The following is a 72,089-nucleotide window of genomic DNA, read 5'->3' on the forward strand; positions in this document are numbered from 1 at the left end:
GCCTGTGACCGTTATTTACCGTGCACCAATCGCCTTAATATCGAAAAAGCACGCTAATTTTCAAAAGAAAATTCTCCCATCAAAATATAAGCTTTTTAAAAAAAGTCGGTGGGCTTTTTGTTCGTTGAAATCTCTACTTTCTGTGTAAAAAAAACACATTACTATGGTAAATGTTCGCATAAAATACAAAGAAACGAAAAAAACTCGAATCCGAAAATGGTTTATTTAATCATTGTGTACAATTTCGAGCTATTTATTAAAATTTACACTTTAATTACTCGAAAAACGAGTGAAAATTAATTTAACACGATGACAGCGCTTTCTAGAAGAAGAAAACAAAATGTCGGATCCAAGATGGCGGCATCCAGCAGACAAAAACAAGATGGCGTGCATGACATCATACTCGGCTTCTGTGAACGAAGGATCTGTCACATTTTTTTTGCTCTCGTCAAGTTCAAACCGAGGACTCCATGATGTGCGTTTAGTTACATTTTTTATTTAATTTTTTTTTATTAATTTAAAATTTTTTTCTGATTTTAGCTAAATAATTATGGATTAAAATAGTGGACATGATGTCATTATTACAAAATGGCGGAACTTTTTTATTACAATTTTATTTATTATTAATTCTATATTTTCCGATTTTTAAAAAATACTGATTTTTCAAGATAGCGACCATAACGAAAAGTGCAATGGTGGTATTATAATTAGAAATGGTGGTCATGAAATCCTAATGGTCAAAGTCATGATCTCATTGGCTTAGTGTGGCTTGTTCATGGGGAATTTAAGCCGCTTTGGGGAATTTTCAAGCCGTAGACATTTTAAACGAAAATGGGAAATTTTCCCTCAAATTAGGGATTTTTTTTATAGTTTTTTTTTTTTTGATATTTTTGGAATAATTTGTTTTCCAAAAAATTGGAAATTTTATGTCATTTTCGGCAATTTTTGATGGTCAAGGTCAAAAGTTATCATCCAAGATGGTGGACATCGGCTCCGGCTCCACACTCAGACTCCAGGGCTCGGACCGGCCAATATAAACTACTAACACACACAGTTTTTTTATGGTGTATTTCAACAGTGAGTATAGTGTTTAGTTAATCATTATTGATTAATCAATAATTATTGATATCTTGAACAGTTATTTTGGAGTACTTTATTCATTCATGTTTATAAATTTATTAATATTTTAGTTCAATTTCTAAAAAAAATACAATATAGGTTAGGATTACTAAATATTTAAAAAAATAAATGAAAGCCAAAAAACTCAAGTGTTATTTTTCGAAAATTGTCTTCTTTCTCGATGCCGTTTTACTACTTAAGATATACTTATGAGCCAAGGTTTAAAATACTGAAGAAGTTTCTCTTCTATCACATGCTCGGAGTTACATTTGCTTATTTTATTCACCCTATCATTAGGCTTAATTTTCTTTAAATAATGATAGTAAATAGTTAAAGAATTATTTCTCTGCATCATTAACTTAAGTGGTTCTGTTCTTAAACTTTTTTTCCATGCTCCCCCCCCCCCCCTCCCTCCACACACACAATGTAGGTAATTACCCCTGCTGTTTCAACATCCCCCACATATGTTGCAATGAACTTTCAGGGAGTAAAAAAATAATAATAATTCTAGTGAATTCCCAGCAGTAGACGTACATTGATGGAGAAATCTGACATGTCTGTTGTTACCATGGTGAAATAGATTCCTAGGAAGACAAAGAGGATACGGACTATTACTGTGCATTTGCTAGTGTTAGATATGGCAACATACTGTCAGGGTTTGTATTATGTTGTATTATGCAACAACAAAATGGGTTCATAGGTATTGTAGTTTGCCTTCTCATAGACCGACACACACATTGCAAGTCAAAGGGACAACGGGGAAGGAATCAGTCATCCCAACATTTGCCAGAGTAGTCTCACGAACTATGGAAAACAGAACTCTGCGGTGAAATATGGATGGACTTGAACATTAAACGGACCCAACTTCAAATTTTGAGAGGGGCGATTTCACGAGGGTTGTGAAGGAGGAGGGAGGAGGGGAGGAGGAAGAAGCAGATGACCAGAGAGTTTTGGATGGTAGGCACGCAATACCTCCCAGCTTAATGGAGAGCCAAAAATTTTGAAAAGTAATGCAACCCTTCTAACTATTTTAGCACATTTCTGGCATCTTTAAAAGTATTTTTTCACATATCCAGTTGTGTTTAGTTCTGGAGGTTATTGGTGCGAGCGATTCCTTCCCCCCCAATTTGATCATCAATGTATTGAACCTGGGTCTTCCCCATGCAAGTCCAACATTTTACTGTTGCATCACCTTGCTCAGTCATGAATGAAATGTTTAAGTTAGCTAAATTACTGTACATTGTAAAGACGTTAGTAGTGAGGCAAATGTGTGGGCTGGCAGGTCGTCCGAATATTTTAAGGGTTGATGTGTTTACCAAAAGGTCCTTGTCATAAAGCTAGAATGTATATTACCTCACAATGTTTTTCTGGGAACAAAACCACATTAACTACACCTGTCCCTCAAAGTGACGTTCGATTAGCATGGTTTTTAAGTAATGACACCGATAAACTACAGCATGATTTGAAGTAACACGGTCATAGATTTTATTTACGTGTGCACATAATGACAATATCACTTGTGTAAAATTAAATACAATGAAATGAATTAATAATGTGACAAATCTACAAAAAATGTTTGTTCTTTAATTAATAGCTATTCTCTTCCTCTATTGTAGGTTTATCTCCGACACCCATGTGTTCAGTATTCAGCCAAAGTTTATTTAACGCCATTCCGCATGTTAGCAGCAGCTCTGGAGAGTAAAGCTAGAAGCTTTCAGGGCTAGTTTACCTTGAGCTTACTAAGATGCGCTAGTGGCAAATCATGGCAGATACGCATTTAATAAAGTGTCGGGAATTATGTTAAAAGGTTAAATAATCTTTCTACTAACAAAAACTGAAATACATCTTCTATATCAATAGCATTATAATTTTGTAACTTAGAAATGTTGTTATTTCTTACTTAGAAATTCTATGCCCAAGCCATATTGTGTAAACAATGTGGTACATGAATTTTTAAAATTTAATTTTGCTGTGATTAGTCTCAGAATGTTATTCAACATTATTTAAGTGTACTTCAAATGTATTTAGAAATATACTTGTAATGTTAAAATAATTTTAATGGTAGTAGGGTCTTGACTAAAATGGTAGTCAGCAGGCACATGTACCTGATAGGAAAACCAATTGTTTTGATTGACATAATCTCTTATGGGGAAAAAAATATTTGATTAGCACTCATTTATTCTGTAATGAATTAGAGTGTTACTTTGAGGGGTGTGTGCATTATTGAATATTTAATCTCCAGCACAACTAGGATGACATACCATGAACATAATCACTATATCTGCATTGCTAAATTAATAAGTTCGATGAAAACCATTTCCATGATCCTGCAAGCCCACCTGGCTTTAACAACTTGTTCCTGTGGGAAAGCTCGAAAACAATTTACACAAACACAGTTGAAGAAAAGGATTGCACATTGGAAAATAATGCAAAACCCTTTTAAATCCACCATGAGGTTGTTAAATGGTTCAATAGTCTATGACTCACCATTGTCAATAGTGCATTTAGGCAAGTGATGTATACTTCAAGCAGTTTTGTCACCTGATATTTATTCTAAAAACTGAAATAAATGTAGTCCTGAAATCACCCCATGGGTAGAACATTTAAACTTCTCAGGAAGTATATACAGACACAGTTGGTTCCCCTTTAACTGTTAATTATTACAAGCCCTGCTCAAAATCTTCTTTCAAAATCTATCCACCATTTGGCAAATTCAACATGTGAATAGTGACAATGATACATGTAATAATCACAGGGAACTGTCAAGTTATGACAAATCTGCTAGTGATGGCCCGATATCCAAAAACCCGATACCGATACCGATTCCGATATTTCCAAATTTACCGATCCAATACCCGATACCCGATATTCCGATAATAGGCCTATCTCATTTCTAATACTGATTCTATAAAATTGTGGTTCTGGAGTATTGTTAGAGACAATAATGAAAAATGTTAAATAATAAAACATACTTATGTGAATGTATATTATTTTTATTAATTGTTAAATATTGTAAATTCACATAAAATGAAAGCTAATAACGAAATTATCATAATGGCCTACAAATAAGCTCTCAAAATTCAAATTCACGAGTCACTGCATGTACTTAGTCCAGTGTCTCAACTGTAATCTACGAAAAATACCGTCTGAAAAACATCAAACTTTTGTACCCTTTGTAAAATTTCATCACGGTAAACGATACGCTAGAAAGGAAGGTCTTCAATTAGCAAATTTTGTGACCATTGTTCAAGTGTATCACTCCATTTATTGGTGCGAAAACACGTTAAAAATACGTGAAAAGTAATTTCAATACAACTTTGAAACGTACTGCAAAGTTTATAAAACCACACATCTTTATTTATGTTGTTGGCAATATAGCCTTTGCTGCACCTTGCCCTACTTAAACACATTTCATATTTTAGCTTTTGTAAAACTTACGTAACGTCTTTGTATAGAACAGCAGTTGGCGACCATGAAACGACACGGAATGAAAATGCCTGTTATATCCTTTACTTACTCTATGGTTATATCAAGCAGCAACTTTATTCTTCCCAATGTTTACTTACGGCTACACCACTTATTAAATTAAATATTGTAATTATTTTTGTTTATGTTTTCAATTTATGTACACTTAGTGAACTTCGAAAATTCATTAAGCGAAAACATTTTGCGAATATCTGAAACGAATAAATACGCACTAATGACTGGGATTTGTGTACACATGGAAGAATTGAACCGTCGGGATGCATTGTAGTATCAGAAAGAAGAAATAGGCTTGAAATTGTTTCAGTGGAACATATGCTTGGAATTACTAGGTAATATGGTGATGTGAAGAAAGATGAATTACGCCCGTGGAAAATAAGCTTGGAATTACAGTTAAGGTTATGTGAGAAGTATTATTGGCGAGAGCAAACATCGGTTTTCAAAATATCGCAAGTATTTACCGATGTCCGATATTGAAAAATGTGCCGATATTACCGATCTCCGATATCGGATATCGAATATCGGGCCATCACTAAAATCTGCAGTATGTTACCAATATAAACCAAATCTGCCTTAATTTAATTAAAAACAATTCCAGTACCAGCCAATTGTAATGTAGCACTTTCTATACGGCGTTAAGTCGTCGAAAATTTCTTGATTTGCTGCCAACTTGAAAGGGTGTAAATTTGGCTGTGTTTATACTGAATTGTGTGCAGTTGACATTTTTTTAAGGGTCAATTTCAAACATGTTCATGGACTACAGTAGTAAATACTACTGTCAAACACAAAAAACAAAATTGAGGGGTCCCTGGCTTCTGTGCAAGCAGAGCCGGCACGTCCTATAGGCGAACTAGGCAACCGCCTAGGGCGCCAAGTAGCTGGGGGCGGCGCAGCATGACACATAACAGCTGATATTATATGTTTAACGATTATTGAAACTAGATGAAAATGGATGATGCAATTTTATTTTTGGGACATGTTTGGGGGGGGGGGGGGGGGTGTCAATAGAAGCTTAACCTCAAGTTTGTGGGGTCGCCACCCTTGTCCCCCGGCCGCCATCTTGGAAAAAGGGGTGCAAACATTTGTAAAGACATAATTTGTAGCAAATTGATTTGCCTACAAATATGTTTATATAACTTTTTGCCCTAAATTTAAAACTAAAGAAGTTATAAGTAAAAAAGTAAGAAAATTTCTATAAAAATTTTCTTTTTTGCTCTAACTTTTTTTCATTCATTTTACAAAAAAATTACCTCAGACCAATCTTGTAGATCGTCTTTTGAGGAAAATTTTTCTCTATAATTTTTTTTAATTTCATTCATTTAAAATGCTGTTACAGCGCTCTAAAGTATATCGGATTCGTAAATGCTCATGAGAAACCGGTCAAAACGAAATGATTAACTTAGTTTGATGATCTTTTTTTTATTACAAATATATTCTTAATAAATTTTTGTTAAATCCCGTCCTACAACTTTACTTATTCATTGCTAACTCTTTTCCCCGCCACCTATGAGACAGAGTCTGTAGGTGCGTTTTTTAACTTTCCGCTAAGATAATTGAAAATTTTCAAAAATCTGGAAGTTATTGGTTTTACCCAGTTATTCGAAAATCGAGTTGTTATCAGATATCGACGTTTTGAGGCCCTAGGAAGCTTCCCTGAATGTTTTCCCTCGTTTCCCTGTATGTAACCCTCTTATAACTTTTGAACAGCTTGACCAATTGGAATGAACTAAGTGGGATTCCAAAGAATTCTACTAAATTTAGATTTCCTAAAAATTTGAACCGATTCGGACCAGTAGATTTTGAGAAATCTCAAAAATAAAAAAGTAGAAACACTTTTTTTGGAATAACTTTTTAACTGTTTAACTAATCAGCTCTAAAGCTTAAAAAACTACATCAATCGCTGCAAACCAGGTCAAAATCGGTTAATTCGTTTGTGAGTTATCGTCGTTAAATAATTCGAAAAAACTGATTTTTTGGAATAACTTTTAAACAGCTTTACCGATCGATTCAAAAAACTAATCAACTCTTAACTTTAAAAAACGTCTATCGGCGCTAATCCGGTTGAAATTGGTTGATTCGTTCGAGAGATATCGTTTTCGGAAGAAAATCAAAAAAAGTGTTTTTTCGGAATTGCTTTTTTCGGAAAGTTATACAGATTTAACAAAAAATTTTAAAAAATGTATATACAATAAAAAAAAAGATCATCAAACTAAGTAACATTTTGTTTTGACCGGATTCTCATTAGCATTGACGAACCCGATCAACTTTGGAGCACTGTAACAGAGTTTTAAATGAATGAAATTAAAAAAAATTATAGAGAAAAATTTTTCTCAAAAGATGATCTACAACATTGGTCTGAGGTAATTTTTTTGTAAAATGTATGAAAAAAAAGTTATAGAGCAAAAAAGAAAATTTTTTATAGAAATATTCTTACTTTTTTGCTTATAACTTCTTTAATTTTAAATTTAGGGCAAAACGTTATATGAACATATTTGTAGGCAAAGCAATTTGCTACAAATTATGTCTTTACAAATTATTTGTAGGACGCATAGTTTCCAAGATATCGCGAAAAGGTGTTTGCACCCCTTTTTCCAAGATGGCGGCCGGGGGACAAGGGTGGCGACCCCACAAACTTGAGATTACGCTTAAATTCAATATTCGGTCCTTAAATTGTAACATTTCAATGGACTATATTTTGAGGCAATTTACCTTGCACCGGCCCTGTGTGCAAGGCAAGCATTCACGCTATGTTACAGTAGACCAGTTAGATAAAATATTTATATCTTGTCTAACAAGAAAAGATACATTACCAAAGCAAAATAATATTTTATTTTGTACGTATTAAAAAATGAACAGGAAAAATGGGTAAAAATCAAGAAATATTTAGACATCTCTTATAAAACCTAGATAATTGAAAAGTGTCTAAAATAACATATTTTTGATGCAATACTTCCTATCTACTGTAGAATGTAGAATGAAACATGCTTTCATTTCAATTTTCATACAGCAAAATTATTATTCTAATTTTTTAGTGTGTGTCAACAGTCCCGTCAACTGTAGCGACGACAACGATAAACTCCAGCACCCTGCTAGGAGTTAAGTCCCAAGCACACAACATGTTGCGGTCATCAAAACAAACCAACAATTTAAATTAACGCATAACTGACATTACTCCCTGAAAACAGGGGAGGGGGGGGGGGGGGGGGGCTGGCAAAAACATCAAAATTAGCAGAATCAAAAGGATTCAAAAACTTGAAAATTAAGGAGCAGACTGTATGAACTAGCAAGTAAAAAAAATGTCAACTCTGACTGTAAATTTATTATAATAAAATAATGCAGTAACTATGCACAAATAGACACACACACACACACACACACACACACGCATGCATGCACGCACACACACACACACACACGCACGCACACAAGAATATATTCCACACACATTCTATGAGAATAATTATATAAAATTAACTGTAAAAATATATACTAAAATACACTTCACATTTTTTTCCCTGGCCTAATGTTCTGGGTTTTTCTCAAAAGGTATGTCCAACTTAAGAGGCCGTGTCAGTAAATTTTTATTTCCAATATTCTGGTCTAGAAGTTCTCTCTTTTAACAGTGAGATTTAGTGGCTTATTCAACCGAAGTAACTGTAACCGCAGCGCGTGATAAAGCTACTATACCGCCAGATTACTCGACGAAAAATGTATCTGGTTCCTCGACAATCTGAGAGGATGACAATCTGACCGGCGGCTCACTAGGAAATTGCGGATGCAGGGATTCAGAATCAAGAAATCTCACATTTACAACTGTAGTATGAGTCGTATCTAAAAATTTAAATACTTTAAATGTATCGGAATACAATTAATCTTCAAACATGTGGTAATTATTCTTTATCTGGATGTAATATTCCGTGAAAAATAATGGTAGTTGACATTAAAAAGTATACGAAATTCATAGTGTAACGTTTTAAAAGGATAATAACATAAATTCTTATGCTTAGATATTGCATATGCATTACACACAATCTAAATACAATCTCACTTAAGTCAGACTACCTAATTTTTTTACAATGCACCATCATACAGTTTAACAGAGGTAGGAGAACCTCTTATCGATGTTGTTTCAAAGAATCTAAATTTACAAATATTACTATTTATCTTATTATGATATGTATCTTTATGAATAAGAATTTACAAAAAAAAATGAATTGATTACATTACACTTTAACATTACAAAAGACTAAAACACTAACAAAACTTAGTTTTATATATTGCTGTAGCATATTAGAAGACGAAATAACTCACTAGACTAACATTAAGAGGGCTGTATCACAAATTTACTTTACAGAAGAGAAAATATCTTTTAAAGATATTTCATTACCTCATTGATTACATAATACTGCCGTTGATGTGATCGTAGATATAAAGTATTGAAAAATTAGATTTCATTATGTTTATGTAAATATTTAGAAAACGTTATTGCTTATAGATGCTCATTATTTAAATAATAGAGAATCTTTTACTTTTATGTACTGGACAAACAAAATACTTATAAGTTAATAAGCTTAGTTGAATAACATCTTCAATTTGTATTGAATTCAATGTACAAATTGAAAATCATGTACAATGAATGCAACTGATTGAATTCAATAAATATTTGATCTTGTGAAACGGCCATAATGGTGATGTAGATAATTATAGATACTCACATGCATTTTGAGAGTCCTTATAAAGCCTATTACAATTTTATAAGTATACATTAAAATGCTTTTAAAATAGACATGTGTAATATAATTAACACTTGTTTAAATAAGATCATAACAATAAAAAATAAATGAAAATCCTTCAACAGTAAGTTATGTTTTATAAGATTTTAACTAAACACACATACCATAAGAGAATATTAATCATGCCACATAATTCAACACAAAATATTCATTCCAATAGGCGCTACGTAAAAATAACTTCTATTTTTATGCTGATAACTTTGCATTGTTTTATATATATCATTATTTTTAACTTTTAATATTCTCCACACATTAACTGAAATTAAGTATTTTCAGAGCCTAAGCAAATGTTGGTCTGTACCACATACAGTTCGTACGATATCTCTACGTGAAACACATACAGTTCATTATTTGTAATTTTAATTATATTTCCATGAACATAATGAAATTAGTATAGGGCCTAGGTTGTTCACTGTTGAGTACTTCTGAAGTATTTTCATTGTGAGTTAACATACATACCAAATGCCATTCTTCCAGCAAAGTTACAAAGAAGACAACAAGATAATATATGTATAATATATATAATATGTATAATATATATAATATGTATGTAGTACCATATTTTAAACCCCTATTAAATGCATAATAACTCAATCTCTTTTCTGGACTATTAAGTAATAGTTTTTGATTACTGTTATTTGTAACTTAAATAAAATGACAACTAACAAATTAGTAAAATATATAATTACGTGCGATATAGTGTGACAGTTTTACTTGGACGGCAAACGAATATAATAAAATGTCTATGACAATGTTAACTTTACTCATTATTATGGAAAGAAACAAAATGGGCAGATAAGCATATTCTACGCTGACATTTAAAAATGCTCAATTCAAAATGAACATTTCTTCCCGATGACAAACAAAAAAGTTGTATGGTCGCGAATAATACATTCGTATGGCGTCACATCAGCGGAATATTCCCTTGGCATAAATGTGTGAAGTCTGTGACACAAAAACAAATGAACGAACAGCTTTTTTTTTTTATCGGATGTGCAATCGGAGACCCTTGGGGTGGTTGAAGAGTGTCAGGTCGGTCGCCAGACCAGATAGTGAAAGCTCAGGGGCTTAGGATAGAAAAGGCCTATCTCCAAATTATTAAGTATAAATGTTGTCATGAAATAGTTAAAGACTTGATTACAACCAGGTTTTTAAACCCATCATGATCATGAAGACACTGATCGGAAGGTAATGTACAATACATTTCAATGGCCTTTTCAGTTTTTGCTAAATAATTATAAATATAAGCAAAATTCCACTGTATCTGGACAAATCAAAATATTGATTATATTTTTTTCATCACAGAAATAATATATGATATGATAACTAAATTTGAAAAAAGCGGTTATGTTAAATGTATTGTATACTTTCAGTAGGCAAAATTTCTGGCCCCTACCTCTTATAGACTTTGAGAAAAACTGCCTTTTAAAATAACATTGATATAGATAGGAGCGCAAATTTGTGACACGGCCTCTTAAGGCTTAAGACACCAAAATTTATGGTGCACCATATAAGTCTATTCCTAAAAAGAAGTATAAATTAAATGAAGGCCATATCAACTGAAATAAAAATTACCAAAAGGCTTAGCAAGTGGTGAGAACGCCACACCTGTTTTAATTTGGAGGAGAAAAAAAAATTTCTTCACTTGATTCTTGAATAGCATTAAAAAAAACAGTACTTTTAAAACAAGAAATAAAACACAACTCATATACAATATAGCTTTTTTTATAAAATATTTTTTTTTCTTATACACATTTTAGCTCTCACAGATAAAAACATGTCCTGTGAAAATAACATCAGCATTGGAACTTCACACAGCGGGTTCACGCTTGTCACAATCACCTCTCACGACTAGAACAACTGTCTTCTTGCACAAGCCTACTAGGAAGATAATACATATTTATGGCATGTGCCACAGAAACATGGACCAAGTCTGTATGTACAGGAAATGTGCAGTTTTAAGTTGGTACGTGTGAGGACCACTTGAGCTTGTGCACTGCTGGTATCTTGTTGCTGTGGTGCTGGTATGTGCAGCCTTTCTTGCTGCAGTACTTCCCATATCGGCAAGGCTGCACACACAAAACAGAGCGCCTCTTTAGCTGCTAACCCAGCGGTGTGACAACGCAGACAGTATCAAAGATGATGTACAGCAAAATAAGAGTTCAGAAGATCGGTTAAAGTAGAATGCAATGAGAAAAAAGAACTTACTTCAGGCAGATGATTCAGAAAAGCCAGAAGAGGAATTTAACACTTACAGATAGGAGTTAGGTATCTGGGTAACCTGGGAGCATTTATGAAGAAAAAGTGAAAAACCAGTGTTAGTGTTTTAAGAAAACAGTACCTACCACACAGTGTGGTGTTTTTCTTTCTTTCCATTACTGAGTCATTTTTGAGAATAAGCAGGCAACTGAGAACAGTATTTTTTCTTCTTCTAAGAACACATATATATTAATGTTTATCTATTCACAATGTTTTACTTCTTTTACTATTAACATAAATTACTCTGTAGCCATGAATACAAACATAAACCTCTTGTACAATTAATTTATGTAATGTCTATCGACAATATTTTATGGTTTTATTTTTAGGCTAATTTTGTTTTCAAAACATGAAATTTTGGTTTTATAGTTTTTATTTTTGTGAATTCTGTTAATTTATAAAGATTGCATAATAATTAAACAAATAAGACACTTATAAATGTGTCATGAGGTCATGACACTTATTTCACCCAACAGTTTCATTTTAACTGATATATGATGCACTGTTAACATATAACAATTTTGTAATAATGTAATAAGCATATAATAATTTGTAATAAGCATATCTACCTACTTGAAACAAGAAATAATTTGGCAAGTATTTGTGTGTTGAAAAATGTACCAACATCACAATGTAAAAAATGGCACAGCCTACAAGCGTAAGTAGATTTCGAAGTAGTCCATTTCTTATAGAAATATTTTGGAAACTTCTATAAACCTCTCTAGGACATTATAATGTCCTCCAATGTCACAAAATGATTGATTTAATATTTTCTCATTTCCATGCCGCAAAAATATTATGAATGTTTTTAACTGAAAAGCTTAGAATGAAATTTCATATAATGACAACTAAGGTAGTTATTAAATTTTTTTGACATTATAAAATTATTTTTCATCCGTTGCTCTAATAATGTGGTTGTATAAAAATTTGCTTTGCCCCAAGGTTTAAGATAATATTAAGATAGTTTAAAATTAAAATACATCTTAACTAATTTCATACTAAGGTAGTTTAATTTTTTTTTTAAATTTTAACACCTGGATTTACGGTAATAATTATTTACGTTTACGAGGTACGGAAGTTTTATTTATTTTCTTATTCAAAACCAAAGTTTTTTCAATCCCTTGCAATAATGGTTTGTATTATCAAAGTTTGTTTCAGACCAAAGTTTTAGATAAAAATTATAAGATTTACAAATAATTTGAACGGATTTGATGGTAAGGGAGTTATGGATTTCTTTTTGTATTTTAACCCCTATCTATCCACCCTTTGTAATGGTTGGTTGTATCAGAAATTGTTTCAGACAAAAGTTTAGATAATATTTTTAGGGTTTACAAACAATTTGAACTGATTTGATAGTGTGCCTACTAAAGAGTCATGACTTTATTTATCATTCAACCCGTTTATTCCACCCCTTCAGACGAAAGTTGTAGATAATAACTTATGGCTTTACGATAAATTAGACTGAATTTAATAGGAACATAGTATAAAAACGATGATTTTTTTATTGAATTCCATCCCTGTTTTTTTAACCCCCAGTACTAATGACTCATCTTATGGAAAATTGTTTCAGAGAATGGTTTTAGATATCAATTATAATGTGTATTTACAAAATATTTGAATGTATTTTATGGTGTGATTACTAAGGTAGTTATGAATTTATTTTTCTATTTTAACCCCTCTATCCACCCTTTGCAGCTATAGTTTGTTGTATCGAAAATTGTTTCTGACAAAAGTTTTAGATAAAAATTATAAGTATTACAAACCATTCAAACAGATTTAATGGTGTGCCTACGAATGGTGATACAAATTTTTTGCCCTCCAGCCCTTGTTTCTTCCACCCCTTACAGTAATGGTTGGTTGTATCAAAATTTTTTGGTATTACCGTATTTACTCGCATATAGGTCGCCATCGCAGATAGGTCGCACCCATAATTTGAGGTCTTGAATTTGGTATTTAAGATTCCCCCCATATAGGTAGCACCGGTAATTCATTACCGTGCCGTGCGCGGAGAAAGGTCACTGTACTCAATCAGCTACTGTTACGGCGCGCCTGCTGGCTCTCTTTGGTCAATGAGCTGCGCATGCGCAGTATAACTCACTCAACGCTCCGCCCAGACTCGTGACCTTGCATCAGCAGCCAGCCAATAGATGCGAGCTTAGCGGAAAAAAATATAAGCTCCACCTCCCGTGTACCAGTTTTGTCCAGTTCTAATACCAGTTTATTGGTATACGCACCAGTTTTCTCGCTGCCGTGACATGTTCAAGTTTACGTCCATCTTGATGTCTTGATACCAATAATTAATTACGATCCCCAGAAATAAATTGTTAGTTTAAAAAATATGTGTCAACTGTACAATACTTCCGAAATTATAAAATACGTATAAAACAGTTACCAAGACTCCGCTAATTTTATCTTGTGAAGTTTGTCTCGTACCAGTATTTCGGCTAAGTTGTGACATAAATACAGTATCAGAAATTAACAATCAGCCACGTTCATACATTCGTGAGTTTACGTTTTTCCCTCGTGCATTTTAGATTGTCTCCTGCTATAATTACTCGGACTTTTACACGCCTAGGCTTAAATTATTACATGTTTAGAAATAAAAGCAACTTTCTATGTTATAAAATATGTAGGTATATTTTGCGATTTAAAATGTTCATTGCCGACTATAAACGTTACGTTTTTCACGATGTTTTTAGGCCTACTAGCTAATCTTATCTACTCTTTAAAGTACCCACTGTATTTTCAGGTTGTTTATGGTTGTTACGTGACGTAAATACAGTAGAATACCGGTACAACGTACCTCATTATAACGTATATTTCAATTTAACGTATTTTTTTTAAGTCCCCGCCAAAAATCGTATCTTCACCATGCAAAACTGTTTCAGTTTAAAGTATCATATTTTCACTATAACGTATAAATTCTACTAGTAGCGTGGCATTACTACAACAAAATTTACTTAAACTGGTAAATAAATTTCCAGCTAAATGATTAATGTTGTAGAACAAACATTAACAAATACCACCGCGACGTATTTTCTAACCTCTAAACCCTCAAAACAAAGTTAACAAACAGTTGCGCGCACTACCATAGATTAAACCATACGTAGTATGCGACGTGAGCAACACAACACCATTCGATACATCGAAACACGGAAGTTTGAGAGAAGTATTAATTATTTAGACAAAAGTGTTACGCTACGCTAATATACTGTTTGACGTCTGTGCCGGGATTGTTTATTGTTATTGTTGAGTTTATTTTCAGGTTACGTTATTTAGACCATGCATTGTATTTGTGCTACAAAATGAGTGACTCTGGAGATAAAAAGAAACGAAAGCAATAAACGCTTAAGGAAAAAGTGGAAATATTAAGGGAACTAGACAAGGGGAAAAAGCAAGTCGCAGTTGCGAAGACATATGGCATTGCGGCGACGACTGTTAGTACTATTGTAAAAGACCGGGCAAATATTGAAAAGATGTATGAAGAATCTTTGTTTGGTTGTGACCGCAAAAGGCTTCGTTCCGGCGATCATCAAGGTTTGGAAGATTCCTTGAACAAATGGTTGAGGGAAGTACGATCAAATAATGTTCCTGTAACTGGCCCAATGTTGCAAGCTAAAGCAAAACAGTTTGCATTGCTTATGGAGATTCAAGACTTCCAAGCCAGTTCGGGGTGGTTGCACCGGTTCCGGGAACGACGTGGTATATCATGGAAGGTTGTTTGTGGGGAGGACAAAGATGCAGACTCAGAGGCAGCAAACCAGTGGAAGGAAGTAAAGTCGGAGAGTATTTTTAAATCATACTCAGTAGACAATATTTTCAATGCTGATGAAACTGCATTTTTTACAAGCTTTTGCCGAACAGGACAATGGCATATAGGGGTGAAAAATGCACTGGAGGGAAAAAAGCAAATGAAAGGTTGTCTGTGTTGTTTTTTTGCAACGCCACAGGAACAAAAAAATTGAGGCCATTAATCATTGGTAAACACAAGTCTCCCAGGTGTTTCAAGGGAGTTTCTTGGCTTCCTGCTGATTATGCAAGCAACACCCGTGCATGGATGACAAGAGAACTGTTCTCAAACTGGCTCATGAAAACCGATAAGGACATGAAGAAAGAGGGAAGAAAAATTCTTTTGTTGGTAGACAACTGCGCAGCACACACTGTTGATCTTCGACTGTAAAAAATCAAACTGATGTTTCTGCCACCTAACTGCACATCTCAGTTACAGCCCCTTGACCAAGGCATTATTCAGAATGCTAAAGTGCATTTTCGAAAACATCTTGTTGAGAGGTTGCTCATCAACATTAGGTTGAAAGTGCCCACCAACATCAATGTTCTTCAGGCAATTGAGATGATTACTGGTGGATGGTGGAATGTTCAGCCAGAAACTATTGCCAACTGCTGGAGAAAGTCTGGCATTGTTAACTGTAACACTGACGAGCTCACTGCAACTTCATCAGACCAGGATGCAAGCCATACTGCAACACAAACATGCGAAAGCAATGACATTGACCCTGAAGTATGGCAAGAAGTGTCAACCTCCATGCAGTGTGATGCTGTTTAATTCACAGACTATGTGTCTGTGGATAATGAAACAGAAACAACACCAGTGTTGACTGACAGTGACATCGTTAGTGAAGTCATTCAATCACAGTCATCAAAAGTCGAATCAGATGATGATTCTGACACTGAGGAGCCGCCTGTGACAGCTACAGAAGCTATTCAGAGCTTAGAGAAACTGAACAAATTTATCTCTAAACACGAAAAGATTCCAGAAGGGATCAGGAAATCTTTCTATGAGATAGAACATTTTGTTCAACAGAGCATCATTCAAGCTCAAAAACAAACTGAAATAACAGATTTTTTTTTAAAAATAACTAAACTTAAGTTATACATACACACCAATGTTTAACTGAAGTCAGATGTTGGCCAAAAAATAATGTATCTTATAATGTCGCTATTTTTTTAATATTTTTTTTTCTCTTTGTAAAGATGATATGTATGTATGTTTCAGTACTAAGTACTTTCAGTACTAAGTACAAAAACGTGAGGTCCCTGTAAGTACTTAGTACTGAGATTCTACTGTAGCGGGATGGATTCGATTTTTGAGTTGTAATTTGTGTGAAAGTATCGTATTGGACTAAATGGGAACTAAACGGGACCTTAAGAATATAGTGCAAATAACGGGAAAACGTAAATAACGGTAACGTAAATAAGGGGTTTCGCTGTATGTGTGCATTGTAAATAAATTTACCTATACCTATATAAACTTCTTTTTCACATTTTAAAGCAAAATATTGCAAAAAAAATTCCTCAAAAATTTTAAAAAAAAATTTTCTTCACATATAGGTTGCACTTCATTTTTTCCCCATCAAATCTGGTAAAATTGCCGCGACCTATATGCGAGTAAATACGGTACTTCTACAAATTATAAAACGTTCAAACAGATGTGATATTCATCATATTATTGGATTTATAGAGATATTTCTGTTCTCCATTTCTACTTCTTCCGTCGGATATTGCCCATTAATGAACTAACAGAGATTTTCCACATCAATGTAAGTAAAAATTATTCCAATCTAGTTAGTTAGTACATTTTGTTGCAAACTTCCTGCTAAATAATTTACATTAATTGAAAATACTATATTAAAAAATTAGGATTTTGTGATATGAGTTGATTTTTGATTAAAAATGCTGATTAATTTTATGATTTTAATTGCATTTCAGAGCTTAAATTTGCATTTCGGTGTTATATGGTGTACTGACACCGTGACATGCTTTTCCATGTTATTTTGGTTTTATCTCAATACACAATATAATCTTGTCCCTAGTAACTCCTAGTGTGCCATGCATGTCATGCAACTCAACACTTTGAAACAGAGAACACAAAAATACAAAACAAATTATTCATGATTAATATTGAATATGCCCAAAAAATTATAATCACATACACCAAAAGCAATTCAGTAACACTGTAACACTATTGCTCAATTGTACATACTACCAAATAATAAACATTTAAAATACAAAATACCACTTAAAAACACTCACATTTACTATCCCAGTCTGATTTCTGGTGATTCATCAGCAGACTTTCAGAGTAGGACAACGTAGGGGGTGTCAGCTGGTTTTCTTGGAATACTTTAGTTTTCCCCACCTCCATCATTTCATCACCGCTGCACACTCCTCACCCCTCTCCTTGCTCACTTCATCAGTAAGGCAACCAGTTTCTTATTCCCTACCCCCTCCTTCTTTTCTGCTAATGTTAAACCAAGAGGCTGTACACCACTGTGAAAGTATTCTGTATTGCGTATCGAGCTCATAACAGCATCAAGTACATGGAACCTCATTCTAATGTACCTTACTTAAAAAGAATATCTCACTTTAAAGCATTTGTTTACACCTTCCTACAAGATTTTTTACATTTAGTAACAGTTCAGTGTAAATTACTTTCATTATTAAATAAGTTGTAATGAGATTTCACTGTATTGGCATTCTCATTTCATTATAACTACAATTTATAAAGCAACAAAGTAAAACATACTTATGTATATAGGTAATTCAAAGGCACTTAAAGTTGACATCAAGAAAAAAGATACATTACACCACTGCTATGTAAGAAAATTATTCTTATAAGTACTCACATACTCACAAATAAAATAAGAGTTGTATGCTTAAAATATTACCTTGGGATGAAGAAAGGGACAATTTGCATTACTGCAATTTGGAAAGAACTTGCACATCTGTGTTGGTTGCCGTACTGCTGATGCACCTGAGGGTAGAGGCAACAAACAACCGTTAGTTGCGATGATCAGAAACATGAACCATGACCACTGCATTGTAGCTATGTATTATTTCAAACAGACAGCAAAATACTGAAATGTAAAATGACTTACAGGAACATTCCCCCTGATTGACTCAACTTCCACTGTTCCATCCAATTCCCATTTTATTGAAGACGTCAGTTCAGTAAAAAGGCAATGGACTAGCATTCCAAGTTTTAATTCTGGTTAGGGCATCCTAATTTTGATTTTCTATCATTTCTCAAAATTACTTCAGGTAAATGCTGGAATGGTCATGAGAGATTTCTCCACAAATATCTCTGATTTCTAATTACCTCCTTGAGTCATATATATATAAAAAAATACAACTTTACATTCCCCCACATTGAATCAATATTTGAGGTCATATAACGCTCATTTGCATTTAACAAAAACTAGTTTTTAATATTGTTCTCACGTAGATCTCACATCAATAAGAAAAAGATTTTGCACATGCCTAAGAAATTGTTTTACAACATTTATGCAATGAAAATACAATAAACATATCTCTAAAATGTGAATTTCACATGTTTTCCTAGGATTAAATGCCGTGATAGAACTGGGTGTGTATGCCTCACTTGGCATAGCGCACTCTCACCTGGGTAAATGGGAGCCAACAAGCGCGGGCTCGCGTGGGTGAATGGACAGTCCCTCCTCGTGCACGCAGCGTCAAACTTGCAGTTGGGATGGATGTACAGGCACTTCTCCCCAAACTTGCAGCTAGGAAATGACCTACCAACCAACACACAAATCAGTTTCTTTGAGTATCAAGTATAACAGAATTCTCACACACACACACAAAAAAAAAAAACCAGGTCTTTAAAAAACAAGCTCTATTTTAACCATTTTTTAGTGCAAATTGAATTATGAAGTACATATATAGCTAATCAAACACTTACTGGACTACTTGATTTCATCATTGATTGTGGCACAAATGTTTCATTTTCACAATACCATAATACAGTAGCATTTACTCGTTAGTTACAGAAAAATCCTGTTAATAAAATCCCACTGAAGAAAATATCTGCATAATAGGTTTAAAAAATTTAGCACTTAACCTATAAATTAGAGATGGAATGAGACTCGAAAACTCGAGCCGAGTCGAGCGAGTAGCTGAAGCTCGACTCAACTCGACAGTCTAGTTCATTATACTCGACAGGATGAGGCTCAACAATCTTTTTCTCTTAACTTGATACAGAATTGACTCCAACGAGCATAAGATCACGTACTATTATGTATTTTTTAAGCATTTCACAGTGTAAACTCATATTTACATTTGCGCCATTTACTTAGTGAATGGTTAATATTAAATGATTACATTGCCTAAAAAAACGTAAAACATTAATTTCGCTATTTACATTTCAGAACACTGGAAAAGACTGCACTTTAGTATGGCCTACTGTATATCATAGATATGTAACATACCAAACAAACTATGAGAAAAAAAAATTGTCTGTAAATCACTTTTTTGTACTACAGTGACAACTGATAGTATTGATGCATAAAAATTTGCATTATCACAAATGTGATAAATTAATGTCCCTAGTTATGACACTGGCACAACTAACAACTCAGGTCAAATACTAACTTATTAATCGCTAACTAATCCTGGCCACACTCAGCTGTGGCTCAGTCTGATATGAAATGAATAGGACAGTAAATCAAAGTATTCTAGTGAACACAGATTCACAGAGGAAACACATAATTCTATTTATTTGCTGTGGCTATGCTATGGAATAAAGGAAAGGAAAAAAATATATTTTTTTTTTTGCATAAAATGAATACCGTATTTACCCATGTACCACCCGCACATTTTTTCTGAAAAACAACATTCAAAAGTCGGGGTGCGGGTCATACACGAAATTTGAGGTTTTGGACAACAATGAAGACTGAAAAAATTGGATTTATAGTACATTACCGAATGCTGGACGCATTTATTACAATGAAAATACAGCAAAACCCTTATTTACATTACCGTTATTTACTTTTTCCCGATATTTGCACCATTTTATTTCGGTCCCGTTTTAACCTCATATGATGCAATGCAATAAATTGCCGTTGTTTACAACGCGCGTATAAACTGCTTCCCGCAATTTACGCGGTTTATTCTGAGATTAACGCTTTCTAATTTAAATAATCGTAATATGACGTATTCTGATGTGTTTTCAAGACGTTTTTAAAAGTATTAAACTTTATCCGTAACGTGTCGGGAGTCGCTGTAATCCACCTATAAAACGTAAACAGCGCCAGTTGGCATCATTCGGTATAGAGCGCGCGCACGTAGTCGAAGATCGATAGCGATAGCTCGCAAACTTCTTGCTACGCGCGCGCTCTGTTTACAACCGAGTTAACTATAACTGGCAACCCGCGCCATTTTATGCGTATCAATACAACTCACGTTTTTGCTACGGTTTTTTTTACGTTGAATAAAATGGTTTTATGGCATCACTCATTATTTTTAATTATTTGGCACTACGAGCTTTATTTTTATTTGCAGGATGTTGCAACGGACTGAACAGTTGACGATTGTGGTTATTGCATACAAACATTTTAAAATTTATTTCACCAAATTTACGTCTGTTGTTTAGCAAAATTGATCTACTATTTTGACAATGAATATTACTGGGTTTTTTTTCTTAATATTTCATGCATTTGTGTTAGTAAAATTCTGTGCTGCAGTTATAAAGAGTTTTCTTTGTTGTTACAATGACAGACTCTTTTTCCCTATTTATGCAGGCACATGTAAATAGACATTACAGTGAAAAAAATTTTTTTCCAGAGAGTATGTTGAAAATTTGGGGTGCGGGTCATACATGGGGGCGGGTGGTACATGGGTAAATACGGTATTTAATTTAAAGCTAGTGGATGGACTAAATTTTTTGTTTGTCCGTTTTCTGCATAAACATAAAGATCGGTCAGAATGAGTGGTATTCGTGGATATAGTACATCTCCACCCATATGAGGTCCAGTAAGAATTGTTGCTTCAATTAGATTGTTCATCATTTTTTGAACTATTAATCGTGTACCTTTGCATAACTTTGGCTGATTGATGTTTTGGAGTAATATAATTAGCACTACAATTTTCAAATTCAGAATGTGTGATGGTAATCCGGTAACACTAACTGAATTAAGAAATTCCGTTGGAAAATTCACTACTCCACTTTCGTTTATCACAGAATATGGATTTGTATGTCACTGTTTCACCTGTGATTCTGTTTAAAATGATGATGTTCATATTGTATACATTAACATTTTTAACTGCTAGAATGGCTCTTCCACTTAACCATGCGTGATTTCTATAATTTGATTTGATGCTTTGGAAAACCTTATCTACTAATTCTTCTTCTGAATTCATGATATTGCAAAAATTAGATGGGAAAGTGATATTTCCTGTTTTTGGATTTGTAGGTACAATGCTGTTACTGAATTTGAGTAATTTTCTTGAAAATATGTCAGCTGAATGATCGATTTGAAGCTGAACACTCTTATGTTTTGTTAAATGCCTTTTTTTGACCTTGCTCCAAAAAATTAATTATTTCAAACAGGCATTCAATTCATCAACTTGTGTTGAGAGAGGTATAACTGGAAGCATTTGCCTGAAGTCACCAGATAGTAAAGCCAATGCTCAATGCTCCACCAAATTGAGCCTGATTATTTCTCCCTCAAGTCTTTCAATGTACCATCTAATACTTTCAATGACTTCTTGTGAGCCAAATCGTAAAACGCGTACTATGGCAGGCAAAAACAAAAGACGGCAGTAAGTCATTCTTCTTTTAGTTTTTTTTCTGCGCGCACATTCCAAGGAGAATATATTTATTCCATGAAGAGTCTAATCTCCTTTCTCCCAAGACTTTCCAGAGATAATTTGTTCTAAACTACACATCAGCATAATGTAAATAAAACATAAAAATTCTATTAAAAAATATATATATTTTCTTTTCCAAAACTGCACAGACCAGTATATGTTTATTTCTAACCAAGAACACATAATATCAAAATTCATGATTCTTACTTTGAAAATGACAGACTTCCTGGAAAATTTCTGGATTTTTTTTTAAATTTTAATATAAAAAACTTGTGAATTGAAATGTAATTTTGTGTCAAAATTTCAAGTTAATTGAATCGACTACTTTTAAGACTGAATTTTTAAATATATAGACATTTACTGCTAACCTTCAGTTATGTTTACTATGTACACACATTCAAACCTGTTAACTGCCAAACAATGGTACTACTTATACTGCAAATTTTAAACACTAAAACTTACTTGCAAGGTGTCGTGGGATGTGAGAATGTACACTTGTCTCCCAGCCGACATGCGGGCCAAAATCGACATCTGTCAATACTCTTCAACGGGACAGCTTCTGTTGGAAAAACCATCCCAAAAGCAAATCAATAATCACAAAATAGAGATTTCAGAAAAGAAAAAAAAAAAATGGTTTCACATATGAGTTGTAGTCAAATCTGTGGCTCACCAGCAACTTTGGAAGACGACGTAGAAACAGTGGTAGTTGTGTTCGGGGAGAAGATAATGGGCGAGCGGTGTCTCTTGGACTTCTCGTCTGCATTATCTTGCTTCTGCTCTTCAATCTTCTGGAGCTCATAATCGTCTTCCTCCTCAAACAGGCTGCGCTCCAGCCCATCCAGCGTCACCACGAACTGGGGACTCTCCGGCCTACTGAAGCACACGCTCACTTGCACACTGAATCTCAGCTTTCCAACAGATAACAAAATGGCACATCCACTACAAAACCTCCTAACTAAAAAGACATATTACGATATATAGTACAGACTACACGCTCCAGTACATATTCTGAAAATATGAACCCCAATTAGCCAATGAAAACTTCAAAAATACACCCAAACTAAAGTAAAATGATGGGTGTCTACCAGGTCCCAACAGCAAAACTCAGTGACTTTTTGGTGACCTTTAAAAAATACTTTAAGACCTGAAATTTTAAGTATTATTATACATAAAATTTTTTTAATAGGGTACAAAAAATTTTCCAGGTTTTAAATATTGTCTTAAATATTTTACATTAGGTTAATTACTGGTACTAAAAACAGTGTTTACACTTTTCTTCAGTTTTTTAAATTCCATTTCTATTTCTAATAATTCTCCTTTTTTCTCTTCGAGCAACTTAATTTCATGTGCTGCTCTTTTTCTTGCATTTATCAACTCATCCTGTTCGTTCTTTTTCATTCTTAGGTCTTTCTTTGTTCTTGCTGAGACATTGCAAAATTCCAAAATAATTTTTTATTATTATTATTTGATGAGCCAGAGAACAAACGCTCTGAAAAACCAAATGAACCATACACAAATAGTTGAGTAAAATATATTAATGGAACTGCAATATTACAAAATCTGAGTTGTAATTACTTTTTTGAAAGAGAAACTTCTCTCTACCGCTGCATTTCCATGGAAACAAATTAAGAAGCGCTGGAAGAATAGGATTAACTGTTCATGTGCATCTTGTATCACTGAGCTAATCAAATTAAAAATGAACTTGTCAAGACTTTCTCTTTTTCCAATTAAAAGATTTTGCTGCTTTCAACACCTCGGGATGTTCACAAAACTTTGTGAACTCATCAGCAGGTGCCAACTGATTGTGTGAAATATTTGCCTGAATGGAAACTTTAGCTCTAAGAGCTCTAAGTGAGTCTCTAACCATTACTGAAGGAGACAAGCAAGTTGAGCCCAACACAATTATCTTTCTCATAGAACTCTTTTCATCATGTTTGGCAAATAAAGGTAACAGAAATTTCCAGCAGTCAGCCTTAAATTTCAGTTAGTCAAGCTTTTTCTCCTTTTTGAGACTGAAAGTGGCACCAAAACCAATCTCTATGGAAACAGTATTTTGTAAGATATTCTCATTCTTACTATCCAGACTCTTCAACTGAGAAGAACTGAAATTTTGTCCATTACATTTTGCTTGAAAACCCCTCTTCATCAAAAGAAACAATTCTTGGTGAATGAAAGGAAGAAGAGGATCATTTCTATGGAAGTGTGTCAGAAATTCTTCCAACTCCTCAGCAATCATAGCAGAAAAATGCAGTTTGGCTTCCAGAACTGAACCTTCCAACAAAGCCTTTTTCACAGTGCAAGGTTCTGGGTGTTGGGAGGGTTTTTTCAAGATCTTTGTCTGCAAAGTATTTTTTCAGAAATGGAATCATTTCTAGGCAAATTTTGATTACAAGTGAGTTTTCAGTCCACCGCACAGTACAGAAGATTTTTTGAAAAAAACTCTGGAACCAGTAATCTGTGAATAAACAGCACACTTAGATGGATAATTCTTAAACAGTTGATACAATGCTCCAAGAAACTGATTAAGTTGCCAACCAACCTTTGTGTGTGCAGTTTTGTAGGCACCATTGATTATGTGCAATGAACAAGTACCAATATCCAAAGGTTCCTTTTCAGTATCAAGCGTACTCTTCATGTAACTTTTGAGATCAGAAATCAGGTTCAGATTTACAATATCCATTTTCTGTTTTTGGCAAATATCATTCATTCACTTTCATCAACAGATAGTGCAAAAAAAAAGGGTGCTTTTCTGTACACTATCAGACAATAATGGTGCAAAATGAGGCCCATATATGACATTATATGCTACTTTGTCCTTTTGTAGAAGCTATAGTACTATCTGGAAACAAGTGCAAAGTTAAACTGAAGCTGCTCCTGAGCGGGTTGAAGCATGTGTACAGAAGCAATGAGCAGCCCACACTATCTCTGCTTTAGTTGCACTATCACTGACAAGGAAAGTGGAGAGCTTCTGTTCTTGGTGTCTCTCTCCTGGGATGTATGCTAGATGCAGGCTGAGATGAATCATAACTTTGATTGCTGGGCCCAGGCTCTGATGAACTAGTGGTGGGCCTAACAAGGATCGCAGGTACCCTTGTACAAAAAGAGAGCTTTTGCTGCCTGCCTGACTTGTGAACATTAAGAAACTCGCCATGTTTTTTTCCTCTCTTTTTCATGGCATTTAATTGTGTGGATTCCATGGTGAGAAACATCCACATATTTTTTGCATTGCGTATAAAAAGCCGAAAACGTATCCTTACCAGTTCTTAGCCACAATTTTCATTCCTCCTCTTCCAACCAAATGTCTTGAAAATGACACTTTCCTGGCATTTTTATCACTGATAAAACACTGCAAAATACCTGCTGTACGTGTGGTGAAGACAGTTTTTTGAACAATTAAAATTTCACAAAGCATAATGAAAATACACAACAAAATAAAAATGTTTAAAACACAATGGTTTCGTAAACACACGTTCTTAAAACACTACCACATCTTACCGGTACACTTGATACTTTTTATTGATAACTTGTACGTACAAAACCTCAATTCCGCAATAATTTACTTATTTTTTGCTTTTGCTGCGTACAAAAATATTACTGTTAACCACACAGCCATCATCACATGTCACACAGGCTCGCACCGCCACGTTGTCAACATAACGCTTCACTACCCACCATGCCACCAGAACAAGACACTGGCATGACAAAACATATTTGATATTTATATCATTTGATTATGGTATTTGTTTACATCCAAGGAGGTTAGTTTTCGCTGATAAGTTGAAAAAAGAATGAAAATTTTAATATAAAATCAAGCTTTAAAGTATGATAAAAAAATGCCTATGTGTTGCTGACAAGCATCCACAGTTGTGGATTGAAAATTATTTCTCACACTGTAACGAGAAAAGAAACTGTGACCAATATGGGCACTTTCGTGACTTATCTGTGACATCCGTGATCACGAGTTCTATATCGTGACTTTTTCATGACTTCTGTGACCGGTAGACACCCTGAATGAAAGATGGTTGTATCATATACATAAACATGTAAAGCCTTATCCCATTGAAAGGCTGAGTCTTCAGGTAAGCAGGCCCCTGAACAAATTGGGCAAAACAGGATTCCAATTCGGAGAAATGCAAAGTACACAAGATTTTTACCTCAGTCTATTGCCCTCCAGCATTCCTAGATACATTTATATTTCTAATAATTACCACAAGCAGGTAAAATTATTTCTGGGGGAGGTTTTATACAAACTGAAGTAATCATACCTTTCCGTAGTGTTTACGCTGCAGGCTGTGTTATCCAAACTAGTTGATTCTGGTTCCATCTCGCTGTCTGTTGATGTCAGTCGACTTAACGTCTTCCCACTTGATGGGCTGTCTGCCTTACAAAAAATAAAATTATCAAAATACGGTACATATTTCTACGATACCAACATTTCCCCACAAACCAGTTTGTTATGGTCATATCTAACTAACCAACAAACTAATTCAACACATAAAATCAGTCTATGAAATAAATTACACACAGCTACAAAACCCACTTTTAAAAAGAAGAAAAAAAAACTCTGTTATAAGAAAAAATACTAATACAATATTGAGGGTTCATTGAAAATACTACTAATAATAATAATAATAATAATAATAATAATAATAATAATAATAATAATAATACATTCTTGACTGTTCTGCATTTCATTACTTTTTCCTAGTTTATGATGACTAAACCTAAAAAATTAATACATCCCTCACTTAGCATAACTAATGCATTCCTAAAAATGTTCATGTTATTCAAAATTGTGCATTCTGAAGGATTAGTTTCCATACATAGCAAGGTTAATTTAATTTACTTAATGTGTTTCAAAATGTGTAGGAAAATATTCTTTACGTAATATAAATGCGTAGAATAACACGCAATGATAAATATGTAACACCATTTATCTTTGTAAGCCTGCCATCAAATACTTTGTATGACAAATACAGGAGATAGGTGGTTATGTACTTATCAGTCGGCTGGTTGGCTTGCCCGCCCGGACGTGACCTTCAACTCACGTTGCGTACCTTTCCATAAACTTTCCAAACCATCCTTTACTGGCAGTGAAACCAATATTCTTGTCCGGATATTTACATTTTAATTTTGCAAAAATTATAATGCTTATTCGCATATCATCGCTTGGTTCATACCAATCCAGTCAGGCCCGTAATTTTTTTTTCATTGCACCATTCATTTAACAACCTTTTCCATGTGAATCAACTGTTCATTTCTGTTCCGGTATCTAATGTCAAATATGTCCCAGCTAGTACCACTAACAGCATCAGACTTAGATCAACATTTGAGTCCTTAGTGGCTACCTGGCCATATTAGTAAATCAATATTAACTCAAATTTAAAGGTATTGATAATAATTTTAAAATCTGTTTAAAAACATTTTGCTTATCTAGTTATATTAATTATTTTCACTTGTTACTAATTTTTGTACATTTTATTTAATTTTAATTTTATAATTTCTAGTAAAATATTTGTGTTTAAGCTGACTGGCTGCTGGGGCGTGTCGGTCACCAGTCTGACGTCACCAAGCCCAAGAGTGGCTGAAGCGAAGGACTGTATCGCCGACTGCTGGCGAGGCCAGTCACGAGTCTGAGAGCCACTACGTCAGTGCACGGAACTCTGCAAACCGAGGATGGGCAGGCAACAACGCGGCACGGAAGTAAGGCATCGAGGCGATGCGTTGATGTCTGGCACGCAGGGCGTGCCAATGGCTAATATACAAGAACTTTGAAGGTAAAGCGTCGGCCTTTGATAGTGTGCATGGCCCCGAGCAAGAAGTTTGTTTTAAGCCCAAACTTTCTTTGAAGAAACAGTGCTAAAAGTTACACCATATAGTTGTTTGACCTATGGTACTGATTAAAGTTTGTGCTAACTATTTTTTTTACGTTACGTAAGCAAGTGTAATGCCCATGCCCATTAACTACGTCAAGCACTTACCGTCAGAGACTGGATTTTGACTTATAATTTTTGTATGGGCATTGGAAATCAAAGAAAATTTGGTTGCAGGTCCCTCGTCAGTAAATATTTTTTGACATCTCTTGTGAAGATTAAAAACATAGTTCATCCTCCAATGTATTTTTAACGGATGTTGTGTGACATCACGAGTGAACCCAACTTAACTGGAACAGTGGCGATTCTCTGAGCCACTACTAACAGCTGTTATGACTGTGTGATATGAACGATTTTTCTATAACACGATGTATTTTCAGTTAAGAAATCCGGCTGGACATTGTTTTTGGAAAGTTTAAAGACTTTAAGTACAAATATTGTCTATAAAATGAAGAGGTGTATATCAGAAAGATTTTAAACAAGTGCATTTTCTTATGTACATATTTCTTTGGCAGTTGTAATATTTTATGATGTTTAGGGGGCAGGGGGTTATATATTTATACATTTAAGCGTACGCACCTTGCAGTGTAATATTGGTGCTCAGTAAATAACGGCCTTAAGAGTGTGGATTAAGAGGAAGTAAGTTGATAGCTGTATCTCCGAAGTATTTTTATATAATATTTCTATTTTTATTATTATTGCTAATTACTATAAAGGGCAACCTTAATTAAATATATGTATGTCATGTTTATTTTAATATTGTTTAATATCATTGATGTGTTAGTTATAATTTGTGTATTATCATCGATCTCTATGGTTGTTTAAAATTTATAATCAATGCTGTAGTCTAGTACTGTATATTTTATATTTGTAAAAATAATGGAGAAATATTAAGAATAATGGCAGAGCCATTAGCTTGTGAAAGGGATTTCATGAATAAATGTCAAGTCTGAGGTCAGCAATATTAAATGTTCGTAAGTTACTGAAGTTGCATTATAAAATTATTTAGTAGAACTATAGAAATATAATATAAAATTACTTCAGTATTTTGAGTGAACTCTCAAGATTACTATATACTATTGTCGTGGATGGATTCATCCATGTCGGAACGATTGATTTGTCACGCTAAAGAAGAAACTACCGACTTTACAAGTGAATTAATCGTGCGATTATACATACCAAGAGACGCACTATTAAAATTTGATCTACCTTAACATGAGAGTCTTTGAGAACTGATGGTGTGCGTGTAATCACTTCAAGAGCCGCACCTTTACCATTCTATGAATCAAAGGAAGAGTCTCCGAAACCAGCACCAGTCCTTCGAAAACTACGACCACCAACCTATAGAAGCCGGATTCGAGCATCATCCGTGTTAAAGATCACCAAACTGTGATAGACGACGCGAGTTACGTTGATTTTTGGGAAGTCTGCGATTAGATTGTCCAAAACGAATATACAGACTTCGGTATTGATATGCGGTAAGTGCAACATGTAAATACCAGAAGATGGAACAGGTTCGAGGTTCTAACCCCGGGAATATCAAGAGGAAACTACAACCAATACAGAGACTATAACGTCAACGAACTAGAGATTATTTTTATTTTTCATAATCCTGAAGTAATATTGAAAATATATGAACTAAGTAAGTTATTAATTTTAAGTCTAGAGTCTTGTTAATATTGAGTTCAAATTATAAAAAAGCCTAACTTCTCGAACTTTAATAATATAAGAATTTGTTAAAGTAAAGAACCTAGCTTCTAAAATTTGCCCACGAATACCCTGCTCTTTAACTAGCAGATGGCAGATATAATTATATCTATATTTTACCGACTGAGTTTAAAATTTTCAAATAGTTTTGTAGATAAACAACTCTCAACAAATTACTCGTTACATTAAATAATTATAAATGTAAGTAACTGCCATAACAAGCATAACAATTTTGTAGATGATTTTAATATTTTTAATGCATTTGAATTTTACAACAGAAAAATGTTCATTCTAAGTCTTGCGCTTTTTCTTGCCTATTTGCCGAGCTGCCAAACTGAAGCCTTAATTTTTACACTCTGCTTATCTTTGAAACATAACTTTTTTTGCTCAATGTCTCATGAGTGGGCAAATTATATGAATAATGGTAATTTGATAATTTTGATAATTTTTTTCGTTTTTACCATTTTTAGTAATACTTGCCCACCTTTCGCTTTGGATGAATGGTGGGCTACACCTTATTTTGTACGATTGTGCAAACAGTTAACATGCTTAAAACTAAAGTGTGACCAACATAAGTGTGGCATTCATGAAATTCTGCATTCCATAATACTTCTAGTTTTGTCTGAAATACTTGAACACAATGCATCACGCTCTCACTTGGAAGCCATGATACCAATATGATTCCAACTGCAGGTGCTTGCGCAGGTACAGTTACCGGCAGACAAATGGGCACACGTTGCTTTGTGTTTGTGCGTGCGAGTTCCCTGCCACTGGCTAGACTGAAGTTTATCATGGCCCAGTCTGTGGGCGAGTGACAACAGTGCAGCCTGACTGCATTCACGCGGACGTAAAAACATTTGGTCCTTTACACTCTAAAGCCGCAACTGAACTTGCCATAGCTGATGTTTGTAAAACAGCAGATAGCGTAATCAGGCCTGCGCGTGCATCTCTTTCTCCCTCATATAGCTAACTGTATGCCACAGTACATCTGTTGTTTACCGAGTTGAAGCAGACTTCATGACATGCCCGACTTTTTTTTTTTACTGTGGTGATTTCGTGCCAACTGAAATTTACAGACGTGCTATTCAAGACTGGGGCTTTGAAATAAACATTGCACTAAATGAATTCGTGCAATTTCAATACATGCTAAGTGAAGGATTGGTGTTTGCAGAACTAAAATAAAATCACAAATTTAGTCTCCAAGTTAACACACCCACATAACTTTGCCTTCCAGATGCTCTAACGAAGGGATAACTACATATGTATATATTAACACAGTAAAAAAAAACACCCTGGGAAAGTATGTAGTATAAGTGATGGTTCATGCATATTACTCCACTGACATAGGTCAAGCTTACAACTAAAATACAACTGTCATTTTCATAATATAGTTTTATTAAGTTAACAGGACAAGACTGAAGTAAGAAACAGAATGCTGGTATCAACATACTTAATAGAAAAATAGGTGTTAACTAATTATCCACCCCGAAGTACTACTATTAATAAAAGTTTAACATGTTTTTGATGAAAAACTTTAAATTATTTAAAGTATCATGTATCATCATTAGAAATAACTAGGGCGGTACCGATTAAGATGTACATTCATTTGAATCCACCAAACAGCTATATTGGTAACTAACCAATATTGCCAAAATTCATTAACAAATCGTTTCTGCAAGCTCCAGCTGATAAGACACCATTCTAAGTTTTCACAGCTTAAAATCAAAGAACCAAAATAAGAATGTAACTCTTTTTCATGTTCAAACATTGTTTTTACATATTAATACAGTAAAAGTCCGTTATAACGTAAATTTATAACGGCGCCAAAAGTTATGTTATCTTATAGCAAATTTTCGTTATAGCCAAAATTTTAAAAAAAATCTTATTTTTGTAGCATTTTTAAAATATGTTATTTTCTAGCTTGTTTTTACTATTGAAATTCACAACAAAAGTAAAGGAAATATACATAAAACTTACTAAAATAACATTTTTAAGCTATATCAGCACTTGTTGACTGCAAAATATGATACAGCGTGGCCGTGATAAGGCCGTCATGCACATCGTGGCTAAGCGCACAGCTGTTTGTTTACATGGAGACGGGCGGGCGGGGTCACGCAAGGTCATGCCGGCCGCTTCCTGTCGCTTTGACCGCAGCTGGTTTGCTGGAGACATGTGCGCTAAGCTGATGATATCGGGTGCATATTTGCGGAGTTTTGAATACTTACTAACAATATGTAAACTCAAAGAAGTAGTGAAATTTATTTTAAAATTTGTCACATTATTACTCACGTTGACAGTTATGAAAAATGTCAAACACAAAAAAAAATTTTAAAAAATCTGTAATTACGTTGGACAACCATACAAATTATATAAAATAATTTTTCCGACAATTGGTCAGTTACACAAAATTAATCACTCGTACAGACCCTAAGAAAATAACACAAAATGAAAAATCACTTTTTAAAAAATGAATCAATTTTCGTTTGCCTTGATTTCACTAGACTTTAGGACAAAATAAACGACTGGACCTCTTGGAAGTTCATCAAATCTTTCGTCGAAGCATTTGTATGCTGATAAAAATGACTGTGTCAAGTGCCTCCATCATTGACGTTTTCGAGAATTCAACGGAACAGATACGTCACTTGGTTAGTCGTCATTATTGTCATCATCGTCAGACGCCGCTTTGTTTTGATTAGAAGAGACGAGTTCGACAAGTTACGTGTTCGTGAACTCCCCGCACACGTCAACATTATCATCAGCCGTGGCAAATTCGTGGAACGTGCATGGCACATGCAGTTGTTCAGCAACGGTAGGCCAAACATCGGGCTAATCTGCTGAACCATCCGGCAATGCATCGTCAGATGTAGAAGCATCAGTTTCACATCCATGTCTGAAGCTAAGTAAGTAGTTACACTTGTCGCGTATAACTAGACGTAAACAACAATGCGCGTAGTGCCGTACACTGAAACTACACCGTACGCAACGCTTATGATGCAAGTGTGAGACGAGTTATGCTCATTTACGGGCTACAGTCGGCATGATTCTAAATAAGTAATGCTCGCAGCGGGGCCCTGTCGCACTTGCTTTCGTCGCCGCGCAGCAAGCTATGCTCGCTGTGGGGCCCCACCTTGTGTGGTGTTGCCAAGACGGCCACATCATGCGCGTTGTTTCATTTGCCGGACGCGTGGAATTGTGCGAAGCTGTTTCTCATTTATTAAGGAAATTGTAGATGTTTTCTCATTGTTTTAGAGAAAAATTACAGGTGTGTAATCTATCGCTATAGCGAAAATGAGACCACGCTGCATTCGTTATTCCCGAAATTTTTATCCTACGCAGCATATGCAAAACTGACGGTGCCGATGGTAATTATCATTATAGCAGACTTTTTAAACTGCATTAAGTTTTTTTTGGTATCGACACACCTCAAGAACAAAATATTTTTTATGTCCATGTTTTTATCATCATTTCCGAGCTCACTACAGTGGACAAGTCGCTCATTCCATTTCTTACGACAACACAAGTCTGCTCAACCTGTAGTAAAACACGGTGATATATTTCACGTTAATATTTTGTCTACATTCACCCTAAATCCACATATTCAAGCATTGTTTATATTACGACATCCTAAAAGCAAGCAACTAGGTACTCTGATGAGAAACACCATAAGTTTTCTAGCTGCGATACACCAACAGGTTACCCGTAAAACAATAACCTTAAGACTCACCAACATTGCGACTCTCGCCAGATGTCACGCGTATCCTCAGGTTTTCTGACGATCTGATCGTGGACAAACTGCGATTTGTCACGTCAGAATTGTTATTTTCATGTAAGCGCAATCCTTTCCAATCTGTAATCATTAAAAACAACAAAACTGAGAAACCTAGAATAGGTTCACAACCAATCTTAGGATTAATTACCGAAGTTATATAACTTTGCAATTAGCTGTACCTTTAATTTTAGATTTTTAGAAATTAAATTGAAAATAAATAAGAAAACCTAGTTTCAAGAGATAGTGATAAACACAAAACATGCTCAGCAACTGGCAATCAAATGTTACTGCTTAGGTACAACCTAAACAAATTTTAATAATAAATGTTTCATTTCCTCACAAATTGTTAATGTTTTATGATTTAAAAAAACTAAAAACCCACTTACAAACAACTTAATTTACATAAACAAGAAGGCACATTAGCTAAACTTCTTTAAATCATACGTGTTAAGTATTAGTAGTGACTTGTCCAAAAATGACTTGCCCTAAAGTTAGACCAAACCATTTTGAATATATATATACATATATATATATATATATATATATATATATATATATTTACACACACACACACACACACACAGTAGAACCCCTGTCATACACTTTTCAACGGAGGGCACAAAAATGGTGTATGATGCGGGAAAGTGTATGAAAAGGGAATGGCAATAATAATTTTTTTTTCAATCTAGCATACCAGTACAATCTCAGATTAAACTTAAATACGTAATGTGTAAATAATTGCATTATATGAAAGATATGAATTCATAATTATACATACATATAATAAAACCACCAGAAATGTAAAATACTGTCCATAATCAAGTAAAGCTGACATGAGAAACAGTGGCCTTACAAAATGTTATGAAGTCCTTTCTTGGAGGGCAGGAAAAGTCACCAAGCCTATATTAGAAATTAAAAAAATTAGGCTATTGTAAAAAGAAAATCAGAAATTTATGCTTGTTTGTTTCTTTTTACAAACAACTTTATGCAACAGAACAATTTTCAATAATATTTTTAACTTGAGAAACATAAAATACAAAACACTCCGATCGTAAGAAAACAATAACAAACGGGTATATTCAGTTCAAAGATTAATGAATGCACAAAATATGAGATCCGTGCCTTGGTAAAGCACGTGCACCATTTTCATAATCATTGCTAGTTTGCGCCACTAGTCTCGCTTGGTGCTGGCCATAGATGCTACTAGCGAAGTGCAAAGTCTTCCTGATACTATCAATATCTATGGTGCGATAAAGTTATTTTCTTACGTTTGCAAATGTAAACAATGAACGTTTTTCAAAATAAAAGCATTAAAACGTAGTTTATCAGGAGGAATAATTTGTGAATTTTGGGCTTTTACACTTCGTAAAAACGTATGAAACGGGAAATTAATAATTTTATAAGTGTATGTTCCGGGAAAGTAAACCATTGTAAATATAGTACTTTCGGCGGGACCAAAATTAATAGGCGTATGACACGGGAACGTATCATCGAGGTTCTACTGTATGTGTGTGTGTGTGTGTGTGTATATATGTGTGTGTATATATATATACACACACACACACACACACTGTGTGTGTATATATATATATACACACACACACACACTGTGTGTGTGTATATATATGTGTGTGTGTGTGTGTGTGTGTGTGTATGTATATATATATATATATATATATATATATATATATATATATATATATATATATATATATATATATATATGCATATACATACATATATATATATATATATATATATATATATATACATACATATATACATATATACATACATACACACACACACACACACACACACAGTAGAACCTCGATGATACGTTCCCGTTTCATACATATACAATATATAGGACAAACAAATATTTTCAAAAAATGATTTAAGCTAATTTTAGAATTAATTACTTTAGAATTAACAATGGTAAGATAAAAAATAATTATTAAGGCAAATGACTTCAGAATAATAACAGTTACGACAAACAACTTTACAACAAACAACTGTAAAAAAAAACCTTTAGATGATGGCAAAAATTTTTGATAACAACAATGAAACTTGGCAAGCTAAGCTATCCAAACCATTGGTACTAAAGGATATGCTAAAATCATTGCTAAAATAGTTTATCCTAGAGTAACCTTATTTATTCTAAATTTGTGCATCCTAATTTTTAGAATAAAAAATTTATAACAAATACTTTAGCAAAAAAAAAAAAAAGCACTCCAGATTATACTAAATAATATATTTTATAATTTTTAGCAGCAGGGAAGCAAAACTACATTTATTTAAAAGATTGTGACTGAATAAATAAATAAAAATAGGGGTTGAAAATTGTCAAGATTCAAAAATGTGCTAAGCAATGACTTTTACCTTGCCAAGCTTCAAAAGTACTACACAACATTGCTTCGTGTCTTGATGAGCTACCTCTCCACCGAGCAAAGCAGCAAGCTCCTAACAGTGGCAGTCTCTCTCCACACAGTCTGTGCCTTCATCATGCACGCCAGAAACTTAGTAATGGTGAACTATATAGTCTGACTGGAAACTCACCATTGTGGCTATTGGCTTCAGAGTCTTTAGCTTGCATGTCAACCTTCATCTGATACCTTTTAGTCCTTAGCTCACTTGGTCTCTGGAAATAAAGGTTCAACTATTTTAAATACCACCCAATGTTCAGTGATAGGGCTTTCATCCGGCATGTGGTTCTGCTTATTCTGTAATATGACAACAACTTAAAGCTTGCATTCATATTTTACGTTTTTATTAAATCGCTTTCTTCCCTGTCTGTTTGGTACAAATTTTGCAAACAGTTTAAACTAACTTCCCAATGAGCTAGAGACTGGAAACTTTAAACATTATAGCTATATAGCTCATAACTGGATGACAATGAAATATTAATCAACTCTTTGCAAAATTTCACACACACAAGACAACAAAGCAGAAAAAATTATATAAATAATTTTTTTTATACATGTTTTTAAAATGGACTAAAAAGTATAAAATAACTTCTCTTAGCCCCATACAGATTTATAAACCCATGCAGACTAACCCCATGCAAATTGTCCTAAAATCTTGTGATTGTGAATTTTTAATACCTATAAAATTACTTGTAAGATTAAAAAACAAAAAAAAAAACATAAGGTGCATGCAATAGATAATAGTAAGGAGTGAGAGGGTAGCTGTCGAAGAAAATTCACACAACCGTTCACATCATTTGCAGTGCAATAAAATTGTTGGTGAATTATTCAACATATATTGTTTTAAATCTTACAAGTATTTTCGTAGCTATTAAAAATTCACAAAAAACATAATTTTCAGGACAATCTGTATGGGGTTATAAATCTGTATGTGTCTATGAGAAATTATTTTATAGTTTTAGTCCAATTTAAACACTGTGTATTTTAAAAAAAAAATTATTTATTTTCAGGTGGTTCCACCGGGTTGCTAACCCAAACGTGCCAGATAAAAAACCTTAAACTGTATATTAAAAAAATCAATGGTGGAATAGTGTCGTAAACTTGAAAGAATGTAACATTTAATAATAATAAAAAGGGATAAACATAACATGCACTGTGAAGATAATTACAGTAGTCTTGATTAACATAGTAAATGTGGACCGCAGCAACCTTGGATAACGCGGATATAATAAGAAAATTTTCCTGGTTTTAAGTTGGTCGAAATGTATCATTTTCTGGGGTGATGTTTTCCCTGCTTTTCTACTGTGTAAATTCTTTCACGTTACTAAATGATTTGTCCTATCAGTAAATGGCATCATTGAGGTAAATTTTATTTAGGCTTTCGACTCTCTGTTAAATCATTTTTTAGGTCCTCAAACAAATGTTTTAAAAGTCTTTACTGGTAATGGCGCTTCAGGTCGGTTCAGGTATGACTGAACCTCAGTTAATTGAGACACTGTAGCAATATACCATTTATTTTACAACTACATATTGGGAAACTACATCAGTTGCAATCCATTTTCAAACTGTTACTTACAGGATTTCCACACTCTGGGAAGTTAGTGAAAATTACGGAAAAGTCAGAGAATATTCTTTGAAATCTGGGAAAGTCATGGAAATTTCCTCAGGGATAGTATTTTGAGGAGGAAATATCATGCACCAGTATGCCATCACCCAAACTTTAAAAAAAAATTTTTTTCCAGATAGTGTTTTATTGCATTTTAATACACACTGTAAGATGACGTACGCATGGTTCTGTTTGAACAAGTACAACTATAGAGAAGGTGGAGGTTTGATTCGGAAAATTGAAAAAATAAGTAAATTAATTTTTAAAAAAATTATGAGTGAAATTTGTAATTTTGATCATGGAAGAGTAATGGGAAATATTTCCAACAGATTTGCATGGACATCCCGTGCTCGGCTCACCTCGCTGGGATCGCGCCTCACAGGTGCCGCAGCAACCGACTTCTGCGCCTCCGCCACCGCCTTCAGGATGAGGTTGCGGCTGGCCTGAAGGGCAGCAGGCACCTTGGGCCGCGGCTTGACGCGCACCACGGACGCCACGGTCCCCACGGCCGGGTTGGTGGGGTCGTACTCCTCCTCCACCTCCTCCTTGACGATCCTGCCTCCTTGTCGGTGGAGGGCCACCACACGGGACAGCATGGTGCGCTTCTTGGGGCTCGTCTGCAAACCAAACAGGAACACACAACTACACGAACAGGTACACTTGGGCAGAAATTGGCCATGGCTAGGAATGAGATTATAAGGCGAATTGCGATAAAACTGAAATATCACCGTAAAGCATGTCATTACAACATGTAACACAGAAATGCAAATTTATACACCATTTAACACCAAAATGTAATTAAAAATAAGAAATCAATCAGCATTTAGACAAAACTTAACTCAAATTACAACATTTTTGAAATTTTATCTTTTGATATGGTAAATTCATCAAAGTAATAATCAAAAATTTTGTACTAAAATGTATAAAATAAATGGATTGTAAAAAATTAAAATTACATAGTTTGATCTTATACCTTTCAGTAACACATTTTTTGACATTAATGACGTTGGAACATTTTTCAAACTGTAAGCATTAAGAAACTTACGTGTTTGATTTTTGCTTGTTTAATTAATTTATTTCTTATATTTATTATTATGCTAGTGTGTAATGTGTGTGTAACTTCGAAAAAACCTGTGCATTTCTACTTATTCTAAATTGTCTAAGACTGCTCTTAGTAAACCTGCACAACAGTATTTAATCAAACAGCTGAGTAGCATTATGACTGCTATTTATTCATAAAATATTAATATTAAGTTCCCAGTTACAACGTGTTTTGGAATCGTATCATTTTTGGTCAATATTTAAAATTAGATTAAATTCTGATTCCCATTCAAGACACTTTTATATTTTATTGAGTTCTTAATAACATAATTTTCTAAGAGTAATAGTGTTCATGTTGCTATTAACTTCTAAGTACTCATACCAGCCACTGTACTGAATTAATACTGCCAAATATTAAAGTTATCTTTTGTTTATTCTGTTCACCACTATAGATCATTACACACCCATCAATTATACAATTATTATACCATTAAAAACTACTGAGCACTGCGATAGTTTTTCTGCAGATCTGGTTTGCCCAACTGTGGGTATTCCAATCAGCAGAGCCAGTATTCCTCACAACAAACACAATAATTTGCTTATTTATTTATATTTTTCCTAGTAGTTTGTTCTAGTCATACTTAATAGTTATTTCTATAAATTTTATTGTTTAAATGCATCATGTAGTTAAATTGATATGGCTATTTTGGTGAAATAAAAATAAATAAATTTTAAGTCTTATACTTATTGAATAATACACCATTTTTATGAATAAAGATACAGTATAAAAATAAAAAATAAAAATCACTGAAATCTCCTCTTTTGAAAACAAAATTGGGCCTAAAAATAAAAAAATAAAACTAAAAAAACCTTGTTGTAGCCACGAAAGTAAGGAACTGGAGTGGTTTGGTAAAACCATGGAAAATGGAAATCAGGATAACAAGACCAGGATTTGAACCGAATCCATACCCTGCTCATGTTTCATATCACATCCAAATTAGGCTTTTGCAAAAAAAATTTTTTTTAAATTAAAATCCTATTGGGAAACAAATATCAAATTATTCATGAACATTGAATATTTTTCAAGTACTCGCCGACCACTAATCAAAACAGTAACACCACTTGTCCCCATAACAGGCTATCCAAGTGTGACTCCTAGAATAATCAAGCCTGGTTTTCATGTAATAATTTATTGGGAACTTCTGCTTAATTAGCTAGTTACATCTTCCAATTTCCTAACACCAATGTATTCTATTGTGCTGCAAATTTGAAATGTTTGGCACAAATTTATTTTTCACCTAAATTCCCTAATATAAACTTTGCTAGCCCATTATTCATCCTGATCAAATCTTTCCTACTAGAGTTCCGCCACGCTTTCCCAGCGCTGCAACTTATACCCTGGTGTGATTTCACCATCCAAGTGTTAGACATTTTTCTTCCCGCCTCGGGCCACGAACAAGACCAGTAACAGTGTCCGACTACGTGACCAAGAGTGCTTTTCTCAGCATCCTCCCAGGGCAGCCCTCTTCCCAGAGCTCAGCTTAGGTTAGCGGCTCCAGTCATGCCTCTTTATAATGTTCCAGGGCTGTCAGGCACGTATAGGCGTGGCTTTCGCCATCTTGTGGCGAAAATGACAACCACTTAACTTTAGTTCCGTAAACTCTAGCGGCAGTCACCACACCTCTCTCTAGTTCTCTTTTAGCCCGACATAGCGCGATACAGTTGGTCCCATATGAGTCAGGCTTACGCTAGTCCCTCTTGCAGGACTTTTGTGAACTAAACGACTAAACCTGAGTCCGTTTTGCTTGCACCCCGAAGGAGCGCACTGACTTTCAGAGCGCGAGTAACTTCCAATGCCCCTTTAAGTTATGCTACCACCCACCTTTGATATTATTTTCTTTTGGTCAGCGGAGCGAGCCCTCCGCGCTCTACCTCTAGCCAATCAGAGGCCAGTTCCCCTACTTCCTGGGCCTCCGAGCCCCTAACACAAGTTTTTAACTACATGCAACCATATGGATTGATTTATTCGTCCTTCTGTCATCACCGTGGTTGCTTCTCTCCGGTGTTTCTCGCCCGCAACTCTATTTGGCAGCAGTCTTGCCACGACTAACTTAAGGGGTGTGATTCCAGAGAGTCTGGGAGTAGGTTTTTTATTTTCGAGTTTGCTAGTCACTTTAGTTAGGATTGATAGGTAATCTCGTAGCATTACTCGCGCGTGGCTACCATGAGCACCGTGCAGCTTCAAAGGGAGTGATTTTCATCATTCCACCCCCATAATGGTAAGTGGAAAATTCAACGCCCTTTTGCCCTGACTTCTCGATTCATGTTGCTTGTCAACTTAATTTATATTCTTGACCACTGGACCCCCCTTTTTTTTTGTTGCAGTGGGGTCCAAGTAATAACATAAATTTAGCTGAAAAATATTTAGATAATTTATATGGTGTCTATAAATACCTGCTAAACCTAAGACCGGACTCTATCACAACCTTATAATAATAAAATTTTCTTACAGAACTACTAATTAAGATAACAAGTTGTCATGGTTTTTCCTTAACGCTGCCTACCTCGTCACTGGTCGGCTCCGCAGGGCGCTTTGTCGCCTGCACAGGTCCCTCCACTCGTTGGCCTGGCAGCCTGGCGACCACGGGCGAGGACTCGGAGCTCGACCTCCTCGCGCTCCTCCGGCCTGCTTCCCTCCTGTCCTCGCTGGGCGCGGCCTGCTGCTGCCCGTCAACCCCCCCAGCCTCCGCCTCCACCGGACCTGCCTTGCTCAGCTCCTTCGAAGGTCTCCTGGCAGGGGCCGGAGGGGGCGAAACTGACTTCTCTGGGGTGGAGGGTTTGAACGAGTGACTGGGAGAGTCCTCTGGGAGCTCCGCGTCCAACAGTTCCGCTGGAAGAACAAAATAATTTAAGATGTTTACGCTCCACGACAAACCAAAGAAAATGCCTTGAAATACTTAGGAACACACAGGGCACGAAGAAAATTCCCTAAAAAACACAGCCCCTTTCTAAACTCTTAAAAATTATACAATGAAACATTCCACAATTTTCACCATTTCCTGCACTTGCCACAATATATTTCTCTGATGAGTTTAAAAAAAAGTTAACAAAAGTCCTATTAACACAGTATATTCCTGAGAAAGCAACATTATAATTAACAATACTAACACAATAGATTTTAGGTCTCCTCATTTGACATCATACGTTATGTCAGTGCTAAAAGCCAAGTTTCTGAAGCCTCCATAGCCACCAAATGCAAGTCCAAAACACAACTGCTACAAATTAGCTATCATAATTGGTTTTGAAAAAAATTACTTGAATGTCAGGTGATGTGGCAATGCTGGCTGAGGGTTTCCTTTACTTCAACAGTTGTGGCATTGCCCTCCCCAATTTTGCAGAGTATTTTTATGATATGATGTTCACAAGCATACATTATGTTTCTGTAAGGACGACACACACTGCAAAACCAGTTTTTCAGACAGTTGATCAGTCGCCAAGACATTCTGGTGTTTTTCGTAAGTATTTCTTATGATAGGAAAATCAGCAGGTGTTCTCCCCCATGGGAGATGGTAAAATTATCAGGGTTTTGTGTCAACCTTTCAGGAAGAACTTTGTGATTTTTCATATTTGTTTTTTACAGAAAAGCCTCTATGCAAGGGTTATGTATTTTATGTATTGTTATGTTCTTGGATGTAAGAGCAGTTTTGTGATTAGTCAGTGAGGTTACGTGACTACCTCTCCCCTGCGTGGAAGGAAGGACATAGTCACATAGCCTTGTCAGTTAATATTCGAGTCTAAGCCAGTTGGTTGCCCCATTCGGCGGCTCGCTAAAAACAATTTTATGATATTGTAGGGGATGACAATATCACGTCTGGGTGCAGAGGCCATGCCGCAATAAATTTCAACCTTTTTTTTTTCAGACATTCAACTAGAAATTAGGCCCCAAACATGACACAGGCTCAGGTGGCCCATTGGTTTACCGGAAATTAGTTTCAGTTTCTTCGGTACTTTGACGACAAATCACTAGGGACATTATTTCATGAACACACAGGACTTTGAGAAGTGCTCAGCAAAGCTGAATGTTGTTATTTTCTGGTACATTATGGAATTGTGTAAAGGACTTACAGTTTCTACATGAGAAGAGTAAATTACCTAAATTCATTTCATCTCTTTAATTTGGAGGGGAAAAAAATTAATAGTTTCAAGAGATTCAACAGTAATTAACAGAATTTACACTACACTATCTGCAACCTCCAATGGAATATTCTTCAGGTGTTTTCTGTATATGAAAGGAACGATCGTTGTCTTAGCTGGGCATGCTTGTGACTTCATCACACAGTAAACAAACACCAAAATAATTTTTAACACAATCACATCATTCTGCCCTCACTGCACATATTTCATTAAAAGTACAAACAATCGTAACTTACACTTATGAGCAGTGTTTAACATTTCAATCTTCACTCTCCAATACAATTTTCCACATCTTGAACTTGGTATGCACATCTGGATATTGTCACTGTTGCAAACATTACATGTAACCACACCAATGGGAGACATAGAGAGTTTCAATATTTTATAGTGTCACTTTTTACTGCCAGTGAAGCCCAAAGAGTTGTTTAAAAGTTCAAGTGCAGTCTTGTTTCTCATTACACTTCTTTAAATTGTATTATAAAAAGGTTATCAAAAGATTACCAAACAGGATCCACAAATGTGTTCCTTCTGGCAGGATGAAGAGCTTCCCACAAGGTAAGCCTTTTGCAATATCACCAATCCTAATTGTTAAGGGGCCATTCCAGTTTTATATGGCAACACAATCACACATCGGCCTTAAACCCAAGAGGTTTATGTGAAATGATCTGCATCATATATTTAATGAAATGTAAATAGTTTTTAATACCAAAATTTATCCTCCACAATGGAAAAGATGTCGACTCACCTGCCTCCGCATCAGCCTTGATATTGATGAAGTCCTCATCGTCGTCATCATCATCACTCTGCATTAGGACAATCTTTGGCTTTGTTACTGGAGCACGAGCATGTGATACTGTTGGCAGGACAACATCCAATCAATTAAGAGCAGGATGTTACAAAATAAAAATGGCAAAACTTTTCTGATGTAACAAAACACACACGTATTCAAAGGATAGAGGGGCTATCATGGCACAATACAAGACCACAAGCACAATACAAGAAGGCTAAAAGCCTGCCACCAAGAAAATCTAGGTACCACATTTACAGACACTGTTTGCAGGTGATGCATGTGGCAAATATTGCCAGGCCACGTGTCACAAGATTTTCTCAGGGTACTCCAATATCACCCTCAGGCTTGAAACACTACAGCTGACATGCAGTAAGATTGTACTTCATGTCCAGTCCAGGAAAAAAGAGCACCTATGTGTCCTTACCATTACATCAACTTTGTTCATATTACCAACTGCCCTAGGATACATACCTCTAACTGTGCATATGTAATTACATACTTACAATATATTAAGGTCATTGAAAAACACTAATACATTTCTGACTCAATATTTAATTATGTTATTCACAAAAAAAATTTTTTTTAATAAATTACAACTCATGAAAACATGCTAAATAAAACCTATTGAGCTAAAAACATACCAGTAACTTTTTAGGATTGATTGATTAATTAATTTATATTTGTGGCCCACCAATAGTTGGAGAACTTAATTGACATACATACAAACAAACAATACATATAACCATATACATAAGGTAAATAAATACACAAAAGAGATGAAGATGCTACAATTGGCCAGGCACCGCAGGACAAGGATCACATAACAACAAAATAAAGGAGAAACAAATAAATAAACATAAATATGTCACAAATATATAACATACAATTTAAAGCAGAAATATATGAGTCTTCTTTAGCAAGTAATTCAGCCGCTTATGCTACTTCATATTGTGGTAAGTTAGAAAAACAAATAACTAATCCGTTTTTGGATGACTGCATTTTGTTATACTGTAATAATCCCATATTTATGGTAAAAATGAGTAAATACTGAAGATGCGGCACTGTCAGTGGAAGGCTTATGACTGACAATGCATGAACATCTGTTGATGTGTTGGTGTTGGCAATTTGCTCAGGATGCAGTTTCCCATGGCAGGGGCTACTTAGACACCCATTCGGCCACAAGAAAATGTTTATTCTATTAAAATATTCTTCCAGAACTGCTATGTCAAACAAACCATACGTATTGTGTTTAGTGCGGAGCTTTGCCATTTTAACTTGAGAAACATTAAGTTCATCAGTAATGTAATCAACAACTACTTGCTTTTGGACAGATGATTCGAAAAATGGAACAAAGAGAGCTTTCACTTAATTGAAAGCTGGTTTGATTATTATCTTAAGCATTAAAATATTTCTAATACCCACTTTCATAGGGGTTTACTTTCATTCATTAGTGGTTGATTTAGGATCAGAGTTTCCATTGGTTATGAACTTGTGTGATTATTGCACCATGGTGAAGTCTTGTTCATTGATGCATGGTTTGTTTTAACTACTGATGACGCTGTGCAAATCCCGCTCATCAAAAGTAGGTCACTGGTCAGACCACTGATGCCCATAACATCCATCGCTGCTTGATTTTGACTTACTGCTTCTAAAGGTTCCTGTCTTTTTGGTAATGATCCAAAGACATTCATGGAGCGGTCATGTATGGTAGCTAGTGTATTTTCATCATTACTGTTGACTAACGAAACTTGGTACATTCATGAATTATGAAAAGTGCACACATACACGTCCAGCAGCCACGAACACTCGGCCACTACTGATGAACACTCGCCGTTTATGTCCAAAAACTTAACATTAGCTGGTATAGCTTCACTTTTTCTATCTCTGCCTTAAAATATTTCCTCAATATTATTATTATTTTTTGCATGCAATATAATTAAGACTCTGCAACTTTATTAATGATAAGAACTACAATATTTTATTTTTAAAATATTACAAGACACTAATAGTAAACAAGAAAAAGAGGACACATACCAGATCCAGAAATTTTAGGATGCTTTTCTTCTTCAAGGCGTACACTGGTGGAGCGATCAGAGTCCTCCGTTTTACGTGCATCACTTGCAGCACCATCATCCGCAGTGTTTCTTGTCTCGACTTCAGTTCTCTTGACATCATCTTCTGTGACTTTAGTGTTCTTCCCACCTCTCTGATTATCAGTCAACACCCAGTCCAAATCTTTCTCAATCTTCACATGCTTCAATTTCCCTTCATCTGACTTCCTTTCTTCAGCACTACTCCTCCTTCTAGAGACTTTACGTTCTTCTTCACTGCTCTCCTTTGATTTTTTGTTGGGTTTATCCTCTTGCATCTGTTTTGTCAGCTTCTTTTTTTCTGGAAAAAAAAAATACAGCTAACTAAGAAAAAGTCAGTACCTTTACAATTTTAATTTTACAATTCCCCTTACTTCACTCTCCCCCTCCCTTGAGAAGTCCCAGTCCACTTCCAATACTTCTCCCTCAGCCCATTCCTCTTCCTCCTTGTCCTCACCAAGAATAAGTGACTCCCTCTTTCCGTTCTCCACTCCCTCTAGAGCTTCCACTTGTAATCACTCCTTCCTCTGTACCCACCTCTGCTTTCACCTTAAACAGCTTTGCCAACCTTTCTACCCTCAACCTCCCCTGTAACGTTTCCCACCCCACCTCCGTAATCATCTCAGACAGGATGTTCACAATAATCTGTTCCATTACCAAAATTACAAAAATTTTCCTAATTCAATTTTTAAAATAATTGATCTATTTTGCAATTTACTGAAAGAAAAATAAATAAATAAATAAATAAATAAAGCTAATCCAGCCTCCATCATCCCTACAGCTGTACCAGTTCAAACAGAACCTTGCGTACACCATTTTACAGTGTGTATGACTGCAAAATATGTATGTACCGGAGCATGACATTTCCCCCTCAAATTATTATCACTGAGGAATTTCCATGACTTTTATGGGCCCCAGACCACCACCATATACTCCACCATGGACCTGACTAATTTGGAGTATGCTTTTGCTTTGACTCTCCGTCCTGCTCCCTGCAGGGTCCTGCCAAGCAGCCCCATCCCCCTATTCCCCTCCCTCAACCACCACTGCACCTGTTTTGCCCATCCCAGGTTATGCTGCAGAGTTACACACAGGTACTTATAAAAGGTATCTACCATACCTCTGAACTATTTTTAGAGGTACTAAGTCAAATGGCTTTCCTTACTCAGTTAACACATTTAAATACTTTAAATATTTGAAATCTCTTAATATTTCTCTACCCCCATAAGGAAGGTGGTGACTGCACTCACATTCAACGAAGCTATCAATAAATCTTACTCTGAGGAAAGAGCCAAACAGCTGATGCAAAATGCTTGTTGGCCACTGATACGGCAGGCAAGGTATAACACTGAAAAACCCCATCTAAAGAGAGAATTAAATGCTACAGATTTCTATAGTGTCACAAATATAAGAGTTTTGACAATAAAGTCAGCCACTACACTTAGAAAATTATAAGCTGAAATATCTGCATTTTCTGCTCTCATAAAAGAGAAAACTGAATAAAACAAAAATTTTAAGATTTTTTAGGCCTAATAAGGCTGCAAAGCAGAGTGGGTGCTAACCAGCAACATTTCAATACAATGTTATATAGTCTCGCTAGAAATTTTGTTTTCTTTGCTTGGGCCGGTACTCCAGCACAATGGCGGAAGTATAGACGTGATCACGTTAGGACTGTGGCTTGAATGATCGGACTGCTCAGTTTGTCCAACAAAATTTAAAAAAAATAGGATTCCCTGACCAAGAAATGTAATATGTCTATGTAGAAAGTAGAAACCCACTTACATAATTTTTTTTTTTTTTACTTTCTAACACTGACATATGTATGCTTTAATGATTCTTCAATGTCACAACAAAAATCTTTCCACAGTAATAAAAATCCTGGAAAATATGTTAAGAACACGTTTCTCACATTGCACTATAATGTACCATCAGAGACAAAATTCAGCCCCACATGGCATAAAATATTATTCTGCTCAAAACACTGGCACAACAGCATTGCAACATAACAAAACCACCTGAACCCAAATACAACATGCATGTAACAGTTAACAGGTTAACAACAGAGGACAAGCCTTTTTCATTTAAACTCCCAACATAACAATTATTTTCCTATTTTTCCTAATGCTAGACACCATAGCTCCAGCAAATGCCTTTACTGACCTTTTTATCAAAATCAACTTTAAAAATTATTCCTGCCCATAACAAACGTTTATTTAAATACCTCTATGACTGCCTATATGATATACATTCAGTAAAGATGGTATAGTAATAATACTAATTTTAAGTCACACAGCTGACTCTCCTAAACAATGCTTTATAATACCCATGCAAGGGTACACTGCCTACACTCGCCCACAGTGTGATACATGCAAATAATGTTGAGTACTTCTCATTCACCATACGTCAATTACCTCAAACCAATTGTCAAAATTGCTAGATTTGTAGGCAGTTTAAAATATTTATCCAAAACAAACTTTGAAAGAAAAATGATTTTGCTTTGGTCGGTAATATTACAACAAAAACGTGTTAAATGCATTTGATGAAGAAAATGTTCATTTATTATTGTATATAGTGTCTGAATAAGCACCAAAAATTCAATCACAAAAATGTACGCACAAAATGACACAATACTACAGACAACAAAGTAAGTCTGAGACCACTTCAATAGTAATTGGATAGTGTTTCATTAGATTCATCATTCATCAGTAAAGACAAAGCCCTAATGTCATTGTCACGAATAATTTCTATTACCAACCAGAGAAATTTTTCTGTTTTTTCTTTCACAAATCTCTAAGTAAGTGGCTCTTACAGAAACAGAAAATGCTGTACTGGTGGAGTAACAGATTTTTTTAAATATTTGTTTAACTGCTATAAATGTGTACCTTAAGGTCAAGCCAGTCATTTGTTGGTGAAACTGTTCTTGAGAATCACACTTTTTGGTGATGGCAGTCAAGTTTAATTTGGTCTTCACTTTCATTACATGCTAATATTAAATTACAATATCCAAAACATAAATAACACTCACCAATGCTGGCTACAGTAACCTCCTGAAGCTTTTCGAGCACCTGATGAAGCCAGTTGGTGAAGTGTTCAGTGCTAGTGCCGAGAAAGAGTTGAAGGTCTTCAACCATTTGTGCACGAGTGCGCTTGTTTGCCACCATCACCATTATGTAGTCTGGAAGCTCTTCATCTACACAGACAAAACATTTTAATTAAAAAAGAAACCAATTTACTACAGAACTCAGTTGCAAACCAACAACCCTCACAGCAATACATCAGCCAATAATATCACCCCTTCTGTGCGTGGTCAATCAGGATAGCCCTCGCCTGACATTGGCTTTAAAAAATAAAAATAAAAAATCCAATATCAATATGCTTGTGCCTGATGACGGGAACAATGTCAGTTTCCGAAACGTCATAACTTTTGTCATTGGAAACCTTCTTGTTCGTCAGTGTTATCACCATTGTGTTTTCCATAGTACCTACTTGTTTATCTTCATCATTGTGTTAATATGTTTGCTGCAATGTCCAGGTTTGTTGTCTGCCTGCATTCAATCTGTCTCGTCGTTGTTAGCCCACTGTGTTCGTCTGTGTTGTTATATTATTCTTCATGAATAAGTTCCTTCAACGGAATTCTTGTGCTGTCTGATATTTAGAGCTTGAATATTTTTTGTCCGTGCTGTCGTCGCTGTTTTGTCCATAATACTTGTTTAGTTTCATCGTTGGTTCCATTTGTCCGACATCAGCTGATTCAGTCTTGTTTTCTGTGAATTTTTTATCTTCATTTTTTTATTTTTGGAATTTTTGGAATTTTTCCATGACAAACAGTCCAAAACTACTATTGCGTATGCCCAAAAAACTGCATTAAATCAAAATTCCCCATTACATGAATCATTTAAAGAACATACCAAAATAACTAGTATTTTATGTTAAAGTGAACTATAATATTCTAGCGTAGTAAGAACTTTTGTGTGACTTTTGTGCTCTACATAATTCCAGTGAATGGTAATATTAAATATTACATTAACGTATTTGTACATGAGGTGATAGTTAGGTACTGTAAAATACTTATCAAAAACATTATTTTTATAATTTTTAATATCACATCCCTGTTTCTCTTATGTATACTATTATGTACGTACCACCGTTACCCGTACAGAGTTGTGTAGTTAAGGTCATATATGATGTATGTTTCATGTCCTCATTGTCCTCATTCTATGTTAATGAAAAGTTGAATAATCCACACTGGGATTTATAGTGCATTATTGTGTTGGTCAGCCATAGCCCGAAAAAATTGTACAAGTAAGGTATTAGAAATCTACACCAATCTTACAACCTAAACACGATTACTTATACTTCCTATCACACATATTTGTGAACACCAACATTTATAATATATTCATTTACATATATTACATTTATCATATCAACAATCATTATAATGGTTGCAAAATTAACATTTTAACAAAATAATTATCCCTTCCACCATTAACGCCATGATGCAATTGCACAACAACAAAACCTCCCAACCTTTCGAAACTGCATGCAATATTAAAATGGCTACTAAAACTGTAAATAGGCAACTGAAATGCAAAATCATCACTGTGAATAACACAAATAAAGTAAAAGGAACTGTAATATATATATATATAGGCCTACACTTAATAACACAGGCCTAAATTATCACACCAAAATTTATCTAACAAAAAAAACCTTTACTTCATTAATTTTTATCCTATAATAATTATTTGCAATCAGTATGTAATACTGATAAAACTACTTGCAATACAAACTTGAACTTGAAATGTCTTTTTTTTTACTATGTGGTGTAAATCAATCAACAACACATTCATTATAGTGGAAAATAACATCTGCATCAGCTAATGAACTAGTGCAAATATAGCAAAACCCTTTCACAGAATCATGAGGGATGGTTTTAAAATAAAAAGTAAATAAATAATAACCTTTTTGAATTTTTTGAATTTTATTTTGCATAAAAGGAGCACTTATTCAAAATAAAATTATTATTTTATAAATAAATTTAATTCAGTTACTTGATTCACTGAAATTTTTCAGTTGTTTGGTATTTTCTATCTAAATAACCTAAGTGAATCATTTTGTCCACGTGAAAAAATCATAGGCTAAGCTATTCTACATTAAAATTAACCATTATTTGCTTACAGATTTTCATCCTACTTATCTACCACTTTTTTAATAAAAAAAAACTGATGTTTTGTAGATAAGAAAATTTTAAGAAAATTATCAATTTGAAATTTTACGAGAACTCACCTGTATACAGTCCCAATTCTATCAGTTTTGCTTTGATGGCAGACTGAAAAAAAAAAATAAAGAAATATACTTAGTCACATATTATGCACATCAACCAATTGGGAATCTATAAAAATGCATCATATTATTCTGGAAATAACTAAAACAAGACTTTTTAATATAACAAGCTTTAATAAAATAACATAATTTGGGTAAACATACTCTAATTAATGTATCATACAGTAACAAATGGAGATAATGATTGCTGTGTATACTTGAATACAGTCAAAAGTACATTGTTTTTTAACAAATGTATAACTACATTAATGAGTGAAAAAAGTGTGTGCAAGTGTGCACGACAGAAGTGAAAATTCTTATTAGGAATTGATACAAATAAAATATTAGTATTTTTTATTTCACACGATATATTAATTGAGAATTGGAAGGATGCCAATAAGATCTCAAATGAAAAAAAAAACTGAATAGTAGACAAAAACAAGCAGCGTTACGAGAATTCCATTGCATCATTTCTACTCACCTTCTGGCCATTTCAACTAGCATATAGCATGCTACACTATGTGTGTATCACCCCCCCCCCCCCCCCCCGAACACTCCTTGCCAACTTCCCATTCGACCGCTAGGGCATGCGTTGGACTGGTGTCACCGCTGACGACTCTCCTCCTCTACCGGTTCCCCCACCACATATGCTCGAAAATTGTAGGTCCCTCAGCAAAGAAGTTTCACTTCAAAAAATTCTTCCATGTTCCACAGATGCAAGATTATCAAAACAAGACTCCTAACACAAGACCTGCCTAGATTTTGGCAGGCTCTTCACCACTTGGCAAACAACTCCGGACTTGTAAACCACTGCGATTCAAGGAAATGGGATTGAACCAGCAACCCACAATCATGTACGTGACACCTCAGTGACCAACGCCCTGGGAACCAACTCTGCACCAGCTATCTTAAATTTAATCCAAATTTAGCAGAAAACTGGCTTACAGACAACTTAGGATAACTGTAATGAATTACTGAATGCATACAGAATCTATTTTTCACACATTTCCAAACAGACAGAAATCTTATAACGCTTTTAAAGGGTGTAAACAAGACATTACATTTACCCGCCTGAATGTCACTCATTGGGTGAGTTTAGGACTGAGCGTCTGTGAAACTGTGCAGAAAGCTCAAGAATATGATTCCAGTTGAGTGAAAAATGAACTTCTGAGTTCCATGTGAGACTTCCTTTCAGAGGAGGAGGATGTTCTCGAAGGAGTGGAAACACTGCCTCTGCTGTATTTAAGGAGGCGACTGAGGTAAAGAGAAGATCAGACCCTGTCATCAGTCATCAGTTGACTATCACCATTCAACGGGAGTCGTTCATTCGAAGAAGTGTTTCCCCCCAGAGAACGTCTCCATGCTGGCCACCCAAGCAGTCTGTTGAGATGACTGCGCATCGTGGCACCCAGGGAAACGACAAGGTCGCTCATTCAGGCCAAAAAACATCAGGGCCCAGTCCGGATTAAGATAGTCCTACCTCTCTAACAAGTGGTGTGAGGCTATCAACCAATCACGCTTCAAACAATAACTCACCGGGCGAGTTAGCGAGTAAACAAGTGCCCTTTGTGAAGCGAGTAGAGAAAAGGATAAAAAAAAAAAGCTGCTGAGTACCAGATTCAACAGCAGACGAGCTGAAGATCCATGTACCGAAACATCTGCACTCTGCGAGTAAACCAGCTGAGCAAGTCTGGGGGTACGAGTTCCTCAACACAAACCGGGGAAAAAGGCTGGGTGTCTCTGGGTCATCAACCAAGAAGGCCACAGCATTTGTTCATGGTGCGAGTGAGTTCCAGTTCAACCTAGTCACTGTTCCATAAGTAAGAGGTCAGAAGTCAATAGTACCCACCAAAGGCCAGTTACTTCAACACTCAGCCCTGGAATACAGTCGTTGGCAGCGCCAGAAGAGTACAGTGGTTTGGCTTGGTGTTATAAGGCAAGTGCAACACCAGTAATTCATTCCACAATTGCCTGTGAGGGTTTAACTCGTGAACTAGAGAAATTTGGATAAATTCTGTCCTGTCTAGGCGAGTAATCATTAAATGCTGATACTGATGATACAAGTTGTGATTTGACAAGTAACTTATCAAAAAAAAATTATAAAAGACTAAAAATAAAATGACCCATGGTTTGTAAAAGATAGCAGAGCCATCACAGAAAAGAAATTTGTAGAGAATAAAACAGTAAAACGTTCTTTCTGGCTCATTTTGAGGAACAATTTAATAATTTAAATACGTATAATGTATGCGTGGTCCTATGGCATAATAAGACTGCTCTTAAAACATAATCATTAGGAGTCAGTAAAAATAATAATTTGGCATATGGTAATTAGGATATGTTGTTAATTTAATTTATTACTTGGCCAGGTTAGAATTTAACATCAAATGTGTGTCAAAGGTTAATGTTTGCAATGGTCTTGTTTCATGCCCCTGAAATTGTGGGTTCAGATCCTGTCATCGAGATGAAGAAAGCTACGAGACTTTTTCTAAATGCTGCATTTAATATGTGCCAAATAATAATGCCATTAATGAAAATGAGTATTAGTCACTAACACAGTAGACCCCTGTCTATTCTTAAGACAATGTCGTTGTGGTCTCCACAATGGTACCACATTAAATAAAAAAAACTGATACCTCACCCAGTGCACGCTAACAAACCAACACACATTGAAAACCTGACAGGGGATATTTTTTTTGAACTTATACATTATCATTAAGGTAAAATAAATTAAATATTATTTTCTTAATTGCTATAATTACTTCTAATACCTACATACCACTTAGTTAATCATACCCCCTACCTAATTAATCAATTAACATTTCAGTAACTTTACAGAAGAATCAAAAAACTATTTTTAAGTATATAGTGGTATTTAATGTAATGCATTTTTATTTTAAAACATTTTGAATATTATTTTTTACTATAAAGCAAGGGTAACCAACTACACTCCTATTATCTCAGCATAGAGCCCATAGATGGAGCCTACTGTAGCGATGTCTGCTTTGTGTATTTAGACAGTTCCATTTTTGTGTAATGGTGCTGCTATCTCTTTGATTTTTGCTGTAAAAATTGTCAGTGGATGCAAAATGTCCACTAGAATGTGTTGGAACCAAAAAGTCAATTTCATTAAAATTTGTCCTTTGTTTATTAATATAAAAATAAAACATACAAACACAATATAAATGATAGTATGTGTGCATACATAAATAATTACAGCCCGTGAGTTAGGTTATGGTTGTATCCCAAAAATCCAGTGCTTATTTGCTACCTTACATGAACATCTTGGAATACCACTCTAAGAAAAATAAAAGTATTCTCTTTCTAAAGAAAGATGGTAATTTTTGTAGGTGTATTTGAAAACATAATTATAGCTACTAAATGAATCAGAACAAAACCTAAGTATCAACAGACTTAATTGTTCTGACCTTTGTAGTGCCTTGTCAGGACTGATTCACTAGGTATGGCAGTTGTAGTAATGAGACTTGGATTTAATCCAAATTCCATGACTAGCATTCTACAACACTGCAAATTATCCTACGACTCCCATTAAGACCTTACAACTACGACCTACAACTAATTTTAAAACTAGCTTAGCAATGCTTGAAAAAATCTGTCCCTCAATACACCATGTTTGCAGTATCCGAATACACCTGAAGTATATATACCTACTTATACATAATTGTCTCCAGGAGTGAAATCACAAAGACTGTCTGAACTGTAAGTGAAGTATGCACGTAATTTAATCTGTGTACTTTTTGCATACTAGAAGTTAAAGAAACATCACAAATTAAAAAAAAACTGTAGGTTATATTTTATATAACATTTAAGTAATTTAAAGACTTGTAAAATCATTTTCATTTTATTAATAAATTAGACTGGTATTAATAAATAAATAAAAAAATTAATATTTAAACACGTTAATAAGAAAGTTTCATTAAATAAATACAAATATACTCCGATTGTAACTACAAAATAAAGGGAAACGTAGAATCATAAAGTAAACTGCCATAAATTTGTGATGCAGTTTATAAACTATGCAAGGAATGTAAGAATGCAGAATGTCCAAGAACAAAGTTTTAAAATACCCATTTATAAATTACGCACAGCGCAAAAACACAACATAAACATCTCCCAACTTTCAACTCCTTGCATTTTGGTTTGTGTTTCTGCCTTATATATTTAAAGTGAAGTGTACTGAAAACTTTAAAAGACTCAGATGTTATGTGTTAGAAGGCCACAATTTTTTTATTACATACATCATGTTTTCACTTGTTAAAATGTTGTACAGTGAAAGCAAATAACCTTACGAATTCAAATATTGACAATTTCATATATTTTCATGATACATATGAATCATCAAAATAAGTGTAGGGGAAGAAGTTGGTTTATACTGTTTTACAATTTCGAGTTGTAAGATAGGTGATGTTTTGCGACTTGTGCTGTCTAAAGGATCATGATATACTTGCATTTATTGCTTATGTTGACACATTGCGTCCCTTGAGTAGGTTATAAACGTGGCCTAATGAAGTGTTACTTATTTAAGTTAAAAACTGTGTTTATGATATAATTTATTGGATCAAGTTTTCGTCTCGATATCCATAAGCAGTGCGTGTGTATTTTTGGTTGAAAAAATGTAGTTGGAAAGATATGAAGTCACTCAAGTTGGCCAATGATAACATACTTGAATGGAAGAATGATGGTAATTATAGTATGTAATAACACGAAAATAAATACGAATGATAGTGTAAGTATTGGGGGAAAAAATAGCTGTTTTGGTATATGAGTAGGAATGAAAAAATAAATACTGAATACAATTGTAACATAAAATAAGTGGTGTGTTATAACTTTATAATATGTAAGTTTAATGAAGTAGTACGATTTTTATTGGATATTTGTGGTATTGAGTGTAGCAGTCACTAGAGAAATGAAAATATGTGTTTATTTTGAATTAATTTAAGGGGGTGCCTGTCATTTCAGGTCAAGATTTTATATTTACAGTAATTACAGATAAACTTGTAGACTTTTTTAATTGCTTAACTTTCACGAAATGAAAAATATATACAACGTATACTTTTTCATAATTAGCTGCCAAAGTTACATTTTTAATGTTTTTGGGTTGTACAAATAAGGAGAATTTAATTTATTGCAGAACTGAAACTTTTTAGGTTTAACTGCAGTGCCACTGGCTACTTCAAGAATTGGTTTGAATTTCTTTTAAAAAATATTAATTAATTTTACCTGGCATTTCAAAATTCTCAAATTTGTTACGATTTTGACAGCGAAGAAACATGAAATGAGTTTTTGTGATAGAAATGCAAACCATATCATGAAGTAACCAGTGGCATTGCAGTTAAACCTAAAAAGTTTCAGTTCTGAAATAAATTAAATTCTACTTATTTGTACAACCCAAAAACATTCAAAATGTAACTTTTGCAGCTAATTATGCAAAAAGTATGCGCTGTATATATTTTTCATTTCGTGAAAGTTAAACAATGGAAAAAGTCTAAAAGTTGATAAGTGATTAATATATATATAAAATCATGACCTGATATGGGAGGCACCCCCTTATGGTCTAAATAATGAATGAGTGATTGAGACTGTAATAGTGACGAAGGAAGGCAAAATAAATTTTTGTATTAATCACAATATTGAATGAATTCAATGGCGGAATGGCTAGTATTTTTGGCAAAAAAATTATATATGCAAGATTAGTGTTGAAAGTACATAAATTAATAATGCCATAAAGACAGGAAATGTAAGTGGTTTTTTATGGATTTCAACTTTTTGTGATGTGTATTAATGTTTTGTGTGAATTTCATTTGCTGTATTAGGTGTGAAATAATGGTTTTCTTTGGTAGGTTAATCATTAGATTTATTACGTAATGTAAAAAAAAAAGTATAATTTTCCTAGGGTAGGTTAGTTTTACATCAGAAGTAATAATAAAGGCTAAATAATTTTTTTTATAATTTACCTAATGATATGGAAGGATATTGATGGTCACCTGCAAGGCTGTGCTGAAGTTATTACGACTTGTATGTTCTTGTCATACAAGCACTAGAATAGGACTTTTGGATGGGGAATATTCATATGCTTGTTTAGCACACGAGTAAATGATATTAGGATATAGATCACAATATATCTTCAATATTGTGTTCTATTCTAGAAAAGATAGGGTTCAGGTCTTCTTTACCATAACCGAGAAGTTTAAATATGGTTAAAAATAATAAACAATTAAATTATATAAATTTGGCATCACCAAATAAATTAAACTGTAGTTATAGTATACTTTACGATAACCAGGATATAAAAATCATATTTTAAATTTATAAATCAATAAATAATGTGGTAGGTACTGCGAACAATTCCAAACTGGAAAGAATTGTAGTGTATAATAAAATCATTTTCTATACTAGATAAGTATAGCTTTTGTATATAATGTGATAACCTAAGTCAGTTTCATAAAAACATATTTCGAGCAAAAGCCGCATGTGAATATTCCCGCGCTTCTCCCGTAAGTATATAGGGATGGTAATGACGCCAGTGTCACCATGTTAGAAATGTAATCAATATTATGGTATCGTTTGTAAACAACTCCCCTTTCGGATTCGTCAAGTACGCTACAAGGGCATGTGAAGTAAGGTCGCAATTACCCTGCGTGATTAGAAATTGGGCACGACTAATTAATTTTGTCCGAATACTAACAAGGATGACGGGAGGGCGTTATACAGGCGTAATTAAACGAAAACCAATAACGGCCCAAATCGAACTCTCACAAAGTCGTAATCTATAAATACTTAATGACACTTCAGTTTGAATATAGCCTTTTCAAAACGAAATATAATTAGATAGGTACAGCAAAACATTAGGCCTGCATAACACAACCGCTATACCTTGATTTTTAAGCTCACGTCTGTGGCGATAGTTTCCATTGTAGAGAACTTGAATCGCCACCATATATATAGCTTTTTTAACACAATTACTCCGCACAACGAACATTAATACGCATGTTTAAGTTAGTTCTTTTTTTCCTTTAATTTGTATTAACAAACCACAACTTTACATGTTTTTCGGCATCATTACACGAGCCATAGAGACAACACAATGACAAGAGACATTGTGACATGTAAACTTTTCGTTAAGGAAAACAATTTTTTTTTAAATTAATTTTTTTGTTTCCGGATTTTTTCAAATACTGTAATCAATTTCATTTTTCTTTACAAATGTATTTTTTCAAACAGTCCAAATTTACACCCATGCCTTATTCGTAACTCGAACTAAAAACCACTTGCACCGAAAACCAGTTTGCAACCCACACAACTTCGGAGGTCGTTTAAAGAAGAGAATTAACAAATAAAAGTAATATACACGAGGAATTTATTTTTTCCGTCTTCCTCTGAAGTCATAGGACTCTGAGCAGTAATCAAAGACCAGGGGCGCGGTTACACCTGGGTTACACGGGAGTCTGAACTACTTCAGGTGAACATGTTCAGCTGTTGAGTGCGGTTACACACAGTCTGAACATGTTTCGTTCGAGGCCATTTCCGACTTAACTTAAACAGGATGGCAAAGTAGTTCAGATCGAAATATCTTCTACATTAGATTCTGATTGGCTGTTTAAGGTGGGTTTATGATTGAAAATTAAAAATTAAGAATTAAGACTTAGTCGTGTACTTACCATATGACTCTATGTAAACTAGTGGAATGGTTTATGATTGTCGTGTGTAAATTTTGACGGGTGGTGTGCGAACCATATGATGACTTAAGACTTAACAGAAATGGTTATATTTAATATTTTTCGTTAAGACTTAAGGGAAGCGACCAATCACAACAAACCGGAACCTTTCAACCGGAAGTTAATGTCTTATTATTGGACCGAGCGAGGCAGTATTTTGGGTTAGAATTCGTATATTTGTAAATTGTAATCATCATCCATTTTGAAAAATAGATATCCCATTTGTCAATAACCTATTTCAAACATGCTTCTCCAATTCGAACAATGGCCGACCATGTGTTTTGTGCTGTGATTGGTTAGAATTAACGACTTCTATGTCAATCATAAACGAGAAAATGTAGTTTTGACTTAATCGTGAGCTTGATGTTAAGTTATAATTTTTAAGGAAATCAATTGTAAACCCAGCTTTAGAATATAAACAGTCCTTTGCAGAAATTCAAGATGGAAAGTGTTCCTGGCACAAGTTCGAGTAATATTTTACCGAATGGAACAAAAAAAATTAACAGGTAATTATATATATTTTTTTAATTGATCCTGACATTAATTTTCTTAAAACTGGGATAGGTACTCTCGCTCAAAAATAATAAAAATTAAGTTTATAAAATATACTGTGCATGTTGACTGAATTCCCGATTTGTAAAAAAATATTGAGCGATATGAAAACACTGTACTGCAACATGTTATTTGTTTTGACAGATTAATTATTATTATTTATTATTTATTTATTTTGTTTGCTCTATGTCTAAAATGTTATTTATTTTCAGAAACGGTAAATTATTTTTATGTATATCTATGAGAAAGTGACTCTACGGACTTTTCGGACAATTTGAATGTATGTATTGTTGAGACCCGTCTAGGGACTAATTGAAATATAAGACGGTAAACGGTAAAGTTAACGCCGTTATTTTGTAATTTAAATTATTGTTTTAATAACTAATTTTTGATTTAAATTTTGTAATCCGCGCTATTGTTGCGTGCGGATTTCACGTTTTATTAAGTAATGTAAGTAACTGATTTTGGTTTTCGGCCAATCACAGGACGCCATTTGAAAGTTAAGTTAACTGGCTTAATTTAAGAAGCTAGGAAAGAAAGTTCTATAATGGCCAGCTAAGGAAGCTGAAGCTTGAGACGTCGACGAGAATAAATCCTACTATTTAGCTAATTAGCGGTAGGCATCCCGGATCGAGGATGAGTAATTATGTAATCTAGGGAGTCTAGATCACAAGTTAGGCTTTTTATCTAAAAAGATAAAGAGCCTAGGAGTGTAAAACGTGAGTAATTAAAAATGCCAAAAATTTGTTTCTTCCACATATGCACACAACCAGGGGCGGGATTTCAGCATTTTTATTGGGGGGAGCAACGGAAAAATGAAGTAACACCAACCCAGCGAATAAAGCGGGGGGTCCGGGGGCCCTCCCCCGGAAAAATTTTGAATTCAAGGTGCAAAATGGTGCTATTTAAGCAGTTTTCGGCCGCGTTGATGTAGAAGTTACTGTGGGGGAAAAGAGAGGGATTTAATCTCAATAAAAAAACATGATTTTAACACTGACTCCCATTATAATATATGTAGCCTTATTAATACGAAGGTTTTTTCTTACAGAAAATATAGTATAGTGACATAAGTAACAAAAAATGTAGTCATTTTACTGTAAAAAACACACAATTTCAGTTAAGTTTTTCTACTTTTTCTCATTCACTGAAAATGTAATCTTCGCTTTCGAATTGAATTAAAAGCAGTAATCACATCCGATATATCAATTTTTATGTCTCTTTCAATGGCTAACAGAGCCAAAGAAGAGAGCCTTTCTTGTCCCAAAGAATTCCTGCAATATGTTTTTAACCGTCTCAAACATGAAAAGGATCGTTCACAAGAAGCCGAGTTCATAGGTATGGTAAGATACAAACGAAACAACTCGAAAATTAATGGAAAAATGTGTTTCACATTATTTCCTACACATGCAGATGCAACCACTCTTTCTTCAATGCACTTGTTCTTGATAATTTCCATTTTATAAAAACACTGAAGTTCTGCCACGAGGCATTCCTTGTCTAGGTTGTAGTAGTTGCAAACAACATTTACACTAGAGGCGTTAATTTTATTTTCACCTAGAATGTTACTCAGGTGATTTAGGACATCTAAATTGTTTTCATCCAGTCGGTCTCGTATTTCTTGGACAAGAATGTCAAGAAGAGGGAAATGTATCGTAATTTATTAAAACTGTTCCACAGTTTCAAAGGGAGTTTTACTACCACCATCTATTTTTCGCGGTATTCTGCCTTTTCTTGGTAACTGTGCTGGCTGGAAACCATACTGTCCGGCTACCTCAGTGCAGTGATTGAACAGTTGAGTGAAAAAGGCATCTGTCCTAAAAGAAAGCAAAACATCAATAGTGCTGTTCGCCACACTTTTTACTGTTTCATAGCTCACACTACCACTTTGGAGGGAGTTAGATAGGATTCTGCACTGAGAAAGAACTCTTCTTAACAACAAAAGATCAAACATAAAATTGAAATCTTCCATGCATTTAAGTAGGGCACTGGCATCGCTACCAAAGGTATGATCAGTTGCTGCGATTTCGCTCAAAGCTGTCAATGTAGTTTTAAAATTGTCAAGTAATGAACGTACAGCTTCAACACGACAGGACCATCTGGTGTCACTCAGAGACTTCAATGTTTTTGTTCCACCATTGAAAACTCTTGTGCTTTTGCGAATTTTTTCAAAAATTGTGCCTGATTTTTCGATGAAGTTGTACAAAGTTTGTACAGTGGAAAAAGTATTCCTTATTGATGTTACCCCTGTGCAACAGCTTACAATGCAGAAATTTAAAATGTGTGCATTGCAGTGAATGTACATTGACAAAGGGTTTTCTTTCTGGATTCTTGCCGCAACTCCTTTCTACGGCCCTCGCATTTTCGATGCTCCATCGTAGCATTGAGCTTGTATGTTTTGTACTTCCAAATTTAATGAAGTTAAAACATCCTTCAATAGATTTGCTAACGATTCACCATCAGTTTTTTCTGTATAGTAAAATCATACAAACAATTAATGAACCTCTAGATTGTCGTTCACATATCTTAACACAACAGCTACTTGCTGTAGTCTGGAAATATCTAGTGTTTCATCAGCAATCAAGGCAAATATTTTTGCCTGTCTTATTTTATCAGTGATTTTAGTCTCTATTTGCTCTCCCATAATGGTTAGCAGTTCATCCTGAAATTTTACATCTGTGTACTGGAAGTTTTTGTGTCGATCAGTGAAGAATTGTTTTATTAATGTGCTGTCTTTGCTGCGAAGCTCCATCAACTCCAAAAAATTCCCTTTATTTTTTGAAGCAGTGGTCTCATCGTGACCTCTTAAGGCAATTGCCTGCCTTCCACAAAATATCAAGGTTTCGCACACTACTTGTAAGTACAGTCTGTTTTCTTGAACGTCTTAGGAATATTTATAAATCACCCTTATGGCAATGCTTCCATCTTTTTCGGCCTGCTGACATGAAGCAAATTTCACTTTGTTTCTGATATGTGTGTTACTCTTCTGATGGTTCTCGAAAGCTGTAGTAGCCTTCTTCCACTTGCAAAATCCGGTGACTGTAAAAGCATCTTCAGCTGTTGTTACCATTTCTGATTGGTGAAATAGTCGGCATATGAAACAGTAGACTTTGTCGTTCAGTGAGCTATACTCCAGCCAAATATATGTTTTGTACCTTCAGCCCTAAATTTCCGACCAACCGTAACAGGAAATTTTAACTTGTCGGGCTGAAATGGACCCTCTTTGAAGTATTTCATAGCTAGAGATGGATGATGACAGGGATCACGTTCGTTTCTGAGTAATTGGTCAGGCACACAAGAGTCGTCTTTAGTACAAAAAGCGGAAACATCTCGTTTGAAAACAGATCAGCCCTAGATGAAGAAGCATGGTCACTCAAGTGAGAGCAAGGAGCGGGTAGTTTATGAGAAGACGAATCAAATGCCTCATCCTATTCTTGCTCTCTCATTTCGCTTCTTCTTACTGGGTGGTCCAAAAAAAGACAGTAGTGAACTCTGTCCTTTTAGTTGAGCCTTGAAATATAAACACGCCGACTTAACATAACATAAAAAAATTACATAAAAATACTATATGTGAAAATTTAGTACAAGCATATATTCAGTGGTTTTGTGATTCTGTCAAAAACTTTTGGTTAATATGGCAGTATGAAAGTACAAAACAAAAAAAAAATTAAGTATAGGGTTAGGAGGGGTAGTAACGAGACATGGGAAATACGAGGGAAAGTGATAAATAGTGCACTTTGTTCCCTCCCCCCCCCACCCCCCCGGCTGGTCCGAAATAATTTTAATGTGTATTACATATAAGTAAATGTTATGACGTACTGTTGACACATACCACAAATGTTTTTTTTTTTTTTGCCATTCACTTTCACTGTTTTGACCCGTGTCACAGAATAAACAAGTAACAGAAGCGACATGGTGTGGTTTTTAACGAACTCGTTTATTTCTTTGTTGCCATGGCACCAAAGATGGATTACACTGAATGTGGATGTTATGTTATACTAAAATTTTTACTTATTTCAAGTTTTTTGAGGAAACATTTACTAAGTAAGTATTATGACGCATACAATTTTCAAATGAATTATTTCGGGATAGATATATTACAGAACTTGTGGGCGGCCGTGTTTACATTTAATTTCTGCACGCCCCGAGAGCTAGTACAAAAACTACAATGAAAAATCTGTCTAATGTCACTTCTGTTAGCTTTACTTATTCTGTTCCCGTATCCCATTATTACCCACAGACAGAGAACCTTTATGTGTGCGTACATACACAGAAAGGTTCTCTGTGTGGGTAACTTCGTATCTCCCATGATTAAGTGAGTTATTGTTTATTTTTATATAATCGTTTTAGAAGTTTAACTTAAATTATAGCTCATAAAATCATTTACAGCAGTTGGTTTACTACGTTGAGTATTAATTTTACGTGAGACGTAATACAATTGTAAGAAGTTTTGTTTTATGTATACGAAATTTATTATTTTTACTGCTATGTTGGTATCTATCGGTGACATTGGAACTAACAACGAACTTGGAACGAGTGTAATTCACTCACAGTGATGCTGCATAAAAATAAAAATACAATATAGATTTAAGATTACTCACATAATGTGAGTAATCTTTAATCTCACATAAAATTTAAATCTCTGTTATTTACCATCCCAGCTCAAACATACACAAGTAATGTAAGACAACTTCGAAACATCGATTTACTCACTTCTCACTTCACAAACTTATTATACCTACACTGATTTCTGATTCCATAGACTAGACCAGGGGTTCCCAAAGCGTGCGCCGCGGCGCCCTGGTGCGCCGCAGAAAGTTAAGAAGGGCGCCGTGAAGCGATTCTCTTTACCATTCTCCGAAACCTCAACTTAAGTGTTCGCGGGTACAAAATAAACAATTTAATTTCTAGCGCTCACGTAGTGCTACGCTTATTTGCGCACTCGCCGATACTGATCTACTACACGTCCGAGACAACTGTAGTCCCGGTAAAAATGTGAGCTACCCAAGGTCAGACGGACCCCTCCCTCCGCAACACTAACCCTCCCTTCCCCTAGTCCGCCTCAAGGGTCGGAACGCATTTCGCGGGCGGGACGGCAAGTAGGGCTCACCCATCACATTGACTAGCCTAGGTAGCTATTGTATTTTATTTTTGTTTTTCTTAAGTCTCCCTTGAATGTTTTTGTGTAAATTTATATTCTTATAAATATAAATATACAGTTCAGATTCATAATGTGGATATTTTAATTTTTGTGCTTATCTACCTAACTAGTATCATTGTACCTATATATTTCGACGAGCAAAATAGGTTAGGGCGCCGAGACAAAATAGTAAACATGTATGTGCGCCGCGGACTGAAAAAGATTGGGAAACCCTGGACTAGACAAAATAATATACTGATTTTGACACAATTTGGACAGTGAAAACCTGAAAATACCTCTGCTTTGCAGTGCTGCTATCTATCGAATGGTGTGAAAGCATAATCCACAATACTATGATAGATGGCAGTACCTACCAGGATATAGGTGCGCCGTGCGCCAGCGCTAAAGAAAAGTAACTATCAACACCTGCAAAAAAGGTTTTTTTTCTCTAAAATTTTTGGGGTGGCAAGTGCCCCCCCCCCCCCTTGACCCCCCAAATCCCGCCTATGCACACAACTAATGTAAATATTGATATTTTGAAGTATTTTCACATTATCTACGATATAAATTATATTTTGATACGAATTTAAGTATTTTTACACACTATTATATCAACTCAGAGGTCCTACAGATAGAGAGTCTCTGAGCTCTACCGACTGTATTTCAAACCTTACTAGCCGAGGAAATTAATTAAGATCCCTAAAACAACGAATAATATAAAACTGTGTAATCTCGACGAACCCCAAGTAAAGTCTTTTGTTAAGAATTAAATGTGCGCATCATAACTCCTGATGATTGGAATTCATGTGTGAACTGTGATGTCAAGAACCAGTTAGGAATTTGAATACAATAAGTAACTAAATAAATATTATTAATAAGAGTAAATTTTGAACCATTTTTCGTTTCAATAAATAATTATATTTTTAATTGTGTTGTGTTCTGTTATTTATAATTTCATTTGTCCTAGTGTATGTCTATGTATATTTGTACCATTATTAAATTAACACCTAACTGTGGCTTAGAGAACATCAACACATACCATCGGAGAGCCACATCAAATAATATTGCTTTTACACAGTTCAACACAGCCCAACGTGTTACGTATTTTAGTCTCCATATAAGTGGGGCATTTTGCTTCGAAACACACATAAAGAGTTCCCCCACAACACATTCCATTTCTGCTGATAATACTTTATAAACAAGTGAGAAAATACCGCATTTTCTGGATACAAAATAGAGACGATAAACAACACAGTCATTCGTTGACAGTAAACAATCGGTTTTAGAGCTAAACACAATTTTCAGCAACTACCGTGTCACCGTACACATTCGCGTTTGTAAACATGTTTACTTAAACATTTTCACCTGAAGTAGTTCAGGGTCCCGTGTAACCGCGCCCCAGGTTCCAGTAACATCCTCAGTGTGCCACAATTCCAGAATGTAATATGAGACTGACTACTGATGTCACTGGATGCCCTAAATGTAGTGTATTAATTTGTGTTTGAAACCACTTTAAATGGAAGGAATATGAAGATTATCCTAAAATGTAAATGCCATATTTTATTTTAACATATGTTTAAAACAGACTGGCCACCAAAGTTTTGATAGTAATTTGCATTCTTCAAGTCTATTCCTCCCTGTGCATGTGGGAGTGACACAAGAACATCTTGCTGCAGTCCAACTCGGATGACTATCTGGGTTTCATTCAGTCAAGGGTGCTCCAGCATATTTTGTTCTACCCTAATATTTGATGTCGATAGCTGCATTATTTTTTTTTTGTATACAGGCCGTGGCTCCTTCCCGATCCCCGACGTGCGGCTGTGAATTTAGGTCGTAATTAGTTTGGCCGACTAACTCAGTGAGAGGTGGGGGTTCGTGCCTACTATGGCCGGGACCGGAAGCTTGGGAGAGGAGGAGTTGATGAACAGGGCAAGAGTATGGGAGTGGGGATCGAAACAGGAAACATCCGCTGTTAGTCCACGAGATGTTTTATTTAGCCCTTTTCCCTGAGCGCGCCTGGCCCACAACGATGTTACGGGACACGTCCCCCGCCGCGCCGTGAAGAAATGTAAATTGCAGGCATCCACGAAGGCGCACTAGTCCACGACTGAAGATGTCGAACTTGGGGGCTAGCCGAAACGACGATAGCGACGCTAGCAACGCGCGTGGCAGAGGACCTGCGGACTCGCGGAGCGCAAAGTCACAGAACCTCGCTCGACGGCAGCCAAACGGCGACTGGCGACTCCCCGCCCTGCGTGGGCCGCAGTGCCGAGCGTGAGGGGGGAAGGGGGGAAAGCGGCACGGAGGGTCGCGTGTCCACTGCAGGCCAGGCGCGGCCCCTGTACAAAGTTACACGATTCAAACAAAACACATAACTACCCTATTTGAATACACAATTACAAGTTAGGTTATTTACAAATAATTATACAAAGATGTCCGTCCTTGAGCGGTCCAGAAGCGAAGTTAGGGCGCACGCAGGTGCGTCCCTAGCACGGAGCACTCACTGCACTGCACCGGGGGGTTAGGGGGGAGGGGGTGCCCCCCTCAGGTACTCGGCGGTGGGCAGAAACGGCCTCTAAGCCTATGAGGGCACGACGACTATGAGGGTACGACGACTGTCGTCAAACTCCCCATGCACTTAGGCAGATTTTTTGTGTGGAGAAACTTTACAGCACCCATCGGTGCTCCCTCTTCTCGCACAGGCCGTTATACCATTTCGCTGCATCACATGGAATATGCACAACCAAGCGAGTGCCAGGAAAGGAGGTGCTGTGCAGTGCAGGTGTAGGATGAGGCAGCATTTTGAATAGTCGATTCAGCTGAGAGGTCGATTGTCGACCAAGTGGAATTAGACCAAGGTTGTAACAGTACTTTGAATTTATGTTTTCAAGAGGTTAAATAGTATTAGACATCATTTTCAGTGCATTAATGATGTAAATAACAATTCATATGTGGATTATCGCGATCATGCTGGCAACTTGGTATGAAGAATCGTTTGCACATGAAACATTTTTGCAGGAAGCAAGTACGGGGTGGCAGGTGTAAACCATGGCCTTGCTAAGTTCTCCATCCACTTTTAACAGTGTCGCTCCGCGGAGCCCCTCAATCTTTGTGCACCATAGAATATGTAACTACAATAACGTAAGTATTTTTAAATCTTTTCTCATCTCTTCTGCATCTAGATCTCCATAGCTGGCTTGAACTCACTGGCTGCGGAATCTAATAATGTGTGCCCTCGCAAGGGATGATTTCGCATCTTACGTAAATATTTGTGTTTAGCTTGGAAACTGGTCATGTCCCAGACTTAAATAATAATCGTAGTCATCAAGACATATTTTCAGTTTCGTCTACTCAGGGAAATAATGAATGTGATAAGTGCAACGAAATTCAGTTTTAATTAAGATGGGCCATGGACTTTCGGCCGAATATTACCGAGGATAGCCGAGTCAGAACACTCAGCCACCGACTGCAGCCACGCACACATCCATGAGGCGTGTACATGCTGGCAAAGCCGTTTGACCAGGAGTGAAGGGAAACGAACTCCCCTAACACTTCGTGGCATCATCGACACCATGGGTTGTCCAGCTGTGTTCTGCACCATGTAAGCCACCAGATACATAGCCAACAGCATGAAATAAATATGTAACAACAGCCTCAGACCCATCGCCAGGGGTAATGTGACAGTTGAACTAAACCAATTGCAAATCACTCCGAGAGTGCCACAGAAGGGAAGTAGTGTGTGTCGTGCACAGTGTGGCGATACCACACTCAACAAGGCCAAATCACACACTGTCAAAAGTGTCGAATCACAAAACAACAAGTGTGTGCTAAGGCAAGCGAGATCATCCACTTCCCTGAAAGACTATTTCTGATTGTGCCATGCAATGACAATCACGTCCATCTGACCCCCGCACCTTGCACTGTGAGCAGGCCAATGATTCTCCCAGTTCATTGGACATGTGCACGAAGACCCAGAAATGTTCATACGCAATGTACAATAGAAAACTAGCCAGCCAATCATCGCCACAGAGGAGTGAACATGAAGAGTGAATAACCAGCTTTATGGCAAAGGCACATGTGGTAGACCCAGAATGGAGATTATGATACAGCTTGGGTGAACATTACAAGGCTCTTATAATTCGGCTTCGATGATGTGCATGCTTGTGACTGGTGCTTGAATGAACTGTATTGCCGAACACAGTGGAGGCATGAGTGTCGTGACGTTCGCTCACAGCAACCTGCGGCTATACCGGTGCCTAACACTTAGGGACCTTGCACACAAAGTGCTCCCGAACATAATAGACCGCTGTCACCAACACATCTGGCTGTTAATGTGCAATGAAATATAAAAATGGTCCGAGGCTTTCCTTGCCCTAGCCAGGAACATTGAACAAGACCTCAAAGCGTTTCGAGGTGCCTGGAAAGTCGCAATACTTCGCCAAGCCCCACCAGCACCAGGGAAAATGCGACTGAAAGGTACTCCAGCTGTCTTCACAAATGTCAGCCTGCCACCACAGGGGGATTACCCCCTCCCAATCCAACTACAGGGTGTGGGGTGTAGTTCCAGAATCAAAAAAAACAGGCAGGGCGGCAGGCTCACTCAAGCAACTGTCACAACCAACCGAGTGACATGTGTGATGGACTCCCAACTCGCTGGCAGTACTACTCGATGCTGGAACACCACTGGCATAGTGTCTGCCCAAAGAGAATGCCCAGTGGCAGGCCATGAGAGGAAAACCAATCCCATTAAGAAATCACCACCGGTGAGTGGTGGCACAGTTATCCACCACTATCCAACCTCATGCCCAACTCTGCCAGGCATGCCGCTCCACCTACCATGGACCAGAAGGGCCGATCTACAACATCCAATGATGGACCACCTCAGGGTGATGCTGACAACCAGGTGTCACTAGCGACCTCACCCTTAGCTGGGGGGCACGTAGGGTGGTATTCATATTTATGTCTTGAGCAATTCCTTCGTCAAGAAATTCTTATATGCATTCTTATTTAACATTTGTGTGCCATAGAGGTTGCTTGAGATGATCTCAAGTGATCGCAAACAAGACAATCTTGATGAAGACCATCTTATGATAGTCACATATTTCTTATTTTATGAGAGGGCATTCTCCTGTCTCATAGTTGTTGCTTGAGAACACCATCGCATAACCATGTTTCATAGTCGCTGAGACCGTGCTTAAGAAAACGAATAAGATCGTCTTTGCCAAGACCACTGCAGGCATGTCTCAAGCAATTGCTTGTTCTGATCGCAATGTATAAAATGGCGGATTCTTGTGAACCTCGTGTTTTTAAACTTAAATAAATCCTGTATGAAGTGCTGAAGCAATTTTATATGTATTTTAAATGAGTTTAGTGTTTGTTTGTGACCAGTGGTTACATTTTCAAGTGCTAAACAGACACATTTATTTACGTATCGATCACAGAACGAGTACAATGGATGTGGAAAACGATGAGTTTAATGATGGTTGATGGTACATATCACAATCAGAAAATTTAATTCTACATTCGTGACACCCAAAATACATTAAACATAATTTAAGAAAAAGTGGCATTACACTCTTAATATGCAATAATTTTCCACAATTACTCGTTATGCTGGAATCACAATGCTCCGACGGCCCCGACACGATAGGCCCGACAAGTTCAATAGCCAATGAAATACAAGCTCGCCGTGACGTCAGCCCGACAAAATACGCACCCCGACGGCCCGCAAGGAATAGATTCTATTTCTAATTTCGTCGTGTCGGGGCCCGACAGAAAATAAAATGGCAACGGAAAGGAAACAGCACAGAACTAAATTTCAAAAATATTTACCTAAGTTACTTGGTAAATCTTTTTGCTGAAAAGTGAATTTTCGTTTTACGTGTGGGTGAATTGAAAAATTTGTAGCTTGCCTTAGTCTGTTTGTATAAACATAAACAGATATCATCGTGTATATTGTTAAAGACGTTATTTTAGAAACCATCTTTTAAATTTTTCGTTTCTTTTTAATTCTTCGCACAGCTAACATCAGGAGTATTTTTCTGTCTCTCACTGACATATCTTTATCTTGTTTCCTTGTAACTACTCTTTGTTTTACAAATCAACTTAACCTTACTTCGTATCGCAGACGACTAATGTTTGTTTTTTGCACTTCAACTGTCAATAATAAATGAGCCTACTTTGTTTTTAGCGCTTTCTATAATGCATTTTAATTGAAGTATTTAGCTTGGCACGATTTGCCGAAAGCCAAATTGAAAATCGTCGGGTTATTTTTTTCGTGGTATTGTGACCCTACGCTTTTAAATCTGTCGTGCTGAGATGCTGCACGACAGTTTGTCGGGCCTGTCGTGTCGGACCCGTCGGGGCATTGTGATTCCAGCTTTAGAGGTTTCGTAGTCTAATGCTGGGTTCACAATTGAAAAAATAACAGTAACAGTAACAGTAGGTCGTGTGCATAGGATATGAACGCCATGTTTCCTAACCTAACGATAGTATTATCGTTATTTTGAAAGTTAATATGTTTATTTATTAACACTGTGACTTGCCTGGCTTAGCTCAGCCAGGGTAAATATACAATGTATGTACATATTCAGTAGGGAGGGCACATCTGTACCCTTCCTGTGCATACATATTCGAATTACAATACTCTTTACATTCACTTGTATCATTAACAGGTTTCTTGTCACAACACTATATATTTACATATTTGTCCTGAATTAGGCTGGGCAGGTAGACAAAGTTACCTTAATTTACATTCCCCTTTGTCTGTCATCTAGGGGCGGGTGGCGAACTAAATTTCCTGCCCATAGATTGTGTAGGAGGGGTGGCGCACTTGGGGCTTGTGCTATCATACCAGCCGAGGCCAAAATGGTGGACATGACAATTGCTAACAGATGTCGCATAGTTCGCGAAATTTCATTGGCTGAAATTAACAGTAAGAATTCAATTGTGAACCGATTTCGCAGTTCGCACAGGTCGTGTGCACAGGTCGTGTGCATGGCTTGCTATGCACTCGCTTAATTTTTTTAATTGTGAACCCAGCCTAAAGGGAGATGGGTTTCAAAATCCATAGATTGAGGAAATAATACAAATAATGTGGTTCAAATCCTGGCACTGACAATGTTTTTTTTTTTATAGTTACAGTAAATGAAAAATGCATATATAGCTTTAAGATAAATTTTATTAGATTTTTTTTTAATCTAATTGTTATAATATATTTAAATACATAGCTCAATTTAATGATTTGGTTATTTCATACGCAGTAGGCTTTGAGACATACTGTAGTCTATATATTTTACTTATAATACGATTAAATTATAGAATCACAAGTAACTTGAACAAGAAAAATTAACCTATTATATGAGGAAATTAATGTCTTATATTATTGATAAACAAACACTTTATAAAGGGGTTTACAAAATTTTATGTTCCTTACTATGTACCCTTATCAGATTCGTTCAAACTTATTGTTATAATTCTAAACATACATTTTTCTTACTTAAATTAAAAATTTTATTTTACTGTGAAGTTAAATCTGATATTTTTATTAAACTATCCTGAAGCTGA

The 72,089-nt window shown here is 35.5% G+C and overlaps 1 protein-coding gene across 2 annotated transcripts; it reads right to left on the minus strand.

Annotated features, from left to right (window-relative positions):
* Positions 1-11,102: 11,102 nt before the first annotated feature.
* LOC134534758 (zinc finger CCCH domain-containing protein 14) lies at positions 11,103-58,220 on the minus strand. Of its 2 annotated transcripts, none has more exons than XM_063373295.1 (15): positions 57,993-58,220; positions 51,066-51,108; positions 48,802-48,966; positions 45,721-46,077; positions 43,642-43,749; positions 41,267-41,592; positions 38,021-38,278; positions 36,189-36,270; positions 33,585-33,707; positions 26,546-26,657; positions 22,951-23,150; positions 22,743-22,839; positions 19,074-19,207; positions 18,341-18,426; positions 11,103-11,464 (listed from the first exon to the last, which is right to left on the minus strand). In XM_063373295.1, the coding sequence occupies exons 1-15, from the start codon at positions 58,029-58,031 to the stop codon at positions 11,354-11,356; spliced, it is 2,241 nt and encodes a 746-aa protein (XP_063229365.1). In that variant the 5' UTR covers positions 58,032-58,220; the 3' UTR covers positions 11,103-11,353. The 2 variants fall into 2 exon arrangements, with proteins under 2 accessions (XP_063229365.1, XP_063229364.1); XM_063373294.1 differs by having other exon boundaries at positions 22,951-23,153; positions 57,993-58,215.
* Between the last annotated feature and the right edge of the window lie 13,869 nt (positions 58,221-72,089).

This window comes from Bacillus rossius, chromosome 8, assembly GCF_032445375.1.
Source record: "Bacillus rossius redtenbacheri isolate Brsri chromosome 8, Brsri_v3, whole genome shotgun sequence".
NCBI classification, from domain to species: domain Eukaryota; kingdom Metazoa; phylum Arthropoda; class Insecta; order Phasmatodea; family Bacillidae; genus Bacillus; species Bacillus rossius.

Bases quoted from the DNA above. Each gene is read 5' to 3' on its own strand.
- LOC134534758 (XM_063373294.1), bottom strand. From the start codon at position 58,031: ATGGAAACTATCGCCACAGACGTGAGCTTAAAAATCAAG. The intron at 33,708-36,188 runs GTGAGTTTCCAG...TAATGATTACAG, and splicing joins TGAAGCCAATAGCCACAATG to ATTGGAAAGGATTGCGCTTA. The intron at 23,154-26,545 runs GTATGATTACTT...CGTGTGCTTCAG, and splicing joins AGCGTAAACACTACGGAAAG to TAGGCCGGAGAGTCCCCAGT.